General features: G+C 39.7%; 3 protein-coding genes across 10 annotated transcripts; 1 reads left to right on the plus strand and 2 right to left on the minus strand.

The window, feature by feature from the left end:
• Positions 1–17,372: 17,372 nt before the first annotated feature.
• On the minus strand, positions 17,373–24,223 carry nmi (N-myc (and STAT) interactor). 3 transcript variants are annotated; one of them, XM_027152428.2, is made up of 9 exons: positions 24,082–24,223; positions 22,095–22,154; positions 21,175–21,333; positions 20,866–20,982; positions 20,192–20,363; positions 19,926–20,032; positions 19,515–19,704; positions 18,042–18,145; positions 17,373–17,741 (listed from the first exon to the last, which is right to left on the minus strand). In XM_027152428.2, exons 1-9 carry the CDS (start codon positions 24,112–24,114, stop codon positions 17,535–17,537), a joined length of 1,149 nt encoding a protein of 382 aa, XP_027008229.2. In that variant the 5' UTR covers positions 24,115–24,223; the 3' UTR covers positions 17,373–17,534. The 3 variants fall into 3 exon arrangements, with proteins under 3 accessions (XP_027008229.2, XP_047670852.1, XP_047670853.1); XM_047814896.1 differs by having other exon boundaries at positions 22,095–22,151; positions 24,082–24,221; XM_047814897.1 differs by lacking the exon at positions 17,373–17,741 and having other exon boundaries at positions 18,055–18,749.
• Positions 24,224–24,241: 18 nt separating this feature from the next.
• Positions 24,242–41,497, plus strand: parp14rs3 (poly(ADP-ribose) polymerase family member 14-related sequence 3). 3 transcript variants are annotated; one of them, XM_047814893.1, is made up of 26 exons: positions 24,242–24,548; positions 25,331–25,512; positions 25,946–25,967; positions 26,079–26,237; positions 26,375–26,611; positions 29,306–29,542; positions 29,693–31,752; positions 31,855–31,951; positions 32,041–32,145; positions 33,559–33,621; positions 34,638–34,814; positions 34,898–35,064; positions 35,861–35,891; positions 35,979–36,083; positions 36,267–36,329; positions 36,497–36,673; positions 36,765–36,937; positions 37,394–37,520; positions 37,601–37,708; positions 37,824–37,886; positions 38,035–38,211; positions 39,007–39,189; positions 39,288–39,914; positions 40,453–40,607; positions 40,698–40,872; positions 40,958–41,497. In XM_047814893.1, exons 1-26 carry the CDS (start codon positions 24,377–24,379, stop codon positions 41,251–41,253), a joined length of 6,138 nt encoding a protein of 2,045 aa, XP_047670849.1. In that variant the 5' UTR covers positions 24,242–24,376; the 3' UTR covers positions 41,254–41,497. The 3 variants fall into 3 exon arrangements, with proteins under 3 accessions (XP_047670849.1, XP_047670850.1, XP_047670851.1); XM_047814894.1 differs by having other exon boundaries at positions 37,397–37,520; XM_047814895.1 differs by lacking the exon at positions 33,559–33,621.
• Positions 41,498–45,413: 3,916 nt separating this feature from the next.
• On the minus strand, positions 45,414–52,333 carry ubxn4 (UBX domain protein 4). Of its 4 annotated transcripts, none has more exons than XM_047815258.1 (13): positions 52,154–52,333; positions 50,779–50,941; positions 50,647–50,675; positions 50,301–50,419; positions 50,060–50,183; positions 49,663–49,795; positions 49,164–49,218; positions 48,891–49,055; positions 47,630–47,757; positions 47,327–47,429; positions 46,526–46,657; positions 46,181–46,383; positions 45,414–46,097 (listed from the first exon to the last, which is right to left on the minus strand). In XM_047815258.1, exons 1-13 carry the CDS (start codon positions 52,287–52,289, stop codon positions 45,959–45,961), a joined length of 1,629 nt encoding a protein of 542 aa, XP_047671214.1. In that variant the 5' UTR covers positions 52,290–52,333; the 3' UTR covers positions 45,414–45,958. The 4 variants fall into 4 exon arrangements, with proteins under 4 accessions (XP_047671214.1, XP_027008327.2, XP_047671213.1 ...); XM_027152526.2 differs by having other exon boundaries at positions 50,779–50,881; positions 52,154–52,332; XM_047815257.1 differs by having other exon boundaries at positions 46,181–46,386; positions 52,154–52,332.
• Positions 52,334–53,404: the final 1,071 nt, after the last annotated feature.

Genomic DNA, 53,404 nt, shown 5'->3' on the forward strand with positions numbered 1-53,404 from the left:
TAAAAAAATGGACAAAATGTAAGTCTCTCTGGATAAACGTGGCTGCTGTAAGATGCTGTAAACATCGTCACTGGTCTCTATAAGTCATTTAGGAGCATCAACCATTTAAAGTTTTAACCCAAATATGGCTTTGACCTGAAAATACTGTTCTGCCCTGATTCCTAAATTCACCCATGAGAGAAATATGTTGACTGTGTTTCTGCACTTATTCAGGGTATTAGAGTTTAGCAGTCTGTCCAATACTTTCCACAGCACGAGATTAGTCTTTTTTTCCTATTTGATCCTCTAACCCGCTTGCTGGAAGACATCAAGACCTAAAATGAAACATAAAAATGTCAGCAACAGTGATATTCAGCAGAACACTTTTCACACATTCCTGCCTCGCCTTTGTGTCGTATCAATTCTCCGCTGCAGTCCGCTTGTTATAGATAGCAGAGTGATGGAAATAACATGCTTTTCTGTCCATCTTTTCATTTTGTTTTAAATCTGTCATCGTTCACAGCGACTCGTCAATTCCTCGATCTATATTTGCATCTCACCATCTCATGGTGCTGGGAGAGATGAGTGGGAGGTGGAACGATGTTACTCTACACCAGAGCACAGTGGGAGTTCTGGATATGTGCGACGATACACTGAGAATAGCCATGAAAAGTTTTTGACTACAAATTTATTTACTACATGCTGAAAAATCATCCGGAATTGTGTGCCGTATCTTAAGAAACGTTTTATTGGGTCCACAGATATATCGTATAACGAATTTAGAATAAACCCTTCTCGCCTGTCTGGAAGGGGGAACTTCCTCTTCTGGTGGCTTAAATGCCAGCCGAGGCTGCTGGGATGTCGGCCACAGACCACCGAGGAGAACAGAGCAATTTCACAGAGGGAGGCGAAGCAAGCACAGGCCAAGGTTTAGGCTACAAAGCTCTTGGTGCATGTGTTGGTCTACATCCAGAAACCCTCGATTGGCTGTTTATAGCCTAAACTGCATGCTGCACTACGACGCTCAGATCGTAACCCTCTTTATAGGCTGGATTTTGTTCCACTTGAATGCAGGGCTTAGTGAATCATATTGACACAAAACAACATAAATCTGGAAGATGCTAACGCAGCCAAGCATTTCCCTTACTGTGTTTATTTGGAGGAAAAAAAAGAAAAACTTCATACCAGCCACAATTATAGTGAACTCAGGTGGTAATAATGATCCCATAATGTTCTAATAAAGCATTAAGTTGGGATAAAGGTAAAAATAACGTTCACTCGTTTATCGCAAACTGTTGTAGAAATGACATTATTTCCTGTCCAGTGTCACCTAAATGAGGATGAGGTTCACTTCTGAGTCTGGTTCCTCTCAAGGTTTCTTCCTCATATCATCTATCTATCTATCTATCTATCTATCTATCTATCTATCTATCTATCTATCTATCTAATATATATACATATATATATATATATATATATATATATATATATATATATATATATATATATATATATATATATATATATATATATCTGATGGTGGTATATTCCTCACCACCATCAGCTCAGGCTTGATCAGTAGTGATAGATGTTATGGATAAACAATTACTTAATTGTAAACTTTTGGGAAATTGCTATACAAATAAATTGAATTTAATTGAATTAAAAATGTCAGAAAGTTAAATCATACCTCATTGTGTCTTGTACTGCAATGTAGACATGGACTTTTTTTTTTTTTTTTATACTGTATTGTTCAAACCGTCATGGCTGCCATGGATTCAACAATCTCCAGCACTCCCAAGTTCACAGTCTTTTAATCATGTTCACTTGTGTTCGGTTACGTACGTTTGTCGTAAAACATGAGGTTTATTCTGTTTTTCGGTCATTTCTGTGACTCTACGATATTTTAAACTATTGTTTTGTTTCCCATCTTTGTGTCATTCTGGCACTGGTGTGTCTGTTCCTCTTAACCTTTTCCTGCTTTTGACATGAGTTTTCCTAACGTTTATTATGCATTGTTTGCTGTGCACACAGGCTGCATTTGCGTGCCAATAATTTCGCCCTGTTCTTAAAAATTTATTTTTTTTTTGTTTGTTTTTTTGAGTGTTCCATTACTTTTGATATTTCATTATTAAAGCCCTGTGTTTCAATCCTACCTCTCTAGAACGATTTGTGTCAACTGCTGTGTACAGTCACTCAAAGCCAAATGTGTATATATTGCTAGTTTAATAACCTTACTGTATTACTGTATCAAATCTTTTTCCTGGGAATGCAATATCTGGCCACCCAGGTAGTGATTTAAATGAAGCCGTCGAGGCAGAAACACATTCATCATACCGAAAACCTTTAATCGCGTTTGGACGATATCGATGCTACATATTTCATACAATAACACAGTTGCTCTGTACCGTTCCTGTATCGTTGGCGCCTATAACTGTGTCGTTGGTTCCTATAACTGTGTCTGCAGTCACATCCTGTTTCCTGTGGATACCTTGTCGTACATTATGGATGAAATGTACAGCATTTATAAGACAGACTGCTTTCAGATTCTGCCTGTTCCAATATTTTTGCCCAGTTCTTAACTAATATCATTCCTAATAACAAGCTACTCTTAATCAGTCGGATTTATGACGCCTAGATGAAGAATGATGAGGAATATAAAAGAAAAACATTTCACGTACTGTACATGGCTGTCATTTATCCAGAAGGAGGTCCATTTGGAAGGTAGATTTATTTATTTTTTTTCTATTTAAATTCTACACCCATATTCACACCCGTAACGCAGCATGAATCAAATGAGGAAAGACACACAAGCTGAGCAGCGATGGAAGCCTCTGAGAGCATCGGACTACGCGATAACTCATGCGTAATTCATTATACGTTAACGTGTTCAATATTCCCGCCAGGTTGCAAACCTGATTATCTGCGCATCTTCACTGGATATTTATGATTCGACAATGAAATTTTTCATGTTTAATGTTTGTGGGATGAATAATCCATATGATATTACGAGATCAGTATCCGCTTGGATGATCACGTTAGGGGGAAATGACATTATTGTGCGGCATTGAATATATTTAGGTTTCGGTATTTTATTAATGTAATGTTTGCAGAAATTTCAAACAGCTGTCAGATCTGCAGCACAACCCTGAGTTCCTCCTAACTTACAAATACAGGTGGATTGTTTATGTTAAATTAAATTACATGGAGGGCACGGTGGCTTTGTGGTTAGCACGCTTGCCTCACACCTCCAGGGTTGTGTGTGTGGAGTTTGCATGTTCTTCCTGTGCCTCGGGAGTTTCCTCCGGGTACTCCGGTTTCCTTCCCCGGTCCAAAGACATGCATGGTAGGTTGATTGGCATCTCTGGAAAATTGTCCGTAGTGTGTGAGTGTGTGAGTGAATGAGAGTGTGTGTGTGCCCTGTGATGGGTTGGCACTCCGTCCAGGGTGTATCCTGCCTTGATGCCCAAAGACGCCTGAGATAGACACAGGCTCCCCGTGACCCGAGAAGTTCGGATAAGCGGTAAATAAATGAATTACACGGGAATGTGTGCGTGGGGCTCGAGATGAATCGGCGTCCCATTCAGGGTGTGTACCCAGTGACCATTGTTTCCATTAAGGGATCCACTATGATCATAACTGGGATGAACTGCTCACTAAAGATGAGGTAATGAACTAATAACTTCTTTTTCTGACTCCTCAATTTTTTGCCAGGTTAATGTTGTGTAGTCTTTTGTGTAGTTTGGATTTCTCCCTGGTTGTGATGATTGTATTATGACTTTGTTCAGTACAGGGTAATGAATAAAATTGCTGCATAGGAGTCTATTATCTTCACATATAAATTACAGCACAGGTTGGGGTAAGAACACAGGGGCAGCTATGATACAGCGCCCCTGGAGCCATGGAGGGTTAAGGACCATAGTTGCCCAACAGTGGCAGATTGGCAGTGCTGGGGCTTGAACCCCAATCCTACAATCAACAACCCCAGAGCCTTAAACACTTCCACATCACTGTGGGTAGAAGTATGATAAAGGCTATAGAGCTTTTTGATACCCTTTAATTATGGTATACATTTTTTAAACACAAATAGAACTGTATGGATTCTGTAGTTTTTAAAATACATTTGTAAATTACTGTCAAAATTTTGTAGTTTTTCAAAATGCATGAAAAATTCTACATTATTAATCCATACTTGAGTAATGGGAAGAGGAACTGCTTGTTAATCTCAAGCATACAAACTCTGCTGTGGAGCATGGTGAAGACATGGCTTGGGAATAATGCCAGGGGAACCGACCTAGTTCTCTATATCGACAGCACCATCTGGATGAATTATGAAGCTTACACAAGCTATGCATTGGGCATATCTTTAGCTCATAGTGGGGCAGCAAGAAAAAGCATGCTGCTAAAGCAACGTTGGCGTTTTTAAATGCAGTAATTCGACTGTCGGGGGACTTTTGACCTCAAACTTGAATATGATCGAATTAGAGACTTGGTGAAACAGGAAAGATAATCCTACAATTTATACCTGTAGAATTTGCCCACTGACAAACATAAACTTTTGCCAGTCCAGAATGCCCATTGCGTCTTGTTGCTCTGAAGTTGGTTCTCTGGCTCAAAACCAGGCAAAGCAAAGAAAATTGTGTAGAGCTGTACTAACCGTGGGGGCACGGTGGCTTAGTGGTTAGCACGTTTGCTTCACACCTCCAGGGTCGGGGCTCGATTCCCGCCTCCGCCTTGTGTGTGTGGAGTTTGCATGTTCTCCCCTTTCCTCGGGGGTTTCCTCCGGGTACTCCGGTTTCCTCCCCCGGACCAAAGACATGCATGGTAGGTTGACTGGCACCTCTGGAAAATTGTCCGTAGTGTGTGAGTGAATGAGAGTGTGTGTGTGCCCTGTGATGGGTTGGCACTCCGTCCAGGGTGTATCCTGCCTCGATGCCCGATGACGCCTGAGATAGGCACAGGCTCCCTGTGACCTGAGAATTGTTCGGATAAGCGGTAGAGAATGAATGAATGAATGAATGAAAGGGACTAACCTTCAAGATCCAGAAACTTGTGACCTGAAAAATATCAATATACTATTTATTTATTTATTTATTTATTTATTTATTTATTGCTTTAGAATAAACAACATACAAATTAATTCGCTTGTTAAATCTTTATTAATGACTATTCATTTTGTTGTATCAAGGAGGTAAATGAATATGCATACTGTAACTCATCATACTTTGCTAGACTGTTGCTAACAGCAGACAAACACGGAGATCAAAAATGATGTCACTCCAAGTTTAATTTTCATGCCGAAGTTCATATCTTCATAGCCTTTGTTTATGTGGCACATTTATCTCCGATCAGAACCACAGCTCTCTCAATTCGGCGCGTTAGTATAAAAACAGTCGGGATAAAATGCTGTTCAACCATGCACAAAATCTAAAAGGTAATTAACCAAAGAACTCTAAATACAGTTTATTGGGAAAATATTTTTACATGATTCTTTTATGTGGAATAAGCAATTCATAAGTTGTTCTACATCATGCCTAAAACATTTGACTCAGCGATCCCTAGGAGGGTAAAGCTGATCTACTGCACCAAATTTGTTAGTCCCAGAGCTGAGTAAGGAATGTTAATGATATCTAAACACTAGAGGGATAAAGTTATTCATAAGCATGACCTTGCTTAATCCCCTGACTTTCCGTTCCTCTCCCTACTAATCCGTATCGATTCATCTATAACAGCTTTCTCTCATTTATATCAAGGCCACTCTCAATCAGGACACTGACCTCCGTAGCTGGTCAGTCTTGGAAATTCCACACTTGCTACAGATTGTAGGTTTTATTTGAATGTTTACCTTCTCGGCAGACACCCGGTGTGGAGGCTTTAATGTTTTCCAGGACTGGGAATTGGTGTCATCTGGTGCAACAGGAGAGCCGAAGGCTGATCTCACTAATCTAAACAAAGGGCCTACGTAATGGCTTTCACCTTTCACAACTGACAAATCACATTTGACACTGTCTAAGCTCTTATCATTCCAAGGACCTTGCATATCTCCACCTTCTGTCCCTCACAGCACCATCATAGCACTGTCTCTTATAAATGCTGGTAAGGAAATAAAATCAAATCAAAATGTTTCTTATTTTAATAAACAGATTTATCTGCTTGCTAGCTAGCAGCACTCAATGTTACTAACGAGCTACACCGTTAGCTTGGTTATCGTCAGTCAGATGAGCACCAAGGTAGACATACGTATTTTCATGACGTGCACTATATTTTTATTGTTTCGATGTTCGATTACTTAACAACCATGAAATACACACATTTTAACAATGCTAATTAAAGCCAGTTTAACTGACAGATACTGACTATTTTTGCTAAAGTGTCAATGCTATACTGTAGTTTCTGATATGATGCTTCAAATAACATGGAAAGAAAACAATAGAAACATCTCTCTTTATTTCATGTGACTTTACATCACTGGATCAACAGTTTATAGACCAAACTGGAAATCATTTTGCTAGCCTCAGTGCAGCTAGCTAGCTAGTTTTGGGACATGATGTGACAACTGGAAAGTGTTTTCTTATCTTTGCTAAAAATCAAGTTATACATCAAATCATATTTTACTCATCTGGTAAAAAGACATAAGATTCATGGTTTATTATGTAGTGTAATTTTAATTAAGCAACATTTATACGTTTAGCTCTGGCTGTGCTATTAGGATCATGTCTGAAACTTCGTCATTATTTGTGCTCATCAACGTGAATGATCTGAAGAAAAAATAGGACATTGCTTTATGATACAGTGCGGTATTGTTTGTACTTATACCCTTTTGTGTGTGTGTGTGTGTGTGTGTGTGTGTGTGTGTAGGTGTGTTTGTGTTTTATTTCTTTTCACCCTGCCGGTTTGTATAACTGGAAAGTGCAGCTGTATCTTGACTAGTTATGAAGCACAATTATTTCACAGCACTCTTTCAGCCAGCGAGTTTGTACCGTCTGTACTGTAAACAAGCCGACTTTCCAGCGTAGGAAGGAAATTTTCTCCTGTCCAAAACATTAGTGCTTTGCTCAGCACATTTCCTACTTATTTGTCTCAAACAAATTGACTTCAGAAATTTTGCTCTGCATTGCAAGAAAGCTGTAGGACTGCTGGAAAAAAGATGCTGTGCCAAACATGTTTTTCACAAAAGGGCAGAAAACCTTAAACTGTTGTGTATTTGTGTATTACTGTGAGGGAAAATGGAGGCTGATATATTCCAACATGTTTGTGTTTAAACGTTTCGTTATAAGCTTATTTATTGTAGCCTGTTAGTTGTTAGATCTTTTATGTGATACGTTTTTAATTTTGATAACTCCTGGTTCTCACTTTCCTGCCTATCGAGCTCACCTGCTTCCTATTCACCTTCATTTGCATCTGCTAATTTAGCATTTAGCATTGATTTATTTATTATTCCTTCTTTTTGGCTTTGGTTTTTATTTTATCTAACTGCCTGTAACTGAGACATTTTAATGTACTGTGCATTTTCATGAAGCCATTTTAAGGGGTTCTTGGAAAGGAAGTTGAATTGTTTTACTCCCATGTGCTAGTTAGCGAAATATATATATATAGCTATCTATATATATAGCTAGCTATCTCCTATGTGCTAGTTAGCAAGATAGCTAGCTAGCTATTTTTACACCATATATAATCATCTAGCTAGCTAGCTATCTCCTATGTGCTAGTTAGCAAGATAGCTAGCTAGCTAGCTATATTTACACCATATATAATTATCTAGCTAGCTAGCTAGCTATCTCCCATGTGCTAGTTAGCAAGATAGCTAGCTAGCTATATTTACACCATATATAATTATCTAGCTAGCTAGCTAGCTATCTCCTACGTGCTAGTTAGCAAGATAGCTAGCTAGCTATATTTACACCATATACTGTATAATTATCTAGCTAGCTATCTCCCATATGCTACTTAGCGAGATAGCTAGCTAGCTATATTTACACCATATATAATTATCTAGCTAACTAGCTAGCTATCTCCCATGTGCTAGTTAGCAAGATAGATAGATAGATAGATAGATAGATAGATAGATAGATAGATAGATAGATAACCTATGGTGTAAATAGACACCAAGAAACTAAACATTCAATATCTTGAATATTTTATATTAATTAATATTCATGTGTTGAAGCAAGTGTTCTGACATTCTTGATATATTCAATCTAAAATGGATCACAAACTCGTGTGGTCCGTGCCTGCTTCGGTGCTTGGAAAGAAGTCTTTAAAGTCACTCTTTGTAGCAGCACTTCAGCCCAGTGCGGGCCACTAGCAAAACTGGTAGCATGTTTCTATGTGAAATACTTTTGTCCATTCTGCAAAATCCATCATCTCGATTGTCCAGTTAGCAGAACGCTTGTTGCCAAGAGCGACCCTGCAGCAAAGATGTTCTGCAATAAATTTCCCATCGCCAATGTCGCCATTTACCACCAGCTCACCCATCAAGCTGTTTAGCAAAAAAAAAAATGAAATTAGACCATCTAGCCAAGGGCGACCGTACCATGTTCCAGCACCGAGCTTCATCACTTTCTTCCGTCTACATTCAGCGAATCAATCCATCACTCCCCCACACCAGGGTTTGTTTATTCAAAAGAATTAAACTCAGATTTCTCCAGTCCAGAGGCTTCAGGCAAGCAAGACGAAGACTGCTTCGACCCAGAATCGCATTTCTAGTGTGTATGACATTTGATCCCAGAATTTATTATACTTCAATAACACAGAAATACTACTTGTTCAGTATATAATGTTGTTTTGTGTTATATATTGTAAATCTTTGTGTAGACATTAAAAAGACATAACGGATTAAAACGGATCGATTTCCAAGCAGTGGGCAGTGAGGGATGTTCAGTGACCAGTTTATTTTTCTAACCAACATGATTGCAGTGTAAATAAATTAGTCTAGCTCTCTGACCCACATGGGAACATGCGTCACTGTATGCATTAAGACAAAAAAAAAAAAACTACAAAGAATGCAAGCGTTTAAATAAACAAAGCTAATGGCATGGTTTGGCCTACATCAGCTGTAAAGAAATGGTGTCAAAGCCCCCATGTGGAACTCATTATATGGCTCAGAGAGGAAATTCAGGGTGTGTGTGTGTGAGCGTGTGTGATGCCGACAGAGTGCGCGGCAGAACTTATAATACCCCCACATGCTAACGATTACCCAGGGCTTTATCACAACGCCTCCAAATCAGAGCCAAAAAAGCCTAAGATTTATTTACACATTTTGGCTCATTGATATCATTTGAGACTTTTTAAAAAAGCACACAGGAAGCTGATTCTGCTTTGTCCATTATTTCTCCGGATAAAATCTGAGACCTGTTCTTAAAACGTACCTATGTTGAATAGAAAAACAAGACGTGGGTTGCTTCGTGAAGATCTCACTGTAAAACCCATTACATGATCATAACGGGAACTAAGCAAGACATTACACTCTGTAGATGTTCTGAATTTCACTCATTGTGGGTGACTTGAACCCTTTTCTGAAAGAATATTACAATCATTCTAAATCTAATCTAACTATTTTTAGTGAAAACCGAAAAACCGCAAGTATCACAATCTTCTTTCTTTGTGAAAGGATTAGAAACCTTGACCCACAGCTCCTAAAGAAACCAAAACCAGTACTGTGGGAATTTTTGAAAGAATTCATATCGTGGGACGTGTTATTTAATTTCCAGCTGCAAAATAAGAAAAGAAAAATGGCTGAATTGGCAGAACTGGAACAACAAATTACAGTAACTGTCCAGATAAAAGAAATGTTGCGCACTCTTCCACAGAGACGTGCTGCATAATAATATATACGTTCTTGAAGATTGAGACAAAATCGGATACTTTCAGACAGTATACTGTAATAAGGACACTCATATTCACACAACATGCAATGTTTCAAAACTGGTGAAAAGTTTAATGCCCAGACAACGTAGAAAATCGGAAAGTGACCTATCGAGTAAGGAGAACGGTGACATATTAACATCTCATTTAGTCAAGTTCAACCATATATACTGTAGCTGAGGACTAAGTTGTCGTAGCCACATAAAGTGCATCGTGTGTAACGTAGTGTAAACGGAGTGAGACAAAACATAGTGCAAACAGACAAAACAAAACACTACAAGACAATATACAAAATAAACTGACCAGTGTGAATTCTGTAATATTATACATTGTGCAAAGATGTAGGAATTTAAAGAAAGAGAGCAAGACAGTTTAACAGCTCTCTCAAGTTTTGAAGACAGGCAAGAGTGACATCTCCAACCCCAACCCCAACCAACCACTGGCCTAGACTACTTGTTCTGAGCAGGTGTTGTCAGTGAACAGGCTGTAAAACTGTTGGCTAAGTTACAGACACTCATGAAAAACTGATACTGCTTATCTGGGAAACGTCTCTAACAGCAGTCACAATGTCATTGTTTGTGTCAAACTGTTGTAACTTTAAAACAGGAGATCATGACTTACTCTGTGCGCAAAGTGATGCTCGCAGCTCCAGTGTTTTTCTCTGTGGGTGAACAAGGACGTTGCTGAACGATTCCAGGATATGTTTTTTTTTCATTGGTTGTTGCGTTAATTCTTACCCAGATACAATAGTGCTATTTTCTGATTGGCTATTGTGTAGCCTCCTTTTTTGATCGGCTGATAAGTGACAGGCTCGACTAAGAACTCCAGGGGAGACGCGCTTGTTTCCTTCTCGGTTCCATAGAGCCAGCGGTGCGGACAGATACATTTTGGACGCTGAAGCATATTAAATATATGATAAGTAGTAAGTTTTTCTGCGTGAGAAATACGATGTGAGGTGGGAGAGACCCAAATGAGTGACCGTCAAGCTCAATGCGTGATACTTGAGAGCTGTGGTTTAATATGAGAGGTTAAATTTTTGTGTAAATTATAAATGGACTTTTTATGGATTTTTTATCTGGAGTGACACAAATCTATAATAAAGGAAAGTTACTATAGATTTTATTTTTTGTTTATTAAATGTGTATGTAATTCTTCCTGATTGTGAAGCGGTGTGTGTGTGTGTGTGTGTCTGTATGTGTGTGGACAGATGATAAGCACTGCCAAAAAAGTCATGCCAAAAAGTGATGATTTCCCTTGCAGACATTCTCATTAGCATTTCCAATCTTTACCACAGCGGATTTACATACATCTGCCACTCAAAGAGTGGAGCAGGCCGCGTTATCGGCCAGTCAGGTGCAACGATTACTTCATTATCATTCTTTCTTCTTGCAGTTGCCATGGCAGATTGATCCCCTGTCAATGAGCACTTTAATGATGGACTCACAGAGTGGCTGAAACCTTGTTAGCATAAAGCTAAGACAAAAAAAACGAATAAAAATCCATCTACATTAGCACGTGACTACACTCTCATGTCCATAATGGCTGAGGAAACAATCTGGATAATGTTTTTAAACCTTTTTTGTCTAATTATATGTGGCTAAATACCAAGAAACATTCAGTCCCTGCTCAAAAGAGTTTCTTCACAATCTGTTAACCGTTTCTGCTTGCTAATGCTAGCACAACTCCACTCTAATGGCGCCAACGTCATCTATTCTTCCATTAATCCTGATCGTATTTGAAAGGTTCTCCTTGGCGAAGGCCACGTCTGTCTGGCTCATGGGGTGAAGTCACTGTTATTCCAAAATCAACCAGAGAGCACTCTGAGGCCTTCAGCTTGGGCCTAATAGTTAGGTGCAGTCATAAGCAATAACACTCAAATGAAAGCCGTTTATAACGAGCGCCCTTCCCAGTGACGGAGCTGTCTCTGAGGAGCCGTAAACGTCTGGAGGAGGGTGTGGAGGAGGGAGTCTCCCTATAAGTTCTGGATTACTTGAACTACGAGTCAGATTCCATGTGAACTACAATCAAAGGGATTTTTTTCTGTGGGTTCTTCGAAAAAACCACGACGTGATGGATATCTCTAGAACGCCAGTGAAGTTCCAGATCAAGGGGATGATGTATTAAACTTCGAATGGATTTCAAAATGAAAATATTTCCTGTCTTCTCGGGTGCATGACTTTTTTTTCTTAGTTTGTTTGTTTCAGGTTGATTGGCATCTCTGGAAAATTGTCCGTAGTGTGTGAGTGAATGAGAGTGTGTGTGTGTGCCCTGTGATGGGTTGGCACTCCGTCCAGGGTGTATCCTGCCTCGATGCCCGATGACGCCCGAGATAGGCACAGGCTCCCCGTGACCCAAGAAGTTCAGATAAAGTTCAGAATGAATGAATGAACGAATTAATGTATGTTTCAGATCAAGCTTGTCTTAATGATTTATTTTATACATATTTAAAGACACTGATCTGATTTTATATATGATGTGCTTTATGTATATGACCACAGTTTTCGCTGCGATGCTAATTTAATATTTGCTCCTAAAACAACACACATACAATTTTCCTGAAAAAAATAAATTAATCATTAAACTATTAATCATCCTTGCTAGAGTCACATCATATTCTAGTCTTATCCTGACTTTCAGCCATGCTTGAGATGTAAATCTCGGAGCATACCATAGTTGATGTTTCACATTTTTCTATTTCGTTGCTCCAAGTTTATATTTTTTCTATATTGCAGGTTTAAAATGACCTTCATACAATTAACCATGGAAGGTAAATCACTCTACACAAGAGTGTTCCTATAGTGATAGCAAATTCACAGGAGCTTGCATCAACGTCGATACGGTAAAGCTTTCTGGAAGAAGATGTTTATTTACTGTTTATAGAAAGTCTCCGGTGTCCAGATTTCTACCATAGGAACCAGCAGGACAGAGGGAGTTGCACTTCTTGGTCAGATAACAATGCTCCTGTGCACAAAGCACAGAGCTCCATGATGACATGGTGTGTGAAGGTTGGAGTGGAAGATCTCGAGTGTCCTACACAGAGCCCTGACTCGGACTCAACCCTACCGAACACCTTTGGGATGAACTGGAACACAGACTGAACCTCCTTGGTGTCTGATCTCACTGATGATCTCGTGGATAAATGATTACAAAATTCCTACAGCCACAGTCCAACATCTAGTGGAAAACCTTCCCTGAAGATTTGATCTTATTATAACAGGAAAGAGGAATAAATCTGGAATGAGTTGTTCATCAAGCACAAGTGGTTGTGATGCTCAGGTGTCCATGTAAGAGGGAACATTTGTCTGATGAGCTTCACTTTAGTAGCTTAGTAAACATATCCTGATCAACTTACATTTATACAATCGAGGATTTAGGGCCCAGCAGTACGCAGGGATTTGAGCTCACAGTCTTCTGATCAGTCGGCCAACAATTTAACCACTGACCTACTGCTTTATTTCACTTTAACAAACCTACAAACTGGTTCTGGTGTCTTTGGGCAACACCATGGCTTCACTGCCACTATGTTGTAATCATGTCTACAAACAATAAGCATCTAGAGACATATTGCTCTTATTTCCTCTCTCAATTGGAGTTTCCCTGAGAGATGTATTGTTTATACGTCTGACCATTTCTGTAATGGATGGACTATTCCATGCCTGAATACCAGGGGGCGTTCTAATAAGCTTTGTTTCATGCTGTGCCATGTTTCTTTGTTAGCTTACGTGTATTTGCCCTGCCTGATCCTTAAAGTCAGGGTCTCCGATTTTTGAGAAATGCTTCAGAAAACCGAGTCGGGCCGAATAATAAACAAAAATCAAAACAAAAATTCAAAACAAACGTGTAGCCAATGAGCAGAAAGGGGCGTGTCTTGTCAATATGGGCGGAGAGAGTGTTCAGTGCGCGTGTGTGACATTAGCAGAAAGCGGTTTTAACATCTACATGGAGGATAAAAACAAAGAAAGAAAGTGAAGAAAGGCTTACGATAAGGCAAGAAGTAGGACGTGTTAATATAGGATCAGCTTTCCAGCGCTGGAGAGAACTGAAGGAGCAGGAAGTTGGCCACATATTCACAGGTTTGAGTTTCCCGAGTCAATAACTCCTGAGCTACTAATAACTCCTGAGCCGACTTTACTTAAGACGCCGAGGCGCTTTTTTCCTTCTCGATAGGTGAGTAACGTTGGTTTTGCTTTGTTACACAGAACTAATATATGCCTTTGTCCTTTACATGATTATGCTTGTGTGGCATTTTTGCTTGTTTGTTTATCAACAATCGTATTGTTCTTCCCTTCAGCTATGATAAAGACACATTTCTTTCCATTAGTTGCCTGGGTTACGTATGTATGTGTGGGAGGAGCTATCGATACAGGGGTGGGACCCATTTGGGTTAGGGGCGTGTTTGTTTTGGTGATTTCAAATGTCGACATTGGCTCTCAAAAATCGGAGACCCTGTCTTTAACTCATAGTCAACTCTATACACCTGTTCCTCATGTTTTCCCTATTACCTCCCCTATATATCACTGTGGCCTTGCGGTTGTTTGGTTTATTTCTTTTCTTTTCAGTCTGTTGTGTCACTTGCAATTGTGTTCCTCCTCTGTTGGGTTAGTTTTGTTATATTTTTTAATAAACCCTGATGAGGATGGGTTTCCTGTTGAATCTGGTTCCTCTCAATTGTCTTCCTTATATAATCTTTTTTTTTCTCTCCAAAATGATCTCTGACTCGCTCATTAGGGGGAAATATTTAAAATGTAGAATTAATATCCTGAATTTCTATTCTAAAATTTTTAAAACTGCTTTGCGACCTTGTCCATTGATTATTTTACAATAACAACAAGCCCTGTCATGTATTTTCCACATGTAGTGTACCGACTGCTGAGAATGCACTGGGAGATAAGGAAGAGTACGTAGGAGACCGTACGAGACAGTAGACTGAGGTTCCTGTGCATGAGTGGCATCTGGTGTAAAATTTTAATGGCAGCCAGCTGACCCCTTAGAGCTGTCCTAAAGCTAATCTGCTGTTTCATAATGTACCCATTTTCACAGCACCTCCCTTCTTTGACAACTTCACCTCTGAATAATTCACAAGATGTCCATCCAGGCCGTTCTCCAGACTCGGGCTACGTGATGAAGACGGCTGACTCGTCTCACCGAGCTGCATCATAAGCCCCATTTTAATGAGAGAATGAGATTTTGAGAACAGAACTTAGATTTGCTTAGTACATAATCTATGTGGGTTATAATGATCAGTAAAGCATCTATTAGTGTAAAAAAAGCCAGTTTCCCTCGCAAGATTCATCCATGTCTTGGAAACGCCACAGTCTCAACGTTATGTAGCTTGTCTCTATGGCAACCTTGACTTTAAACATTTTTATTAGATTCAAATGTGAAGAAAAAATTAAAGCAGTACTTGCCTCAGGCTGAAAACTAAACCTCAAACCGCTGTGCCTCATAGCACAAATCATTCATAATAAACCGTGGCTATTACTGGGAATTATTATGTGCATAAAATCGTTAACCGTTTCATGACCTAAACAGAATATTCCACTTAAAACTGTAAATGAAAGTTGACAGATGAAGGTGGATTAATTCGTGGGATTTTTTTTTTTAGCTGATTCCCTGAAGCAATTTCTGTGCCATGGAGAAGAACAGCTAGACCCAATAACAGAAAAGAAACACAATCAGGGCAATATGGCATCATCAAAGTAGAGGACTTGTCCTCTACCTGACTCACATTTGACCCACATTTATCTGTGAAGAGAGAGTCTCTGAGGTCCTGGTTTTATTTTGTGACTCTATTAATGGTTCAGATGAATATATTCATCCATCCATCCAAAAATCCAATCATATACTGTATACATCCAGCCATCCAGTCATCTGTCCATCCAACCATCCATCCAAATAAACCTAGGAGTTTCACAACCTCTACAATCTTGCATGAGCTCATAATTGGTCTCAACTATAAACATACATGGAACTGTTTTTTTTGTTTTTTTTTATTTTCCCCATGGCACGGTGGCTTAGTGGTTAGTACGTTCACCTCACACCTCCAGGGTTGGGGGTTCGATTCCCGCCTCCGCCTTGTGTGTGTGGAGTTTGCATGTTCTCCCCGTGCATCGGGGGTTTCCTCCGGGTACTCCGGTTTCCTCCCCCGGTCCAAAGACATGCATGGTAGGTTGATTGGCATCTCTGGAAAATTGTCCATATTGTGTGAGTGAATGAGAGTGTGTGTGTGCCCTGCGATGGGTTGGCACTCCGTCCAGGGTGTATCCTGCCCCGATGCCCGATGACGCCTGAGATAGGCACAGGCTCCCCGTGACCCGAGATAGTTTGGATAAAGCGGTAGAAAATGAATGATGAATGAAATTGTCCCCATGCAGTTATTTATAATTGTTATTGTGAAGTTATTGTATCTATCTATCTATCTATCTATCTATCTATCTATCTATCTATCTATCTATCTATCTATCTATCTACATGAACGAAAACTAGTTTTGACATTTGACCTTGCTGTGACCTTGACCAGTTCAAATATCCAATCTGTCGCACCGATAATTCCATATATGTAGATTTAAATATGGGCCGAACATTACGTCACACACACACGAGTATCTCGGGCTGACACACAGATAAAAACCATAAACAAAATTCCACCTTAATGCCTTAACAGCAGGGCGGAGACATGGACGGTGTTATTACTTAGTCTGGTGAGATTTAAATCATAGCACTTGGTCAAGCAATAGAGCAGTGTGTTTAGGTGGGAATAGTGAACCTCCAAGTTATAATATATCTGTATTTGAATCTGTATCTGCTTGCTAAACTGACACATCCTTGGTTTTACACAAGCTACCTCATTTTTCATCCATTTTTTTCATGTAAGTGTTTAGAAAATAGATCCATAACAGTGGAAGAGGTCTAATCTTGACGTAGTGGTCAATTTTACAGTAAGTTCAATAAAAAAAAGAGGCAACAACTGGACTAAAGGTTGATTCTGTTGGTCTGGGGCTGAAAGTGTTGCTGCAAAAAGACATTCATTATTTACATCCTCAGCCTGTTAATCTTATTTAAACGACTGGAAGGGTTTAATATTTAATGTTCTGAATTTTTTGACTTGTTTTTTTCTTCCCAGGGATTAGAACAGTTTTATTATATTCATGCAAATTGTTTCAACTGTAGTTACGGTTTAAAGGCTTTATGAATGAAGCGTTATTCAACATTTAATATATCTGTCTGATTGATGCTTTTGTTGATGCCGAACACATCTAGACATCATGATTGTTCTGGACATGAGGAGATTTATCCAGTTAATCAGTTCAAGCTGAGCACTGCCATCTAGTGTTTAAAAGACGCACCATCACTTAATATCAGCATTAACAGATTCACCTCAGCCTTGTGTTGAAAAGAAAAAGATTTATTTTAATGATTTAAAGGATATCAAGCTTTAGTTAAATGTCAAATCATGAACCATTAAACCGAAAAAAATACCATTAATTAATAGTCTTAAACAAAAATATTGAAATAAAAATGAACAATCCTTCAAAATGTAATTATTATTTATTTATTTGTTTGATTTGCATAAGAACGATATATGTCAAGCTGATTGTTTTTAGAAGCCATTTTAAATGAAAAAGCCAAATCGTAAGCGTTGCTATAGGAACGAGTTTGTTTATCACTCAGCAGTTAAGAGTTAAAGTGGTTTATTGGGCTTCGGCTTCAGCGCAGTCCTCGCTGAAGAAAGCTCTGAGATTCTTTCCATTCGAGATGAATTTAATGCACTCGACCTCTCCGCCAAAGTTGCTGGGTTTCTGGAAATGGATCTCCAGATGGTCCTGCATATCTTCTTCATCGCTTACGTCCTGAATGCCTCTGAGCAGTACGGTGCGCTTCGGCACCCCGCAGAACGTCTAGAACGGAGCACGTAACAAATAGTAAATAACGTACAGAGAACAGAGATTAGAGGTTATTGAAAACAGCTTGGTCTGGCTATAAAGCTTGTAAGAGCAGCATTACATAATCCTGCTTCTGGAGACGCCCGAAGAAAGCAATGAAAGACTTCTAAGCCTCATGAAAGACTTCTTAATCAGCATCAGGTGCTCTGAGGTGGAAAGTGGCCAAAATATGTAGTACTCTTTAATAGATACCTCAGGAACGTTAAACACGTCGTAACCCTAAAAAACACATTGGAACCATCAGCAGGAATTCACCTGAAATTTTTTCAGCTCGTAGTTATACGACGGCTCCACGGTGACTTCCATCGCCTCGGGGGTATCGATGTAGAAATTTCCCCTCAGTGTCAAATTCTCTGCAACTGCAAATGGAGGAAAAAATGAGAGAAGAAAGAATGCAGGGGGGGGAGATGTGAAGTGTTCTTTCTTTCGCTTGAATACGAGCTTGCGAGAGAGACACACTTTCTATACGTACTGTATCTGTACCAGTTTATTGTTTGAAATATCTGTATAACTTTCGATCACATGAAGGATGCTGGAAACGGATCTGTGCCGGTCTATTCTGAATCATATCCAAAACCAAGCTGGAGATCATTATCATCTACATGACTCGGGTCCTCTTTTATTGTGTTATCGAAGGATTTAGCAGAATCCAGCATTCGTTCCCAGAAATTCTTTCCTAAAGTGTTTTAACTTTAAAGACAGTGACTATGTTATGTATTGAGGATGAGATGCTATAGAACTATAGGTACATTTTATTTATTTGGTTTTAGAATCTGAATACTGAACTGTCCTTTGGTAGACAAGATCTTTCTGATGAGCTACCAATGCTACACCGAGCTCCCAGTGTGACCACTTCTTTTTTTTCTGCACCTGCATTATCTTCCCTGATGCCCTGCCTCTGGTTAGAGTCTCGTCGGTGGTGGTGGTGCACACTGCTGACAACGGGGATGGCCCATGGGACTGCTGTGGATAGAACCACAGAGACTATGGCACCATCTTTGAACTGCATCACCATTGCTTTACCATTGTATATATCCACCTGATTTCTGTTTATAGTAACAGCAATATATTATACTAAAAGCCATATATTTTGTCTATAGCACATACCATTCTGTAAATTTCAGTTTATACTAATAGCCATCTGCATATTATATTCATAGTACATATATATTCATCTGTATATTATTTCCATAGCATGTATATATTCATCTGTATATTATGTCCATAGCACATATATATTCATCTGTATAGTATATTCATAGTACACACACATCTGTAAATTACTTCCATATTACCATTTTATTTAACTTATTTAAATCTTGTAAAAACTGTATATGCTGCTATTGCACTCTGTTTAGACCTAAACTGCATTTCGTTGCCTTGTACTTGTACATGTGAGAATCTAATCTAATGATGTTGGACCTTAATACTTCTAGATTGTTCAGAATAAAGCTGAGCACTGCCATCTAGTGGAGACAATAGAGAGTTATTTATAACAGTCCCTCTATTAATATAAATATGTTGTGTATGTAAGCAGCTTTAAAAGACACTGCAGCCTAATCATATATATATATATTCATTCCTTCTGAGGTTTAAAGGAATATTCCCAGAGTACTCATAGTCAATCAATTCATTCATTAGAAACTCTGAGAGGAACCCAACTCAAAAGGGAACCCATCGACTTCTGGGTAAGTATAAACCACACTTTAAGATGATTAACGTACAGACCTCCAGTATTGAGGAAGGTAATGCGGCCTGCTCCGGTCTTCTCGTCGTATTTCATTCTCTCCACCTCGCCTCCTCCGCGGCTTGGTTTGGAGAAGCCTAGCTCCAAGCGGTCTCTCATACGTTCCTCAGGCAGACAAAACGCAAAAGCATTTGAGAACTCAATGGTCCTCTTGGACACCGTAATATGCACCTGTGGAGAAGAAGACAGGATCATGAAAAAGACAGGATCATGAAAAAGACAGGACCATGAAGAAGACATGACCATGAAGAAAACATGACCATGAAGAAGACAGGACCATGAAGAAAACATGACCATGAAGAAGACAGGACCATGAAGAAGACACAACCTTCTTCCAGGTTTTTATTTCACAGCGAGTATATTAAACTAAAAAGAAGAGAAGTTGTGACTACCTCGAATTTCGCAGAGGGCTCGAGAGTGATGGTGCCTGGTTTCACCTCACTCTTGGTTTTGTCGCAGGCCACAGTGCACTTCGGCAGCCTGAGGATCTGATCCGCCACTGGAAGACGAGTGAAAATGTCAGGAAGCACAAGATGATGTACACGAATTTGAGATATTCTAACCATCGAGACTCTGGTTCTGGTTCTATAAACCTTTTGTTTGTATTCGTTCTTTTTTATCTCTGTAAAAAAAAAAAAGATGCTGTTTCACACTTTACCTTTCTCTTCCTCAAAGGTGATGAGAGCTTCACATCCTTTCAACACGAAGGAAGGTCTCTGGATGATGGTAAAGACTCCCTTGATATCCTGAGCCTCTTTCTCATCACTCTCATCTTCCTCCTGTTCGATGTGGGTGAATCTCATTCTTTTCTCAGGGATCTCAGCTTTGATCTGTAAAAATAAAAACGTACGTGCGGGGGGGGGGTGTTTGATAGAGAGCGAGAGAGAGAGAGAGAAAAGGGATGGAAAGAGAGGCAGAGAGGGAGAGAGACAGGGAGGACAGAGAGGCAGAGAGAGAGAGAGGGAGAGAGACAGGGAGGACAGAGAGAGAGAGAAAGAGGGGGAGAGAGAGAGAGAGAGAGAGAGAGAGAGAGAGAGAGAGAGAGAGAGAGAGAGACAGGGAGAGAGACAGGGAGAGAAGGAGGGATAGAGAGAGAGGGAGAGAGAAGGGGGGGCAGAGAGGCAGACCGGGGGGACAGAGAGGCAAACCAAAAGAAAGAGAGAGAGAGAGAGAGAGAGAGAGAGAGAGAGAGAGAGAGAGAGAGAGAGAATGAATGAATGAATTGATCACGTTACGTGTTTGCATTGGTTATTTGAACTCGTTTGAAACTTTACAGAACAATAGAATTCGGAAACTCTCTACTGCCCCCTTGTGTTCTAAATAAATCAGTACCTTAAATCTCTTCTGCAAGGTGTCTGTTTCAGCCTGCTTATTTTTCAGCTGCTCCTTATATTGCTGTAGTTTTTTCTGCAGGTCCTGATTGGCTTTTGTCACAGTATTGATTTTTGCCTAAAACAGAATCATTTGTAACTGTAAGTCAAGTTAAACGAGGCAACAGTCATGTGGTCGCAAATAAAATACGACTTTAATCTAAATTTGTATTTTGTAAAAAGATTTTAAGGTTCTTCGAATTAAAAGGTTATTTGTAACACACCATGTAATTAAGTCATAGAGTTAAAAAAAAGAAATAAAAGAAGATACCTGTATATCCTTTAACTTATCGTTGAATCTGCCTGCAAGTTGATCTTCAGCAGTCATCAAATTCGTGACCTCCTGCTGCGCTTTTTTCTTTGCCTCATCGGAATCAAGTTTCTCCAGCATCAACTTGTCTTTTTCTCTTTCTGCGGTCTCCACCATTTTCTGTAGGACAGTGAATCATAATTCATGAATTATTGTTAATATCTTAAAGTAAGCATGAAAAATATTTTATAAAAAAATCTAAAACATTTTAAATTAAAAAATTGATACAAATTACCTTATTAATATCTAAAAGTGACACAAATTACTTTATTATTAAATTAAAAGTGAAACAATTTTTTTAAATATTAATTTATCTCTTGTGTATTGTGACTTTTAATGTCAATTAGTTTTTTAAACATATTAGTTATCTACTTAGATACAGATTAAACACTAATAATAATAATAATAATAATAATAATAATAATAATAATTTATTGTTTTTGTCCACCTGTAAACACTGTTCTAGCTCCGCCCACATGACACATTCATCCGTCCATGTTTAAATACTTTAATTTACACATCATTTATTTTTAATTAATCATTTATTATTGTTTATCTCAAAATCAGCACCAAATTCAGTTTCTATCTAATTTGTGTGTCTTTTATTTATTAGACACACATTCTAGAGGAATGTTGATCATGTCTCGATTACTGCTGACAGATTCTGTACTAAAGATTTAGCATTACCCAGTACTTAGTTGATTAAACAATAAACAATTGAATGGTGTAAAATAATAAATAAATAAAGTTGTAGCATAAGTTGGCGTATTGGATACGTGATTTAAATTATGTCGAATTAAATTTTGTTGAGTATGCAGCCATAAGAAATGGTCCAATTTGGTTAAAAACTGAATGAAAATGTGATGTAGATGTAAACACACTTTCCATCTCTCCAGCTCCTCCCTGGCTTTGCTCAGGTCCTGGTCTTTTGCCATAAGCTGCTTTAAAAACAAATAGAAGGAAAAAAACCTAAAATTAGTAATAAAAATATTTTAAATCATTAAGGCAAACACCAAAAAGACACCAAATCAACACAATCGCTTCCAGTAAACACTCTCCGATGGATTAAAATTTCTACTAGGCTATTTTCCAGTTTGCTAGTTGATGAATTTATAACCAATATTTTAATGATTCTTAAAAAGATTTTCTAACTGCCTTATTGTTGTATTTTCTTAAAAACTAGGCTACTTGTCAACATTCATAGTATTCATAGTGGGACTTCAGAAATTTTCCGCTCTACCAGCACTTCACCAGTTTGAAAAGCTTGGTAAATGTTCTGATATTTTCTCAGACCAATCCCGAGCGACTTGTTGTGCTTTTGATGCGTCTATCAATGAATACCTCAATACTAGTTCACTTAAATACTGTACTTCAGTTTACACATTTTTATTGTATAAGTATTTACCTACATGGTTTTTCTTCTACCTGTCCATTCATTTAATTATCCAGCAGGAGAAAAGTGTTAAAAGTGCTAATTGTGACTAAACTACTTTGATGGTGACATGCAAAATAACAGAACACTATATACAGACTATATATAATATATACTGTACACCACTTTAGCTTAGTATACAACACAGAAGTTCCTGCTAGGAGTTTCACCATTCCAAAAATCATTAAAGGTTAACAAACAACTCAAGAAGTGGATTAATATTTTATGAAACAAACAGAGACAAAACATGTTCACTTTAGGTATTACAGTATATCTAGTGTACGGAAATCCTAAAAGTCCTCTCATGCATTATTACCTTTTTTTGTTTTTGTTTGTTTTCTGGTTATCTCGACATAACCAAAGTCGTTTTGTCGTGATCACGACTTAATTTTCTCGTTATGTCACAGCCCCCTTTCTTAAGTGTCGGACACTTATGTGGATGCTGTCAATCACAAGTTGACTCTAGAACATGTTCTTATGCAGAGATGACGAGATAAACTTTTGTTATATCGAAATAACGAGAACATTTAGTCTGAATCACGACAAACTTTTTTATCAAAATAACGAATAAAGTAAGTCGGTATCACGACTTTTTTATAGCTATATAACAAGAAAATTAAGTCTGAATCATGACATAACAATCTTTATATCAGAATAACAAGAAAATCAAGTCGGAATCGAAAACAACTTTTGTTATGCAGCGATCACAAAGCATTAAGTCTGAATCACAACAAAACAACTTTTTTATATCAAAATAATGAGAAAATTGTCGGAATCACGACAAAACGACTTTTTAATATCGAAATAACGAACAAAGTAAGTCGGTATCACGACAAAACAACTTTTTTTACAGCTAAATAACAAGACAATTAAGTCTGAATCACGACATAATCATTTTATGTCGAAATAACAAGAAAATTAAGTCAGGATCATGACAAAACAACTCTTGTTATGCAGAGATCACAAATTAAATATAAAACATGACAAAACAAATTGTTAATATCAAAATAATGAGAAAATTGTCGGAATCACGACATAACAACCTTTTTATATCAAAATAACGAATAAAGTAAGTCGGTATCACGATAACTTTTTTTATAACAAGAAAATCAAGTCGGACTCATGACAAAACAACTTTTTTATGTCAAAATAAGAAAATTAAGTCAGAATCACGACAAAACAAGCTTTTTTATATTGAAATAACGAATAAAGTAAGTCGGTATCACGACAAATTTTTAACGCTAAATTACAAGAAAATCAAGTCGGACTCATGACAAAACAACTTTTTTTTATGTCAAAATAAGAAAATTAAGTCAGAATCACGACAAAACAAGCTTTTTTTTATATCGAAATACCGAGAAGATTAAGACAAGGCACGATAAGAACGACACCATATGACGACTTGTCGTCGTTTTTGTCCACTTCAGTCATCTTACCTCTCCGTTCGTCAGCTCCTTTTCACCTGACATAACGACCTCAAACTCTCAAAATAATAATAACAACAATCCAAAACGCAAATATCTCCAAATATTCGTGTGGTTTTTCTGTCGAGTGTCGGGCGTTTCGAGGAAGTCGTGCGCAAAACAAAAAGCTGAAACGAAAGTGAAAGTAAAACGACAGAAAGCGCGTAGAAAAACAAGCTAACTTTATTCCCCTGAGCTCAGTTTACTGATCTACGTCAAGCAACAATGACACGTCTAACAGCTCACTTCTAGCCCTGCGTTAACAGTCATGGAGGAGAAAACCTTGGTTCTTGAAGGTCTACCAGGGGATTTGGACCTGGTGAGACCTAAATTAGAACTTTATTTCAAAAACAAGAGGAAATCTGGTGGAGAAGTTGTACAGATTAAAGAGCATCCTGAGGACAAAAGGAAAGCTTTGCTCATCTACCTCCTGGAAACAGGTACTAAATGACACCCTTATTATTTAAATTATTATTATTTTATTTAAAATTGTCATTTTGTCATTTTTAAATAGGATTGTCTTGGATAGCCAGGAAAACTATACCTGTGCTCAACTTGTGCTTGGCTAACTAAGATTTCCTGCTGCACTTTGGCACCAATAAAACACAAGGAAGATGCTAATCGTTTTAATTATCGTTAGCTTTATCATGACTTTTTGACTATTTAACAAATTCATTCACATGATGAAGTTCACAAGTTAATGGAGCGAGTATGTACAGTAAAGTTACCATGGAGTAAACAGTTCTTGGTCATTTCATGTCTGAAGTGAAAGTAAATAGGGGATTTCTAGGAGTTACACCTAGTGACCGAAGTTAAACAAATAGCAGCCCGACACGATTGATCCCAGCTATTCTAATTTACAGGACATGATCGCAGAAGGCACGAGACTTTAATTACAATTTAAAAAAAAAAAAAAAACAGTGCCACAGATTATTTATGTACAGTACGTACAACCAGAAGATGTACGAATGGACATTTTTGCTTTGTCTGCACTTAAACTATAACCGTAATATAATCCGAAAATGAAATTCTGCAATAACATTTAAACAAAAATCACTTTATTTGTTAAAGTTGCTTTTAGATATGGTAAATAAAGCTGTAAAAAAATTTTGAATAAAATACCACATTGCTCTCAGGTCTGTATCCAATTTTAATCCTATATTAATTTATATATTAATTATTTTTATTTATTTGTTTGTTTGTTTGTTTTTTGAAACTCCAGATTTAGATAATGTCCTTAAACAAGGAACCCATCAAATCGATTTCAAAACCCAGGGAGTTGTTAAACTCACCGTGAAACCCTTGAATGTCAAGAAGGAAAAGGTTAAACCACCTCTTCTGAAAAAACCAAAGAGAGAAAATCTTGAACATGTCAGAAATTCACAAGCCACAACAGATGTACAGGTGAGGGTTTTTTTTTTTTTTGCCTCTATGTTTATATAAACCGTGTATATATATGTATATATATATATATATATATATATATATATATATATATATATATATATATATATATATATATATATATATATATAAAATGACCTTGTAATCAATAGCAAACGATAGTGTTGCGTATTGTATTTAGAAAATTACTTGTTCTTCTAGTTAGGCCTTTACGTACGTACTAATTACTCTGCATTACTTAAAAGAAACACTGAGACTCTGCTAGTAAATGTGAAGAATGAGGAAGTGGCTCTGTTTTTTTTTTTTTATTATTTTTATTATTGCATAATCATGCTTTTTATGCCAACACATTTTAAACCTCGATTATGTTGTTAAGAGGCCTAATCTATTTATTTTCTGTATTTATTTTGTGCTTTACATGCGATATGAGAAGGCTGGTGCTAGAGGACAAAAAGGTACTGTGATAAATTTCATTACATGCAACTTTCAGTCCTGTGCTACATAAAAATCTATAAAAATGTGCTGCTAAAAAGGCCAATGAATTTTTGTGTGTGTGTGTGTCTCAGGAAATGAAGAGGACTCAAAAACCAAGGACCTGATTATTAGCTGCATGGAGTCGGTTGATGAAAATATTCTTACAGTTTACTTTGAACAATTTACAGACAAGGCTGAAGTTACAAGCCATGGGGAAAACAAATGGATCCTCAAAGTAGCCAATCATTCAGGTGAAATTCAAAGTATACAAGTTACATGCTGGTATTCTGTGCACCAAAAAGAAACAAGAAATACAGAATCACATTAAATGAAATATAGGAATCATTCATTATAATTCGACCCTAAAACTGTCGATGCTGTTCTTTAGATGTATTGACTATTCTGAGTCAGAAGGAACATGAGTTTGGGTTGACGGTGGAGTTGAATAAAGAAGGAGGTGCCGCGGATCAGTGGGACCCTCGGCGCTTCATCCTGAGTGGGTTCAAAGACAGCTGTAAATGTAAATTCGTTACCATGTTCATTGGAAGCTGCAGCCACAAGGCAGCACACTCCTGGGAGGTGATAGATGATGAGAGAATTGTGGTCACCTTCAAGGAAGACATCGGTGAGTCAGTTTTATGTACTATTCAGCTCTGTTTCTAATTGATCAGGGGTTTTATGACCAGACAATATTTAAAAAAAAAAAAAAAAGTTCTCTTGAGCTGTGCAATTTTAAGCACTGCAATGACATCAGTGAATATCTAGAGGGGCTTCCAGGGGAGTGTTGGTTCAGCTCAGGCATAGGAGGAGTTTGGAGAGCCCAGGGAAAAAGAGCGGCCACAAACTCGGGTAAGGAGAAGAGAGCATGTGTAAGCTCTGTTACACAAGTGAGGAGAAGTTCTGACACACTGATATAGTTGTGAGATCAAAGAAGCACTTTAAAGAACTCCTAAGCCCGCATGGTAAATGAGGCAGTTTTAGAAATCTCTAGTGTCTTGTGAAGTTACTGTGGCTGGACCTTAGAGACCTTGTTTAAAAATGGTGGAATTGAGTGGTAAACTTGCCTTGCTGTTGCCTGGAGATCTTGGGCATTGAATGTCACACTCCTCAGCCTCCCAGTAAAAAGGTCTAAGGCAGAATCCAGAAAAGAGACTCCATCTCATGATTAATTTGTGGAGAAGTTGAAGTATCTTTGGATCTTCTTCATAAGCAATGTATATTAATCTTGAATTTTGTATTCTATTAATCTTTATATTCTTCTTATAATAACCCTTTGTTCTATGTTTATGTTCTGTAAAGCTGCTTTGAGACAATGTCAATTGTAAAAAGCGCTATACAAATAAACTTGAATTGAATGTGAAAACTGCCACTTATGCCCCTTTTCCACCGAGGCAGTTCGAGTGCTGGTTCGGAGCCAGAGCCTAATTTAGAACCAGTTCTTTCTGTTTCGACCGCCAAAGCACCAGCTCCGAACCTGGAAAAGTGGTTCTTAAGTAGCACCAAAACGTCGGTGGTCTAGACTTAAGAACCGCTTGGGGTGGGAGCTGGGGGCGGGGCTACTGTTAGCGCATTTGATAATGTACCTTAAGTATACTAATGTTTAATACACTTTTACTTGATATATTATCAGCACATATGATAGTAGGTAGCTACATGCTAAGGCTAATTTTTTTTCTGTGTTAACGATAAAATAACATTATGTTACTTTCTCGATTAAAACCTCCGTTTATACAGATTACACGGATCCGCACGTACACGTTTTATTCGCCGCGTTTCGATGCCGATGTACGTTCACAAAGCCATGAGCATTAACAGTAAAGCAACATCCGCCATTGTTGTTGTGTTTGTGTTTGTCGCTGCTGCGCTAACGTTGCTGGGACACGTGACACGTATACAGTGACGTCACACTCGGCACTGTGACGGCTCTCTAGCCGGTGGAAAGGCAAACCGGTTCTTAGAAGGTTCGCCAGTGGAACCAACTTTGAACCAGCACCAGTGCTAGCTCTGAACCAGCACCCGGTTCTTTCCGGTGGAAAAGAGGCATTAAAGTCATTTGGGCACCTCGTCATGCTCAGTTTAGAGCTGCATTGGTCTTAAAAATGGAAAAGACTAAATGAAACTTGTGTGGTTTCTCATAAGGTTTACCGAGGTTGAAGACTGGGATTGTGCTACATCTTTCTACCATTCCCAAATCTACCATTTTCAAATCTGTTACAACCCAGATGCACAGAGTTATAGCTCAAGATTCGATGATTTGATACCTTTATAAATTGGCAAAAGGAAAGACACAAAAATGAATTTCTAGATAAGTGTATTGGTATATTTTCATAGATAAACAGTATACACAACCAACAGTACAATCGCATCTCTTCAGGGTGGGCTCAGGCCAAAATAATAAACAAAAAATTAGGTAACTATTCTTACCTGAAAGCAAAGAAAAGAAAAATACAGTGGTACTTCCCAACTCCCTCCCAAAACAAACAGGGGGAAAAAGGAACCCACTCCCAAAGTGAAAGGGTCAGCTAGACCCCTACTGCCAGTGACACAGTTCACAACTTTACAGTGATTATATATATTTATTTATACAAAATGTATTGGTTTTAAAAAAAAAAGGGAACAAATACATGTGTAAAACAAGCTCAGAGTCAGAAAAGGGCAGAAGTCAAAACTGGAACTAGAACGATCACAACACTACAATGAAAAACCACTAATAACACCCTCCACCTTCTTCTTCTGCTTCCTCTTTATATAGCAGATTAGTGATGATGTCATCGATATGGGGGCAGGATCAGGGCAGGCAAGGGCAGGCTGGAAACTCTGGCCTGGAATCAACCTGCACACAGACATGTACAGAACACCCTCTCACCCCCCTCCAAAATACATTATGGCTGCCCTTTTTATGCTCAATCACTAAATTAAACCTTTGCATGATCAGGGACCCCAGTGCATCAGCCTCTGGTTCGTATTACACATGCGGTTTAAAGAACATCAGTGGGTTGTGGTCAGTAAAGACTTGTATCGGCCTGGGGCTATCACTAAGATAAACGTCAAAATGTTGGATGGCTAAACGCAATGCAAGGGCCTCTTTTTCAATGGTGCTGTAGTTAAGCTGGTGTTTTAAAAACTTATTCGGAAATTGTATGATTGTAGAGCACTTGGAAAGTGAATGTCATAATGTCCGTATATGAAAATAGGTGGTCTCAGAAGGTTATAAAAAAAATCCAACCAAATCTTTTCACATTGTAATTTGTATTATTATTATTATTATTATTATTATTATTATTATTATTATTATTATTATTATTATTATTATTTTCAGATTCAAAATCTTTCTTGGAGAAGTGTGCAGCCAAAAATCTGCAGGGCATGGAGATTAAAGCCTCTCGTTTAGAGTACACAGATTCCGTTCTGGTACAAGGGGATATGAGCAAGGTTACTGAGGACACTCTTAACCTTTACTTCAGCAACAACAAAAGAAGTGGTGGAGCGGACATCAAGTCTTTAATCTGGGTTAACAAACAAAAGAGCGCGGTCATATCCTTTCAAGATTGTCACGGTAGGTTTTCCGAACATCTCTGTATCATAAAATAATCAGAAACTAAACTCATTTTTATTATGCCAGAACTTTCATATCGCGACTTTCATATTTTTTATATACAGACATTTAAGATGGTTCTTCTGCATTTGTTTTTTTCTCCTGCAATAGCCGCACAAGACGTGGTGGTGGGGAAACATCATGTCTGTGGCACAGACATTAGCGCTTCGCTTTTTTACTCAAGTCTTCAGAAGGCTTTGACGGGAGAAACACCGACGTGCTCGAATATATCAACGGATACGATTATTCCTGTCGACGATGTACTCCACAATTTCATTGAAAAAAAGCAAAAGTGCAAGAACGATTTTGAGACTCGACTAAAGGAAGTTCATGCTAATGTCGTTTTTAATGTCCCTGGAAAGATTGCGCTAGAGATGGATGTGGACAAAGAGTCTTTAGCGGCGGTTCGACTAGGAGCAACTTGGCAAAGTAAAGCCCAAAGAGAAGCGCAAGCCTTTCTGAGCAGGTACAGCATAGCTGAGTTGCCAGTCGAGGTTGAGATCTGGAAAAGGGTAGAGCTTGATTGCCTTGGATTCACCAGTTCTGATGCTGAGGTCACTTACATGGAAACCAAATCCAAAATTGCAATGGTTGGCCTTAAAACAGAAATCACCACCCTGTTGGACAAGATTCAGAACCTTGTTAAAAATGCATCTTCAGAATTAGAAATGGAAAGGAACACTGTTGAAGAAGTGATTCGGTTTGACTCAAGACAGACACTAGAGTTGGTAGAAAAATGTGTACAAGCCAAACTTCAAAACGTAACACTAACAAAAAATGAAACTAACCTGAGCTTTCACCTCAAAGGTTTGAGGGACTCTGTAGGTATAGCTCAAAGGGTCATCAAGCAAGCACAGGAGAACGTTATCTTTCAAAGACTGGACCTCTCGACCCATTTGATCCAGTTTCTGAAGTCGTTAGATCTAAAGAAATTTGAGCAAAACCATTTTGTAACAAGTCATATTTCAGCTTTATTTCTGAATGATGGAGAGCTTCTTGGGATCGTTGCAGAGAAAGGACACATCGAGGCAGCCAAAGTCAAAGTAAAAGAGATCCTTCAAGAGGTGGCCATCCAACTTACTCCTGATGTAGGCACAGTAATTAACACTGAAGACTGGGTGAACTTCTTGAACAAAATTAAAGTGGAATTAAATAATAATTCAAAGAATGTTAACATCATACATTCAGAGGCACAACTCATAATCTGTGGATTTGCTCAAGTGGTAAAACAATTTTCAAAAAAGGTTAAGGATTATCTTGAGAACAAGACGCCAGCAACCGAATATATCCATCTAAAATCTTTGCAGGAAGTGGAGTTTGTCGACTCTTGCATGAAACTGTCAGAAATTCCAGAAATCCGAAACCTCGGCATAACCGTTCAACGTTGCAGAACAACGGGCTCTCCGTGTCTTACGGTTACAGCTTCAAAAGATAAAATCCAGGATGCAGTATCTGTTATAAAAAGGCATACGTCGAAAATTTGCATAGAAAAGCAAACTTATTCGAAAGCAGGAGAATCTAAGGTCATACTTAAACATGAAGCAAATATCCAAGCCAAAGCCAAGGATTGGGGTTGCAAGGCTTACATTTCAACTCTCAAGTCTGGGACCTCGAAAAGCTACAACCACCAAGTAAACAGCTCCATCACTTTTACGGTTACGGAGGGTGAATTGCAGCACTTTCCAGCCGACGCTTTGATTTGTCCTTTGAATAGCAAACTTGCTTTTGACAATCCAGTTGCTCAAAGTTTTCTTCAAGTCGCAGGTTCAGATATTCAAGCGGTGTGCAACAGACTCCAGAAAGAAAGGCAAACTTTACTCGCCGGGGACGTGGTCCTGAGCGACCCAGGAAATCTCAATGCCAACAGCCTTATTTATACCGTCTTGCCTCAGAGTGGTCAACAGTTCACTTTGAGCTCTCACTACCTGAAGTCAGCCATTCTTAATAGCCTCCAGAAAGCAGAATCAAGAAATGATACTTCAATCGCAATGCCAGCAATAGGCTGTCAAAGTTTTGGGTTCTCCGTCAAAGAAAGCTGCACGGCAATCAGAGACGCGGTACAACAGTTCAGCAATGATCAACACAATTCCCCAAAGAATATAAAGAACATATTTGTGGTAGAATCCGATGTGAAGATACTCGAGGAGTTCAACAGCATCATTGCTCAGCTGGTGTGTGCTCTTTTTCCCCCCTTACCATGCCTGTTATTCGTGTTATTTATTCATCATAATTTAACAGATTCAATTATCTGAATTATCTTCTTCCATCACCAGGGCTTTTCTCATGTTAATGCATCTGCCAATCCAACAAACACTACCTCTCAAAGCCAAACAAAATCTCAAACGCTTAAACAAGCATCAAGCACAGAAGGTACCCTTTTCTTAACATAACACCAAATATAACTAGTCATATGAGAATTTACGGTGTTTAATTATTTATTTTTTTCCCACGTATGATAGTAACTGTTCATGGAGTGCTAGTGACTCTCAAAAAAGGAGATATCACCAAAGAAACAGTGGATGTCATTGTTAACTCCAACAACAAAGACTTGAATCTTAACACTGGTATGTTAACCTTTTCTTTGTGTGTGCATATATTATATATATTCTTTTACTCACGTTTATGGAAAAATCAGATTCCTTGAAGCAGACTAGTGTAGATAAAATTTCTCACTGTATTATATTAGTGAAATGGATGTGGTTGCTAAGTAACCTTATTAATGTCCTAAGGCTCCATACAGAAAGTCACCAACTATTAGAACCATCATCACTAAGAACTGGAAGTGGCACTAATTGAACAGTAGGAACAGCTTTAAACCGCTATCTTGTCGTCATTTTCAACATTTACAGACTTTATTTTGATAGAACACAGGTCACAAAAGACCTGCACATTACACTTGATACCACATTTAATCTGATTAAAGTGGACTAACCACAGACAGTATACTGTTCCAGTCCTCATTAATGTTTGAAACTATGCTACTGCTGTGGAACCTTTAAGCTATAATAACGTCATTTCTCACTATGACACTTCAGGGCTCTCAAGTGTCACGTATTGAGAGTGACAGTCATGCATTTTGGTCTATTCTCATGCTCTCCTGCCACACAGCGTATTTCTCATGCAGAAAAACTTTTTGACTATTTATCATATATTTAATAAGCCGCAGCGCCCAAAATGTATCCGTCCACACCGCTGTCTCTATGGAACCGGGCAGGAATCAAGCGCGTCTCCCCTGGAGCTCTTAGTCAAGCCTGACATTTATCAGCCAATCAAAAAAAAAAGGCTACAATAGCCAATCAGAAAATAGTATACTATTGTATCTGGGTAAGATTTAACGCAACAACCAATGAAAAAAAAACATTCATTAGCGAGGGTATTTTCGATGGTCGGTTTGAACAAAACCTCAACACGAAACAGCTCGTCTCTGGACAATAGTCGTCTCTTACTAGTGAATCTTAATGCCCTGAACATGATGAGGGGAATATCCTCACTTTGCCTTTGCCTATAGTGAAATGAGACAACGTTTCTCCAGGATCAGGGTGCTACATTAAACAAAGACAGGGCTATAAGGACTTAGTAAGTTAGTCCTAGATACCTGGTGAAAACAGTGCAGGACAAGACATACTGTACAAGACAGTGCAGGACAATACAAACAGGACAGTGCAGGACAATACAGACAAGACAGTACAGGACAAAAGACAGTGCAGACAAAAGGTTACAAGAAAATACACAGGCAGTAATACTAGAATGAACACAGTTACTTAGCAGCAGGTCCCTGAGATAGTGTATAAGATTGTGCAGAAACAGCAACAATTGAAATATTGTACAGTATGAGCAAAATGACTGAAATGTTAGACAGGTAGTTTGGCCAACTAGAATTTCAGTAGCTGAGACATCTGGTGAACAGGGACACACGATCAATGTGTGCTATTTAGGGTATGTTTGTCATGGTTTTTATGTCATTTTCATTCGTTTAGGTGTGTCTGGTGCAATTTTGAAGGCAGCTGGACAAGCAGTTGTGGATGAATGCACAAATCATGGTAATCAATCAGTCAAGTTTATATGCAAGTTTGATTCCTGCTGATTTACCGTAGCTATAGAGTCTATAAGCCCTATACAGTCAAGCCCATTAGTATTTGGACAGTGAAACAATTTTTCATAATTTTGCCTCTGTACACCATCACCTGACTTCCATCCTCCATTCTAACTTCAATTGGTTTGAAAAAATATTAACCAACTAACATTAACCAACTAGTTCTGGAGTTGGTTCAAAATGTTGAACGTGTGGGTATGGGTTTAGCTACCAGAAGCTGTCTATGCAAGTGATGGAGCAAAGCATCCTAGGGGAAACTCATTGGCATTAGTTGAGGTCCTTAGTTTCCAGATTTCAGGCAGTCATTGACTTCAAAGGATTTTTATCCATCCATCTATTTTTGCTACCGCTTATTCAATTCGATTCAAATTTCGATTCAAATTTACAGAACTTAAACATAAAGAAGTCTATAAAGATTAATATACAACAAAAATTCGAGATTTTTAACACTGTGGGGAGGAAAGACTCCTTTGAATGGTAAAGGAAGAAACCTTGAGAGGAACCAGACTCAAAGTGGAACCTCATCCTCATATGGGTGACACTGAAGGGTGTGATTATAAATACAGAGTTTGACAGATGTTGTATTGCTGAGGAGGTTGTTGTCCTCAAAGACCACATGGAGTTGGCATCTCCTCTTTAGTATAGCAGAGTCCAACTGGAGCTGGTAGATCTCTAGATGCTTATCCTACACAGGATTTGCAGGGAACCAGGAGGCTATCCGAGGACACTCGGACACAAGGGCACAATCTCACACACACAGTTACACATATTCACATACTATTGACATTTCTGAGATGTCAATCAGCCTACCAGTGATTGGTGGAAACCAGCGTACCCAGAGGAAACCCACAAAGCACAGAAAGAACATACAATTTGTGTCACTGTCCAAATATTTATATACCCGTCTCTGTGTGTTATGGCCAGTCCAACAGTTTTTGGTGTATTATTGTATAATGTTGACAGGTCAACAGAAAGAGAATGGAGTGGTATTGACAAGCGGAGGTAAACTGTCATGCAACCACATTGCTCAGATGGTCGGACCCAATAACGTTGCCGATATAACTTTATCTGTGGAGAAAGTCCTGAAACTGTGTGAAACTACAATGGCTGCCACAGTAGCCATCCCTGCGATTGGCACAGGTGAGACTACACTCATTCAAAAGCATTAGATGTTTCAAATGAGTTGAACTTTAAAACTGTACTGTATGTAAATATTTTCACAGGGAGAGGTGGGATTCTGCCAAATGATTCCATCAAGGCTATTCTGACAGGAGTGGAAAAGCATTTGTCTCTGTCAACATCTACTAGACTTCAAAAAATAACCGTGGTGGTATTTGAGCAGAAGGTTTTTGATGCCTACTGCAATTATTTCACAGAGAGGAACAAAATGGTTAGTGCTTGCATTGATGTGTCATTTTGTGGTTTTAGTAGAAGCCAACATTCTGTTTTCCTATTTAAGCTTAGACAAAGATTTATCAAGAGTAACTCCTCCTAGAGCTTTCGAGCCACATGAACCAAATTCGGATATGTTGTAGATCCCGGTCTGAAGTTTGTTGCTATTACTTTTCTAAGCGATCCGAGTACCGGTACTTCCGGTACCGGGTCTCAAAATGGCCTTTTTTCCCATAGACTCCCATTATAAATTTTGGAGGTTTATAACTCAGCAAGCTTTTAAACTATCTACACCAAACTCTGCCAGCTCCTTTAGCGTGATACTCTGAACAATTTTAAATTGGTGTACCGACTGGCCTTTCGGTTGTCCCGCAGCTCCGCCCCCAAAATATGCAAAATCAAAAAACTTTTTACAACTTCGAAATGTGTATCAAAAACACTCAGAACAATGAGGGGAACTTCCTCACGGGTATTCTGATGCCGTCACATGATGTCACATGAAAATGAAAAATTAGCACAACATGGACTTGTGACATATCAAATCACTCAGCACAATGAGGAGAACTGCCTCACGTGTATTCTGGTCACGTCACATGCTCGTCTCCACTTACCTCCAAATGTATTGGCACCCTAGCTTTCTGTCTACTTGCTTTCAAAAGTAACACCGACCCTTATGTCCACTCGCCTCCAAAAAGAACCGCCCTTTGCGAATACTTGCATCGTCAAAGCAAACATCAAAGTGTGTCGCGACGAACTTTGCAAATCTAGTTCATTTTACTCTCTTTTACTTTTAGACTGCACCTACCAAAATGCCAGCAAATAAAGGTATGGAATGCGGAAATCACAACATTAGAATTATGATGCATTTTATATACTGGTTATTCGTTTAACATTCTTTTTTTCTCCCGACAGTCAAAATTGCGGGTGTGTGGATTGAAATAAAGAAGGGGAACATTACCAATGAATCTGTCCGTGGTATTGTCAACACCACCAATAACCAAATGAACTTGACAGGAGGTGTGTTGTTATGATTTATACTTACGATATATATTTATACTGAACCTTTTGGCCATATGGCACTGAAAAACAGATATGTCCAACATTCAGATACCCTATTACTTCAGTATCAAGATTTTCTAGGGTATAAATTTAAGTTCTACTCTTAAGTACATAAATAAAAAAATGTATCCTTTTGTTCAGGAGTCTCAGGGGCCATTTTCAAAGCTTCTGGACCCTCTGTTCAACAGGAGTGTCAAAACCACGGTAAGTTCCTGATGACGCAAACAAACTTGAACAAAATTCCAAACAAATTCTTTACACCGTTCATGAGCGAAGTTCAAAACGAATACGTATTTATACAGGATATATACGAAATGAGTTCTTTAGATCACAGAGTTTAATTCTGTCTTGTGTGTTTTTTGTCTTTTAAGGTCAACTTAAGAGCGATACAGTTGCAGTAACCAGTGCTGGAAATATGCAATGTGATTTTATTCTTCACATGATTGGACCCCATTCCTCTGCAGATGCAAGGTTAAGGGTAAAGAAAGTATTGGAGAAATGTGAAGAGAAGCAGATCAGTACCATTTCCTTCCCTGCGGTTGGCACCGGTATGCATTAAATTCTAAAAATAAATGTTGTTCTGACAACTGATTTGTATAATCGTCGATACATTTCTCAGCTGATTTCATTCTCCTAAAGGTGGAGGCGGTGTTAATAGCGTGGACGCCATTACCGCTATGCTCCAAGGCTTTCAAGATCACTTGTCTCAACGTTCCTCTACTGTCCTCAAACTCATTTATGTTGTCATTGACCGCGATGAAGTTCTGAAACAGTTTCAGCAAGGATTAAACCAATGGGCTTCAAACCCCCAGGTACAAATCGTCTACATATACTCATATGGTCAAAAGTATGTGGACACCTGACCCTCATACCCCACCCATATGTGTATCTAACCCTAAAGCACACAATTGTTTAGGATTTCTTATAGTAGCGCTAGGATGCGTGCACTAGCATTACAATTTCCCCTTCATGGAAACCTGTTCCAGCATGAAGACGTGGTGTGAGAAGGTCGGAGTGAAAGAACTTGAGTGTCTCGCACAGACCCCGCTGAACACCTTTGTAATGAACTGGAACACCGAAAGAACCCCATACCTCTTCACCTGATATCAATACCTGACATCACCTAATGACTGAATGAACACAAAGCCACAAAAGCCACACTCACACAAGATATGGGAGTGATAGTCAGGTGTCCACCAACGTTAAGCCCAATATGAACATCTCCATATTAAATAGTGTCCTAAATATAACAATGTAAATAATATTAGCAGGACATTGATGACATTGAAGAAATCGAGGTTGAAGATGACATTGAAGAAATCGAGGATGAAGATGAATATTATTATGGCTCAGATGAAGAGAGTTTGTCTTCAGAAGAAGAAGATGTCTGTAGTGGTAAGAGTTGTGTTAAATAAATGCAAGAAAATATTTCACATATATTAAGATACTCAAATCAACTTTATATAACATCACAGAAACGATTATTGGCCCAATCAAAGTTAAAGTGCTTTGTGGTGACATCACAAAAGAGACAACAGACGCGATAGTGAGCAGCACAAATACCAGCCTTGATCTAAGTTCAGGTAACACACACATTTATTCTACATGTCAGTATGTATGTCACTATTAAAATCTGTGTTTACCAATAAAGCAAAGAATGCATGGTTATATAATAATCTTGTACTTCATTGCTTTCAGGGGTTTCAGGAGCTATCCTCAAAGCAGCCGGACAGACCGTTGTAGATGAGTGCAAAAAACTGGGTATGAAGTTTAATCTTATTTATTTGGAAACATTCTAAAACCTTACCTGTATCAACACTTAAATGTAAAAAAAAGCTGTGCCCAGTATCCGAGCTCTGCTTTGGTCATGATTCTTGATGAGAGTTTGTGATCATTTCCCCGGATAAAGGTGTCCAACCCAGTGATGGCGTGGTCCTTACTACAGCTGGACAACTTCCATTCAAGCACATCATCCATATGGTTGGTCAGACCAAGGAGAAAGAGATCACAAACTGCATGTATAAAGTTCTGAAGAAGTGCGAGGAAAATAAGATTCAGTCTGTTTCATTCCCTGCTCTTGGGACTGGTAAGTACACCACGCTGTCTTATTCAGGAAAAGGAATAAAACATGATATGTCATGGACATAACGTCGGAAAATAATCCACAACGGGTCGGTTTATTGAGGCTCGGTGTTATCAGTAAAACTGTTATGATCGTAAATTGGATTGTCATGGTACCGAGGAGGGGGGGCACGGAGGCTTAGTGGTTAGCACGTTCGCATCACACCTCCAGGGTTGGGGGTTCGATTCCTGCCTCCGCCTTGTGTGTGTGGAGTTTGCATGTTCTCCCCATGCCTTGGGGGTTTCCTCCGGGTACTCCGGTTTCCTCCCCCGGTCCAAAGACATGCATGGTTTAGGTTGATTGGCATCTCTGGAAAATTGTCCGTAGTGTGTGATTGCGTGAGTGAATGAGAGTGTGTGTGTGCCCTGTGATGGGTTGGCACTCCATCCAGGGTGTATCCTGCCTCGATGCCCGATGACGCCTGAGATAGGCACAGGCTCCCCGTGACCCGAGAAGTTCGGATAAGCGATAGAAAATGAATGAATGAATGAATGATACAGAGGAACCAGAATGCCTGAAAGTGCTAAAAGTGGAGAATCAACCAACAACCATTAATGTTAAATAAGTGTCTTCTAAAAAAAAACCTCACCATATTAACGATTATACATTATTCGTTATTTTCTAGGTGATTAGTCTCCACCTTTTACAGGATTAGTTGCTATAGAAATGTAAATAGATTAAAATGAATGCCTGGATATAAACTTGACTTTAAATGAGTCAAGGTCATTAAAAAGAAAGTGGTGTGTTCTTTCCCCCCAGGAGCAGGAAACCTGGCAGCAGCTAATGTAGCAAATGCCATGCTGGATGCGGTGGCAAATTTTTCTATTGACTCACCGGTATGTTTAAAAACTGTCCATATTGTGATTTTCCAAACTACAATGGTGTCATCCTTTGAGAATGCTCTGATGAAGTTCAAAAGGATCTCTAAAAAACCTACTGCAGGTAAACCTTGGACACCTGAAGACACCTGAATGTGAATATGCAATGTGATATTGATTTTTTTTAACCAACAATGCTATATGCTTGTGCCTTCTGTACAGTAAATATCCCCAAACCAACTCCGCAAACATCAGATTCCACCAAGCCGGCTTATTGTCTTGCTGCCGCGACAATTGCAGTGACTTTCCCAGTCACAACTGTTGAGCTCTGTGGAACATCATCTACTGACATTGATAAGGTCAAAAAGTTCCTAGATGATCTAGTTTCAGATGAATGTTCTATCAAGGAAGTTCAGTCCGACCATATAGCCAATTTTCCTGAAGCTGACAAGAAGGCGATCGTCGAGCTCAGCCGAAGCAACCAAGTTCGTGTTCTAGTGGCTGCAAAGGACAAATTGATTGTATCAGGGAAGAAGGACGATGTTTTAGACACCGTTTTAAACATCAATAAGTTCCTCCAGTCAGCCCGGGACAGTCAAATCCGAGAAGGCGAAGAAAGGAGGCTGAGCAAAACATTGCGCTGGGATGTAGCAGAAGGAGAATCTTGGCGGCCGCTAAACTCCAGCATTAGCTACGAACTAGAGTTAGCTTTTGACAAGAAAGAGAATACCTTTACCTACCAAGACAAAGGGGAAACATTTACAGTGGATTTCAAAAAGATGATACGGGTAAACAGCAAGGGAAAGTCCTGGACACTCAAGAGAACCCTGCTTGCTGACTCGGACACAGGTAATAATCTTATAGTTCTGCAAGCTTGTAACTTTTAAAATTTAACTTTTGAAACTACCTGTTATATGAAGACAGAGATTTAAGCTCAACAGCGGTGGTTAGTGGTTCATATGAGGTAGATACTTGGAGATTTAAGAACTTGCAGTTTATCATAGGTTTTTCAAACATTACCTAGCCTACTAGTCTGAAGCGTAGTGGGGAAGTCATGGCCTAATGGTTAGAGAGTCTGTCTCCTAACCCTAAGGTTGTGGGTACGAGTCTCGGGCCGGCCACGACTGAGGTGCCCTTGAGCAAGGCACCAACCCCCCTTAACCCAACCCGGGTGCTGCAGCATAAATGGCTGCCCACTGCTCCAGGTGTGTGTTCACTGCTGTGTGGGTTAAACGCAGAGTAAGAACTCTGAGTATGTCACGTCACTTTTAGAAGCCTACTACTCTCAACCACTAAAATTCTATGTAATCTTATTAATAGAAAGAAAAACAAACAAAAAGGGTTAATTAACACACTATACAGTAAGTGCATATTTTTTGTTTTGTAGCTATCATTCAACATCCACCAACCTGGAGCAAAATGGATGGAAGTGATATGGAGGTAGTTGTTCTATCACCGACTTCAGAAGAATACAAAAAAATAGAAAAGGACTTTTTACAATCCAGCAAACACAAAGACGTATCTCCCGTCCAAGTGGTGCAGGTACGGCAAAAGACCATTTTGATCAGATTTTGTCATCGTATCGTGACACTTCCGATGTTGATGTTTATCAGTGAACGCGTTTATCCACAGATCCGCAGAATTCAGAGTCAGCCACAATGGCAGAGATACTGCGTGTTGAAGCAAGCAGTGGACAAAAAATATCCCAAACAGAAGAATGAACAGTTTCTCTATCACGGTACTACCAAAGAGATCTGTCAAAAAATCAATAGGAACGGCTTCAACAGGAGTTTCTGTGGGAGAAACGGTATGTCATAAGTTGTCTTACGTTCTAAACACCCAATTTAGTATTTGGTCCAAAGTACTGAATTTTATTCTGTCTCATTTTTAAGCTGTCGTGCATGGTGAAGGGACGTATTTCGCCAAAGAAGCTTGGTACTCCTGCTATGATCAATATTCGAACCCAGATGAGAACGGACTGAAGTACATCTACAGAGCTAGAGTTGTGACTGGGTCACCATGTAAAAGTCGAAAAGGGATGAAGGAACCGGACCCTCTGGACCCAAAAGATCCCCGTGCTGGGATTCATGACTGTGCAGTAGATAGTTTAGAAAATCCGTTCATCTTTGTGGTGTTCTGTGACGCAGGGGCGTACCCTGACTATCTCATCAGCTTTAAGAATGTCTGACCTTCTGGCCATGTTTCTGGACTTGTAGCACAATTTCCATCAATCATCAATTACCGTAATCCAGCATCGATGTACAACCTTCACTAATTAAGCAATAACTCGTATTCTAATTCAAGTAATAATTCGAACTCCATAAATCATGTTGTGCCTTAACAGTTGTAGCCTCAGGCACCAGATCAGGTACTGTGGTTTATTCTTTGTAATCTAGGGTTTTATATAATGTCAATAAAAACCACCTGATCCATTTGCTTGTGTACCTTGAGTGCAGCGATGTAAGGAATTCAGTGAACTTAATTTAAGAACATGGGCAAGTATCCACAAACTTTTGGCTATGTAGTGTATGTTTGTAATTAATAGATCACCATCACACAAATACATGTTCCTTCCCCAAACTGTTGACACAAAATGTCTAGAATGTCTCTTGCGCAAATCTTATTCCAACATAACAACACCCCTGTACATTAAGCTCCATGTGAAGACATGATGTGTGAAGGTTTAAATGGAAGATCTCGAGTGTCCTACACAGAGCCCTGACTCTGACTCAACCCCACTGAGCACCTTTGGGATGAACTGGAACACCGACTGAACCCCAGACGTCCTCACTCTCCTCATCAGTGTCTGATATTTCCTGGTATACAGTCAACAGTCAACCACGCCTCATAAGATTGTGGCAGTGTGCCACAAGGCACTAAAGCAACACAATAACCTGACTGCACAACCTTGAGACTTTACCCAAGGTAGTGAACTATAAATAGACCATGAAGGTATTTTCATAAGGCAGTAATGGAATCATGTGCTTTTGATTCATCCACTAAATACAAAAAATATCAAAACAAAAGCATATACTGTAAATTAGCAAGGGCATGTGGCCAGGCTCTTAGTGGTTAGCACGTTCGCCTCACACCTCTAGGGTTGGGGGTTCGATTCCCGCCTTGTGTGTGTGGAGTTTGCATGTTCTCCCCGTGCCTCGGGGTTTTTTCTGGGTACTCCAGTATCCACCCCGGTCCAAAGACATGCATGGTAGGTTGATTGGCATCTCTGGAAAATTGTCCGTAGTGTGTGAGTGTGTGTGTGAGTGAATGAGAGTGTGTGTGTGCCCTGTGATGGGTTGGCACTCCGTCCAGGGTGTATCCTGCCTCGATGCCCGATGACACCTGAGATAGGCACAGGCTCCCCGTGACCCGAGAAGTCTGGATAAGCGTTAGAAAATGAATGAATGAATGAATGTGGTCGGGCTGCCATAATTACATCATACTACCCGTTCCATGCTTCAGAGAAATCTCATGGTCTCAGAAGAAATTATATTTCTTTCAGAAATTCAGAAACAAAATGATTTTCAGTGAGTCGAGTTCATTCATTCATAGTTGCCCAATTGTGCAGTGAGATCATGTGACCATAAAAAGCTGGAGTAAAATAGTGAACGATCATTTGTAATGTCCAGATAGGTCTCTGTTTAGAAAAAAAAACAAAAAAAACGCTTCAGCCGATTCACTGACCGTGATTTAGATTCATTAAACGTTCATTCACTGATCCAAGAAGTCAGTCTTCAAATCACATTTCGCTGACAGATGAAACACAACACAAACATTATATTTAAAAAAAAAAACTCTATATTTTATAATCATAAAGAACATTTGTTTGGAAATTCAGTGGTTTGGGGTTAATTGTGTAGGGTATACTAGGGTTAGGGTTAGGGTTAAGGTTAGTCCACTGGGGTAGTTTCTGCTATTGATTCGTTTATCTTAGTAACCTGTTCAAAATTCATTTCATTTCAAGTTTATTTGTATAACGCTTTTTACAACTGACATCGTTTCGATGCAGCTTTACAGAACATAAACATAGAACAGAAGGTTATTATAAAGAATAGGATAATGATTAATAGAATACATAATTCAAGATTAATATTAGATATATTTAAATGTGTATGTATTTATCCCCAATGAGCAAGTCTGAGGTGACTTGCAGCAGTGGTGAGGAAGAACTACCTTGAATGGAAGGAAGAAACCTTGAGAGGAACCAGACTCAAAGGGGAACCTCATCCTCATATGGGTGACACTGGAGGGTGTGATTATAAATATACAGTCTGATAAATATCGGAGCTGGTACTATTTCTTTATGCCTCGGGATGGGTGGAAAGAGAGAAGCAGTGGAGAGGAATTAACGTAGCTGCTGTTCATAATATTAGCAAGCACTAAATGATAATGTGCATTTGGTCAGATGTATTAGAGCACAGGATTATGGGAAGTATTATGTATTATGTGTACGCCTGACTAAAGAGATAAGTTTTTAATCTACATTTAAACTGGGAAAGTGTGTCTGAGCATCAAACACGATCAGGAAGACTATTCCAAAGTTTGGGAGCTAAATATGAAAACGTTCTACCGCCTTTAGTAGACTTAGATATTCTGGGAACTACCAGAAGTCCTGAGTTTTGTGATCTCAGAGAGCGTGAAGGATTAGAAGACTAGTTAGATACTAGTTAGGAGCTAAACCATTAAGAGCATTGTATGTCAGTAGCAGCAGCTTGTAATCAATTCTAAACTTAACAGGTAGCCAGTGTAGAGATGATAAAATAAAGTCTATGAAGGAAGTTAAATGTCAGGCCGTCGTACACGTTTTTAAGGGCCTTTTTACACCCGGTCACTTCGTGTGTCGTCTCTGATCCGATAGCTATCTGATTTGTTAAACCTGTTCCGTTTACATCAGGCCGCATAAACGTGTCTCGGCAAATCGGATATCGATCCGATCTTTCTACTCCCGCCCAATATGCTAATATATTTGACCTCATTTCCGGGGTAATTGAAATGGAACACACTTTGGTGTACGCGGTTTTCAGAATGCGATCAAAAAGAAGACGAAAAAACTTGTTACGACGTTTATGCTACAAAAAAAACAGCGTTTACATTTACTTGTTTCTAGCGTGATGCACGACTCGTGAGTCACTTGCGAGTGACGTACGTCCGTTTGGGAGGAGTATAGCGCTGACGTATGTGTCTTGAACAACCACATGCATTTACACCTGTCTAGTTTCATCTGAAACGCGTCCCAGACCACCTCCTGAAGGGGTTTGTACCATCGGATTTATATCCGTCTCGAAACCGTTTCGGGGGGCATTTAGACCTGGTCTTTTTACCATCGGATAGCTATCTGATCACAGAAAACTCATGAAGTGACCAGGTGTAAAAAGCCCCTAAATGTCATGGTTTCCATAAGTGTGCAAATTTATATTATATGCACAAGTAAAATTTACTTCACATTTTATCCTCTGGAGATTTTTTTTTTTAAATCCAGCATGTGCAAAATAAAATGTTAGAAATTTGGAATATTGAATCTAAAATAATTCATGCATTTAAAACTGCTGTTAAATAGGAAGTGATGCAGTGTAGTGGGCAGTAGCTCATTACTTTATTTGAAAATTTATTAGTGTTCAGATTGTTCAGTCTGATCCACCCAACAGGTTTAGATTTAAAGGTTTAAACACCGAAGCCTTGAGGGTAAATTACGTAAGTAATGGAAAGATGATAAGCCATCGGCTTTGAATGCTTCGATCTTTAAAGTATGTCTTTATTTGAATCGTCCTGAGACGTCTTGTATCTACTGGAATAGCAGAAGCATTTTACCATTGAAACTTCTGCAGCCGGGGGGGGTTCGATTCCCGCCTCCGCCTTGTATGTGTGGAGTTTGCATGTTCTCCCCGTGCCTCGGGGGTTTCCTCCGGGTACTCCGGTTTCCTCCCCCGGTCCAAAGACATGCATGGTAGGTTGATTGGCATCTCTGGATAAATTGTCCGTAGTGTGTGTGTGTGTGTGTGTGCCCTGTGATGGGTTGGCACTCCGTCCAGGGTGTATCCTGCCTCGATGCCCGATGACACCTGAGATAGGCACAGGCTCCCCGTGACCCGAGTAGTTCGGATAAGCGGTAGAAAATGAATGAATGAATGAATGAACTTGTGCAGCCTTGAGCTTTAACAAGGATGATGATGATGATGCTTTTACTCATACGACAAGCTTTTATCTGTTATCATAGAAGTTTAATTGAGATTCCTGAACATGATGCGCATTGAGTTTGTTAGAATGAATGAATTTCATGTACAGGAAGAAATTTGGAAACTTTATTGTTGTTGATTGCTTAAAATAAAAAGAAAACATTAAAGCGGATCAGAGATTTAATCGAAAAATCTTTATTGTTGTTAAATGAGTGTTAAAGTGACTTCCACTTTCGACTAGTAGAAATATTATTCTGCCACGAGGTCCGAGCTTCCGTATAAAACACACCGGCTGCCAAGACCCTATTGCCCCAAAGTCAATCACACAGTTTCGCTGGAGACCTTTTGTATCATACAGGTTAGAGTTTAAATAAAATAAAATAAAAAAATAGGCAGCAGGATTCAAGCTTCTGAGCCTCTATTTTAGCCTGATTAGCACAAGGTGTTATTGTAAGAAGAATACTGCTGGAAAGCAGATGGCAAAAAAACAAAAAACTCAAAAAGTCTTCACACAGTGGATGTCTGTTTAAACTTACATGAGAGATTTACTTCTTCTTTTTTTTTTATCTACCCATGCAAGAGAAGGAAAGAATGAAAATCGTAGCCCTAAATTGCTTCGAACAAACCGAGTCAGAGTATAGAGAAGACAGGAGACAACAGGGCAAAAAGAGAAAGAGAGAGAGAGAGAGAGAGAGAAGGAGATAAAGTGGTGTTATTGCACTACATTTGCTGGGTGGAGTTGCCGTTCCACGTGTTGTTGTCGTCTTCGCTGTCCTCTTGGGTCCTTAGCCGGTAGATTTTACCGTCTTTTTTAAAGTCTTCCGGTCGCTTCTCTAGGACCCTCTTACGGACCGTTTCTCTGAAAACGTTTGAAAAGGTTTGATAAATGACTTTGTGCGTTTAGGAAAAATGACAAAGACTGTTTGAACAAGGTGACTTTACCTCTTTGGTTCTCCAGAGTTGGTGTTTAAGGAGGTTGACGGGTGCTGAGGCTGGTTACGGGGAGCTGCAGGAGGAGGGCTGCTGAAGATGAAGCCGCTCAGGAACCTCCACACCGCCAGCAAAGGGTACAGGATGGTGCCCAGAAAAGCCCACATGCCACCTGAGCTAGAGGACTGGACTACGGTGTTAGTGGGCCTTCCTGTCTGCTGTGGGAACAACACACACACACACACACACACACACACACCAAAAAAATTAATAAATAAAAAGATTTTTGGGACACCGATTTATTCCAGACCAACTAACAAACCAGCCTGTGATCCATCACTACTCTCAGGAACTCACCGGCAGCAGGACGATGGAGGCACTGGGTGCGAGCTCGAGCTCCAGTAAAGTCTTCTCCAGATCTTCAGCTGTGAACTCCCGTCTCGGGAACATGGTGGCCAGAGAGAAGCGGCCGAACCTGTTGCCTACTTCCTGTGAGAGACAGGCGAGTTATTAAGGGAAGAAGTGTAGAATACTATCGATTCTAAAAGCAAATGCATAAATGCTAAAACTTAATGCATTAATCTTGTTGAGGAAAAAAAGTGTATATGTGTGTGTATATATATATATGGACATCTTTACCAATACCTTTGGGGGGAAGTCGTGGCTTAATGGTTAGGGAGTCTGACTCCTAACCCTAAGGTTGCGGGTTCGAGTCTCTGGACAGCCGTGTCTGAGGTGCCCATTAGCAAGGCGCCAACCCACCCAACTGCTCCCCGCAATATAAATGCCTGCCCACTGCTTCGGGTGTGTGTTCACAGTGTGTGTGTGTGTGTGTGTGTGCACTTTGGATGGGTTAAATGCAGAGAACAAATTCTGAGTATGGGTCACCAGCTGTATGTCACGTCACCTCACTTTCATACTGATTCCGGCAATTTTTATCCTTAATATGCAAAAATGATAATATAATAAATATAATGAGTCATTTAGGGATGTTTAAAGCGTTGGAGTACTGATTAGAAGGTTGTGAGTTCAAATCCCAGAACCACCGATCTGCCAGGGCTCAGTTGTATAAGAGACAAATGCAGGTGTCTTTTGTTCCCGTGTGTGTGAAACGGCCAGTGGACACGGGCTTAAAGTGTACACGATGCACTGACTGACCTGAGCTGCAAACTGCCTGGCCTCCTGCAGCTTCGTCTCTGAGGGAAACTGATTGGTCAGGGAGGAACCGTCAGGTAGGCGGAACTGTATCCTGGCAATCGCACTGTGAGGAAAGGAGCACAGTTCACTCCTGAGTGATACAGGAAGCTACTGCGACGGTTACACCTATGTATGTGATTGCTGATTCGTCCAAATGACTCAATGTTGTATTTTTAACAGTATCGTCTGCCTGCGTACAAATACATCTCAAGAACAATAAAAAAAAAACATCTCATGAACTCTTTCTTTTTATAAACGTGAGACCTTCTCTCTCTCTGCGCAGCTTCTTTCTTCATCTCCTGCTCGGCCTGTCTGGCTTGGAGGGCTGCTGCTCTGGCTGCGTCGGCCTCCTCCTGGGTTTTAGAGTAGCGCGCTGCTCGGTCTGCACGGTCCTGTAACAGCACAACCGTAGCGTGAGTACATACTGTGTCTTTATACAGCCTTCTGTTATATAAGGTGTTGTAAAAAAAAATCAATCCAATTTTCTACCCAGCAATACAAACATCCTGCTCGCTGACGGTCTAATAAACAAACCTGCACATTTTATACATTTATTACGATCCCTGTTAAAGGTGGGGTCTCCGTTGTTTGAGAAATGCTTCAGAAAACCGAGTCGGGCCGCCGAACGAAACAAATACGAAACTAACGTGTGGCCAATGAGCAGAAATGGGCGTGTCTTGTCGATATGGGCGGAGAGAGTGTTCAGTGCGCATGTGTGACATTAGCAGAAAGCGGTTTTAACATCGACATGGAGGATAAAAACAAAGAAAGAAAGAGAAGAAAGGCTTACGATAAGGACAAGAAGTAGGACGTGTTAATATAGGATCAGCTTTCCAGCGCTGGAGAGAACTGAAGGAGCAGGAAGTTGGCCACATATTCACAGGTTGGAGTTTCCCGAGTCAATAACTCCTGAGCTAAACGCTGTTACTACACAAATAACACCTCTTTTCTATCGTAGTAATGTAGAGAGGCAGCTACAACCGCGTTTTGTGTAGTAACAGCGTTTAGCTCAGGAGTTATCGACTTGGGAAACTCCGACCTGTGAACATGTGGCCGACTTTACTTAAGACGCCGAGGCGCTTTCTTCCTTCTCGATAGGTGAGTAACGTTGGTTTTGCTTTGTTACACAGAACTAATATATGCCTTTGTCCTTTACATGATTATGCTTGTGTGTCATTTTTGCTTGTTTGTTTATCTACAATCGTATTGTTCTTCCCTTCAGCTATGATAAAGACACGTTTCTTTCTGTTAGTCCCCAGGGTTACGTATGTATGTGTGGGCGGAGCTATCGATACAGGGGTGGGACCTGTTTGTGTTAGGGGCGTGTTTGTTTTGGTGATTTCAAATGTCGACATTGGCTTTCAAACAACGGAGATCCCACCTTCAAGTAAGAAAAGCATCACAGGCGCCGGTCAGCTTTTAATGTTAAGGGCATCAGTTCATTGTAAACGCATGTCATACTGAAATATTACAGAAACATGTTTATTTCTGTTCAGTTAAGTGTAAGATGTCGTTAAGTTAAGACCTGAGCTATCTGCTGTTTGACTCTCTCTCTAGCCGCCTTCTCCTCGGCCTTCTCTCTGTTCCTCTCCTCCAGTATGCGCTTCGTTTTGTCGTCCTCCTGCTTCCGCTTATAATCCAGCATCTCCTTGCCCAGCTTCCGCCGCTCCATCTCTTTCTTTATCTCGTTCTGAACATGAGAAAGGACTCGTTAGACTGGGCTTTACCTCGTGTATGAGCAACCATAGCAACCAAAATGGAAATGTGGTGTGAATCTGATAGAAATCACAACGCTTGCCTCTTCTTCTCCCTTTCGTTTCTGTTCTCGTCTTTCTTCCAGCTTCTTCGTTAACCTTAAAAGAAATAGAAACGCATGAAAACAAGAGAAGAGGTAGCTCAGGTGTTAAGGTTTTGGACTACTGATCGGAAGATTGTGAGTTTCAATCCCAACACCACCAAAGCTGTGTGATACATCCTGCAACTCTTTTTTCCTTTTTTTTAGCAGTACTTAAGCAGCTGTCTCACGATGTAGCTCGTATTTTTGTTTAAAAGTGCAGCCTGAAACCGAAATGACTTGCTTCACTTCCTGTACTTTGGTTAAGTCAGTACTGAAAGCACCGTATGTGAAAGCAGCCAGATGAGAACCTGTATTAAAATAAAGGATTATAGATGATAGAACTATACGATCATGGCCATGCTTTCTTTTATATCGCATCCATGTTATTGTTGAGTCGTTAGTCTGTCTTTGAGTAATCCTAATGCTGAAAAGATCACTGATCTCTGTATAAAACCGTTACCTCTCGACCTTAGCGTCCAAAGGCTCCTCTGCCTGAGACCCCTGAGACGCATCATCTGAAGACTGGCTTCTTTCATCACCCGGAGTCACTTGACCAGAAGCCCCTGCTTCATCCATGGGCATGGACAGAGCTTCTATAAAGATTCAAAACAATTAAAAATCCAAGGTAATTTCACAAACACGTTCAATCGACGCTGAAGAAGCTCTGTGAGAAGAATCAATGAGAAGCTCTGACGCATCTGACGCCCAGTCCTGCCTCGACTAAACCGAAATCATGACATGCAAACGAAGAAGCTTTGCATGACTCTGACACGTGTAAAGCTCTTTAAAGTCGTTCAACATGAATACGGAGTAAACAGGTGCAGGTCGGAGCCATGCGGTTTTTCCTCAGGTCTCACCTTTAGATGCGGAAGCAGCAGTGGAGGAGATTCCTGGAGAATTTACAGAAGTAGAATGACTTCCTTCCTGGATCGACGTCTCCGGGTTTGGCCGAGCTGGAGCGGCCGTCTGCTGAGAGTGCGTCTATACGGGCAGAAGGGAGAAAAAAGTATTGCATAATAGTTTACTAAGATGACAGAAAATTGAGAATTTTAATAATAATAATAATAATAATAATAATAATAATAATAATAATTGTACCTGCTTGACTTTGTTTATTCTGTTGGTCAGTTCCTCTGCAGAGACGCCACCAGCGATGATCTCCAGGGGAACTCCATTGTCACCGATGAAGAAGCTGGATGGAATGCACACCACGGGATCTACCAGGAACTAGTGTTAAGGAACGATAAATAATAATAATAATAACGCTTTCACATCAGGGCCGTTTTGTTAAGCGCATCATCCACTAATGTATCGGGATCATAAAAATCTGATATAAAATCTGTAATGGATTCAGGACCGAGTCGAACCCTGGAATCAATAATAATAACTAATCATAATAATAATAATAATAATAACACAGTCAGAATGCTGGTTAGAAGGATACAGATCTGTGAAAACTGGACACACGTCTCACTGCGAAAAACAAGAGACATCCGTTTAATTCAATGTGACAAAAAAAAAAGGTCTGGCATATAATAGAATGTTATTAAATATCCAGCCGTATGGACGACGTCACCTTTTAGCGTCCACTTTAATGGCGACGAAGCAGTTGTCGGTGAGCTCGGCTACCCGCTCGTCCTCCCAGCTGGACAGCATCTGTGTGGACTGCTCGTCATCTCCTAGTGATGAACAGATCATGGTTGCTGATCTAGCTTCGAATGGATTTAATTTATGTACCACTGGCACAAATCGGAGAGAGAGATAGAGATAGAGAGAGACAGAGAATGAGAAAGACAGACAGAGAGAGAGAGAGAGAGAGAGAGAGAGAGAGAGAGAGAGAGATACTGTACAGACAGACAGAGAGAGAGAGAAAGACAGAGCCAGGCTCTTTTGGGTGACACCGGAGACTGAGGGTTATTACTCATGTTACCACAGCAGTAGACTGACTACAGAGTCACACGATGCTCTGTGTTTAAAAAAAAAAAGATGTAGAGTACAAGCATTTGTAACGAGATAAACTCAACATTTATTAGAGATTTGAATTCAACTTCTAATCCGTGCAGACTTTAGGCTTTCCGAGTAAGAATGCCGCCTGCTCTCGGGCACTAACGGTGACGGTATTTCTGTTTCTGTAAGTGACAGATAGGTGTTACGGTTACATCCACACGAGCTCCAGGACGTGAGGTTTCCCAGCCGAACACAGCTACAGGACTTCGGCTCTCGTCGTCCTTTAGTGGAACACTTTATGTAGATGTTAACCACTGCGTAGCAGGAACACTCACAAGACCTTTGTGAAGCGTCCCACGGAGGACGTACTCCAAGATAACGACCGAATCCACCACGTCCCTATACGCTTACCGAAGACGAAGGGACGGACGGACGGATGATTCATCAATTAAAATAATCCCGATGCACAGTTGTTCTCTCTGCAGCAGAATCTTACAGAGATGCAGGTGTATGTAAATGTCTAGTCCTGAATGCTGACTGCTGGACATGTTGTGCACTACATCTGTTCACTTCTGCTGCATTTCTGCTGTTATTGCACCAGGAAAGAAATCATATTTGGGATACAGCCGCTTTTTGTTTGTTTTTTATATGGCACCAGCAGATGAGGCAACAGTTACGGCTGTGTTCCAAATCACTCCATAGTGAGTGAGTAAATGAGTAAGTAAGTAAATAAATAAATAAATAGTGCACTACGCGTTACATCAATGTGGTGCTTTTCTAGGGCACATGAAGGTCTCAGCTAGCTTCATTTAAACTCTGTGCTTTATATTTATATCTGAAACGATTCCATTACTTATACCTTGTACTGTACATCCCAGACGGATTAACTCAGTTAGCTTAGCTTTAGCTTAGCATTAGCTTAGCTTTCGTTACATTCTCTAGGCCTTTGCCGTAGCCGTTAGCTTTAGCAAGTTAGTTTCACGCATCACTTGTGGTTCATTTACCTGCAATGACGACGACAAAAATGGAGCTTTGCTGCTTGGAGGTGGCGATGGCCGCCGGGATGGAGCCCTGAAACCAACGCATCTTCTCCTGAATCACACTACGGACACTTTGAGTGTGACAGTTGTCGCTTTGCATCTATACTGTCATATCATCTAGAATCCTCTGAGCTCATCACGGAAGTGACGTACAGTCAATGTGACATGGGATATGTAGTCTGTTTGGGAGGTTATGGCCATTGGCTACTGTGGCTAAAATGTGTGTGTGTATTATATACATATTGTTTATATACTAAAATGCTACTCATATATATATATATATATATATATATATATATATATATATATATATCAAGGCTGGATACACCCTGGACGGAGTGCCAACCCCATCGCAGGGCACACACACACTCTCATTCACTCACGCAATCACACACTACGGGCAATTTTCCAGAGATGCCCTGAGGAAACCCCCGAGGCACGAGGAGAACATGCAAATTCCACACAAACAAGGCGGAGGTGAGAATCGAACCCCCAACCCTGGAAGTGTGAGGCGAACATGCTAACCACTAAGCCACCGTGCCCCACTTCATATATACATAATGTTTATATATTAAAATCTGTGGCTAAAATGAGTGTGTGTTTGTGTATGTGTGTGTGTGTGTGTGTGTATAAGTGAAAGTGACGTGACATATGGCCTGAGACTCGAACCCACAAACATACATACATACATACATACATACATAACACAGACATAAAATACTGGCGCCCTGTCTCACTCTTGTGTAGTGATTATAAACTACTTTCCAAAGTCCTGGCTAACCGGTTGGCTGAAGCACTGGGTCAGGTCATTCATCCGGATCAGACATATCGCGTGCCCGGCAGAACGATCATTGACTGTATATCCCTAATTCGGGACGTAATAGAATGCTCCAAAAGATTTAAGTTAGACTTTGGTTTGATCTCCTTAGACCAAGAGAAAGCCTTTGACAGAGTCGAGCACAAATAATTATGGGACGTTCTACAAGTTTTTGGTTTTTGCACAGATTTCATTCATTCATTTCATAAACGGTGGCTTAAAAGCTTGTAGGGGGTACGACAAGGCTGTTCGCTGTCTGGGATGCTGTACTCAATTGCTATAGAACCTCTGTTACAACAGATCAGATCAAAGATGAATGGTCTACACTTATCAAATAGTGCAAATAGCATAAAAGTAGCAGCACATGCCGATGACATAGTAGTTGTAATCACAAAGCA

The sequence above is a fragment of the Tachysurus fulvidraco genome, chromosome 6 (genome assembly GCF_022655615.1).
Source record: "Tachysurus fulvidraco isolate hzauxx_2018 chromosome 6, HZAU_PFXX_2.0, whole genome shotgun sequence".
NCBI lineage: Eukaryota > Metazoa > Chordata > Actinopteri > Siluriformes > Bagridae > Tachysurus > Tachysurus fulvidraco.

Excerpts from the sequence above, each read along its gene's own strand:
- nmi (XM_027152428.2), bottom strand. The coding sequence starts at position 24,114 with ATGTCAGGTGAAAAGGAGCTGACGAACGGAGAG. Across the intron at positions 20,983-21,174 it reads ATAAGTTAAAGGATATACAG|GCAAAAATCAATACTGTGAC; the intron begins GTATCTTCTTTT and ends ATTCTGTTTTAG. Across the intron at positions 19,705-19,925 it reads AGCCCTCTGCGAAATTCGAG|GTGCATATTACGGTGTCCAA; the intron begins GTAGTCACAACT and ends TCTTCTCCACAG.
- parp14rs3 (XM_047814893.1), top strand. The coding sequence starts at position 24,377 with ATGGAGGAGAAAACCTTGGTTCTTGAAGGTCTACCAGGGGATTTGGAC. Across the intron at positions 24,549-25,330 it reads CATCTACCTCCTGGAAACAG|ATTTAGATAATGTCCTTAAA; the intron begins GTACTAAATGAC and ends TTGAAACTCCAG. Across the intron at positions 39,915-40,452 it reads GCTTGCTGACTCGGACACAG|CTATCATTCAACATCCACCA; the intron begins GTAATAATCTTA and ends TTTGTTTTGTAG.
- ubxn4 (XM_047815257.1), bottom strand. The coding sequence starts at position 52,289 with ATGCAAAGCGACAACTGTCACACTCAAAGTGTCCGTAGTGTGATTCAG. Across the intron at positions 50,942-52,153 it reads TTTTGTCGTCGTCATTGCAG|TGGTACATAAATTAAATCCA; the intron begins GTAAATGAACCA and ends GATTTGTGCCAG. Across the intron at positions 50,676-50,778 it reads ATTAAAGTGGACGCTAAAAG|TGAGACGTGTGTCCAGTTTT; the intron begins GTGACGTCGTCC and ends TGTTTTTCGCAG.